At 44.2% G+C, this 71,233-nt stretch overlaps 6 protein-coding genes across 9 annotated transcripts; all 6 read left to right on the top strand.

The window, feature by feature from the left end:
• The first annotated feature begins 16,322 nt into the window (after positions 1-16,322).
• Positions 16,323-17,441, top strand: LOC143828717 (olfactory receptor 9G19-like). Its single transcript, XM_077318965.1, has one exon. It carries the CDS (start codon positions 16,491-16,493, stop codon positions 17,439-17,441), a length of 951 nt encoding a protein of 316 aa, XP_077175080.1. The 5' UTR covers positions 16,323-16,490.
• An 8,008-nt stretch (positions 17,442-25,449) lies between these two features.
• Positions 25,450-29,753, top strand: LOC143828719 (olfactory receptor 9G19-like). 2 transcript variants are annotated; one of them, XM_077318967.1, is made up of 2 exons: positions 25,450-26,346; positions 29,727-29,753. In XM_077318967.1, exons 1-2 carry the CDS (start codon positions 25,450-25,452, stop codon positions 29,751-29,753), a joined length of 924 nt encoding a protein of 307 aa, XP_077175082.1. The 2 variants fall into 2 exon arrangements, with proteins under 2 accessions (XP_077175082.1, XP_077175081.1); XM_077318966.1 differs by lacking the exon at positions 29,727-29,753 and having other exon boundaries at positions 25,450-26,475.
• Positions 29,754-33,203: 3,450 nt separating this feature from the next.
• Positions 33,204-37,786, top strand: LOC143828901 (olfactory receptor 5F1-like). Its single transcript, XM_077319064.1, has 2 exons — positions 33,204-34,107; positions 37,740-37,786. Exons 1-2 carry the CDS (start codon positions 33,204-33,206, stop codon positions 37,784-37,786), a joined length of 951 nt encoding a protein of 316 aa, XP_077175179.1.
• Positions 37,787-45,321: 7,535 nt separating this feature from the next.
• LOC143828902 (olfactory receptor 5AP2-like) lies at positions 45,322-46,254 on the top strand. The gene has a single exon (XM_077319065.1). It carries the CDS (start codon positions 45,322-45,324, stop codon positions 46,252-46,254), a length of 933 nt encoding a protein of 310 aa, XP_077175180.1.
• Positions 46,255-57,950: 11,696 nt separating this feature from the next.
• On the top strand, positions 57,951-61,624 carry LOC143828720 (olfactory receptor 5AR1-like). 3 transcript variants are annotated; one of them, XM_077318969.1, is made up of 2 exons: positions 57,951-57,967; positions 60,703-61,624. In XM_077318969.1, the coding sequence occupies exons 1-2, from the start codon at positions 57,951-57,953 to the stop codon at positions 61,622-61,624; spliced, it is 939 nt and encodes a 312-aa protein (XP_077175084.1). The 3 variants fall into 3 exon arrangements, with proteins under 3 accessions (XP_077175084.1, XP_077175083.1, XP_077175086.1); XM_077318968.1 differs by lacking the exon at positions 57,951-57,967 and adding an exon at positions 58,352-58,379 and having other exon boundaries at positions 60,696-61,624; XM_077318971.1 differs by lacking the exon at positions 57,951-57,967 and adding an exon at positions 58,475-58,506 and having other exon boundaries at positions 60,685-61,624.
• A 5,282-nt stretch (positions 61,625-66,906) lies between these two features.
• LOC143828721 (olfactory receptor 5I1-like) lies at positions 66,907-67,851 on the top strand. The gene has a single exon (XM_077318972.1). The coding sequence runs from the start codon at positions 66,907-66,909 to the stop codon at positions 67,849-67,851; it is 945 nt and encodes a 314-aa protein (XP_077175087.1).
• Positions 67,852-71,233: the final 3,382 nt, after the last annotated feature.

The raw sequence follows: 71,233 nt of genomic DNA on the forward strand, positions 1-71,233 counted from the left end.
GCTGCTTCAGGGGTTTGCTGTGAAGTGCACTGGTTTGCCTTGCATTCTGGACAGGTCAGCCTTGACTCTGGCCACTGCAGAACAGTGCATGGTGTGCAAGATTCATCAGCTTACAGTCCTCCACCAGGGGATGGAGTACCAGGCATCCAGGTGTTACAGCAGCCATTGAAAGCCTATGTCCTCTATGAGGGAGAATGGTTGGCTATCCACAGCGATCATCTCAATGATGAGGCAAGAGAGTGTTTCCAGAGCTCTTCATTTAGCCCTTCTGGATGTCACCATCACCATGGAATAATCTGTTGGAGGGTGGCCTTCCTTAATGTCCCATGACACTTTTGAGTACACAAAGCCTTTCATGATGGGGCTTCCTGATTCCCCTCTCCTTCTCCCTGCTCAGAGTGTATGGGTTTCTTCACACTGGTCACAACTTTTTCCTCTGGCAGCAACATAGTGGAGTGCACTCTTTGCATCTGCCTGTGGAGGATGGAGGAGTTGTACTACTCCCCCCATTGTGTGTGGGACACACCTGGCAATTGTCTACACAGGAGCCACTTGGGAGGTTTCAGAAATGTTTCCAAACTTGGGCTGGAAATGACACCTCAGGAATTGAGGAGTTGGGAGAAGGGAAAGCTGCTCTCTGGCACTAAGCTGGGAGGGGCCATTGAGGGGTGTGCTGGAGGCAGGACCAACAACAGGGAGTTGTGAGGATGGGTAGAATGTTCTTTCCCCCCCCCACCACCCACCTTCAATCACTGTCAGATACTTCTCCAAAAAGTATCTGGTCTCTGGGACCACTTTGACCTTATGGAGAACTCGAGGAACAGATCTGGGAAATGAGGCTCCAAGACCTTTGGTGATTCCCTGCTAGGGGCAGGTACCTGTGGGCTGGCAGGATGGATTTGGTGCCCAGGGGTAGAGACCTGTGGTATAGTGAGCAGAAGACTTCCTAACAATAACAAGACCACATAACAAGAAACCTTTGCACCCCTTTTCATCCTCATGGCACAGAGGAGTTGGTTCACAATCAAGAAGGGCAGAAGAGTTTAAAATGTGAATCCTTAGCCAGAAAAAAAGCTATCATACAGTCAGAGATGGACTTTTAAGAATATCAGTTTCAAGACTAAAGAATATCACTAATACAGAAGGTCGAGCTCTCAGAGATGTGGTCAAGTCCAAACACTTGCTTACAAAACAAAACAGATTGCTTACTATGATGGATATTCAAGTACCTACTCCAGCTAGCAACAGAAGAACAAGTGAAAAAAGTGTATGATCAAATGAATGCAGGATTTTAGAGAGTAGAGACCTGCGGATCAATGGGAACACTTACGGGGAAAAGAAATTAAGTTTACAGCTAGTCATTTAAGAGAAAATTGATACGAAATGTTTCTAGATAGGATATAACCCCAAAGCAGGCAAAAACTACAAAGGAATATGCTGGGAATACTAAGACATCAAACTTTTTTTCATATGTGGTGGACTTGTAAAACAAAGAAAGAAATTTGGAAGGAAATACATGAGAATGCAGAATATATTAAAATTTAAGGCATTTCTGCACTTCGGTAAAAATAGTATTATGCCAGTGAATGGTGTAGCACTAAATATGATCACACTTCCCAGCCCCCCTTCTCACCTTTTTGCTGTCTTGCTTTTGTCTGCCACCTTTTCAGGCTTCTCAGCCTCCACAACTGCTGCTGGAAATGGCAGAAGAGAGTAACGTGCTTTACACGCAACTATATTCCACCTATCAATCAATCTAGGCAGCCAATCCCCTTTCTCCCTGTTTTAAAGGTCCCATGATGACCGCTAATTTTTTAAAATTCACAGATGCATAGTACTTTTTGAATGCCATCCCTTCAGGAATCACGAGACTTGATACTTTTAAAAATTAATCTCTGATGGGGGGGACTTTAGAGAGGCATACTTTGTGTTACATCTTTGGGGAAAAAATTGCATGGTTGTCACTTGCATGGTTGTCCGCTTATTTGTTGCTCCAGGATGCTAGCCATTTTTAAAAAGACATTCCCATCCCCGGGAACAAGGAAGAGGGAGGCAGGTGCCTTTAGCGCATTTAAGACTTCATACCTCCCTCTGCTAGTTGCCTGCTGGTTGCTCTCCCTTCGCTAGCCTAAATAGGTTTGGGAATCCACTTTATGCAATTCCTCAACTAGCGCTTTAAAATGGAGGATGTAGCCAACTTGTTACTGCCCAGACCCTGGATGTTGGCGATGTCATATGGAGGGGCTGGGATATAACGACTGCATAAGGTAAGCATTTCACTACATTTAACAGATGCGGAAATCCCCTTAAATTCCCAATGGAAGCTAAAAACATGATAAGAGTTATATTGCCGAAGAAGTTACAAAAAATTCTGGAATATTCAAATACATGGTGACAGTGGCTAGATTTGTCTATTTAGCAAAATGGAGACTAGTTGTCTGTCTTTACCTAGAAGAATGGGAAAATAAATTTGCCAACTATTAAGTAATGGCAGGATTGACTTTATCTTAGAAATAGATCTATCACAGAATTTGAAGATGAAATGTATATTATGCAAGCAGGAGACAAATTTAGAATGAGAAATGTAGAAGCAGAATAAGAATTTACATGTAATACCTTGAATTTAAATTTTAAAAAGTGGGTCCTGAACAGACTACTTCTACTTCCTTATATATATAATAGATTCTTTTTCTGTACTTTAATATATTACCTATTGTTAAAGGTTACAGTGAGTAGGTAGAAGTGGCAGGAATATGTAACTTTAAATATGTAGTAGAGATAAAACTAATAATATATATGTAAAACAGATTAGTTATGGAATGTTGAATCTAAATGTTCCCCTGCAAAAGTATCATTGAATTCTTTCATTCTATTGTTGAATGTATATTATGTTACTGATCTTTTTATGCCAATAAAGGCTACTTGAGTACCATTATATCTTATAGACAATCCCTCATGTACACTGGACACAGATCGCATGTGGCCTAAAAGGTTGTACGTTGAACCTGATCTGGTACTTAACTGGCAACCAATGCAGCTGCCTCAGCACTGGCTGGATACGGGACATCCAAGGTGTTCTCATGAGACCCTAGCAGTTGCATTTTGTACCCGCTGTAGTTTCTGGGTCACTGCCAAAGGAAGGCATGAATAGACCAAGTTACAGAAGTCCAGTCTTCAGGTGACGATCACATGGATGATGGTGTTCAGGTGTTCCAGGGACAGATAGGGTGGTAGTACACTTGCCTGGCACAGGTGGAAAAACATTGTCTGGGCTACTCTAGTGACCTGAGGCTCGACTGTGAAGTAGGCACCAAGAATCAGTGAGTGTTAAATGCTTTCCAGAGAGAGGGTATGTGGGAAGATACAATGATTTTCTGCTGAATCATGCAGAGAAAAAAATTGAGGGATGGAGGAAGTGAGTCTCTAATATTGAGCTGGATATTCTTAGAAAGCTATATACAAAAAAACACATATCTCTACACCGCACCAAAGAGCGGTATAAATAAAAGCCTAAGGCTAGGGGGGTGCGCTGAGTCCAGGATAGGAAACAGGGGCCAATCAGGTCCCTTGGCCCCAGACTGACAGCAGAGGGGCCAATCTGAAGGTGCAAAGTGCCTTCCGATTGGCTCCTCTGGCATTTGAAACAGTCAACACTAGGGTTGTGCGATTCGGCCGCCAAAGCGGCCGTTCCGTCCGGGTGCAGCCAGCGCCGCGCCGTGGGGGGGAGGGGGGTGCCGGCAGCGGCGTGACAGCAGGCGCAATCACGCAGGCGCGGAACTCCGCGCCTGTGTGGTTGCGCCCGCTGTCACGCCGCTGCCGGCACCGCCCTCCCCCCCCGCGGCGCGGCACTGGCTGCGCCCGGACGGAACGGCCGCTTCGGCGGCCGAATCGCACAACCCTAGTCAACACACACTCCCCCAACACTGCCCGCCTTCGCCCGACTGCTGCCATTACCCGAATCGCAGGGGACATGCCAGGTAGGCGGCTGGCCGGGGGAGACTTCCGTGCGGACCTCAGAGTAGGCCTGCCGCATCCCTGATGTGGCAGGCCTGCTCCGAGGCCCACACAGAAGCTGGGGGAACACAGGGAAGGGTGGCAGCTGGGGGAGGTTTCCGTGTGGGCCTGCTCTGAGGCCTGTATGGAAGCCAGGGAATCACTGGGGAGGGGGGGCAGCCAGGGGAGGCTTCCATGTGGGCCTCGGGGCAGGCCCACGGCATCCCTACGGCATCCCTGACACGGCAGGCCTGCTCCAAGACCCACATGGAAGCCGGGGAATCGCTGGGGAGGGGGGAGGCCGGGGGGTGCCCCAGCCACTTCAAAGTCTGTCATTATGGACAGGCTTTGAAGCCTAGTGGGCTACCACTTACCCCCCCTTCGGCCTCCCTCCCTTCTCATCTGCCCCGTTCTCCTCGCTAGTCTACCCCCCCTCTAGGGAATCGCCTTCTGGCTTACTTCCTGATCAACAGCACAGAAGGAGACAAAGAAAGAGTCCTTACCGGTGTGGGAATCGTGGACGAGGGCACAGTGGGTTGACTTGGCGTGGTGGCCCTTGGTCCCCGGCTATTTTTGGCACTTTTGTCACCAGAAACGTGCTTCGGTCTGGCAAAGGGTGGGAGAAAGACCGCGGTGTGTCGGCTGGAGCATGGGCGGCCATTTGCCTGGCGAATACACATATTCGACACTCCCAGCTCAGGCTATTGAGCTGGGAAGGGGAGTCCTCGTGTGTATCCCTTGCTGGACTTGCCCACGGGTAGGACCCTTAGGGGCTCTTGTTTTATTGTGCTGGTGGGCTGCTGGTTCAGGGGGGCTTTTGGAGCTGTTGTACCACTTTAAGATATGAACTGGCATGAAGAAGATCTGCCTTGCTGCGCCCTCTAGTGGTTCTACCAGACTCAGTCACGAAGATCACCTGGGAAATGCAGCTCTGGATTCCCAGCGCTATCTACTGGCCATCAGGATAATCACTTCGAATCATCTAGAATTACTCTGGTGGGCCAGCAGGGCAGCTATCCCTGTATTTACCATTGGAGGCAGGAACCTGACTAAAGTGGGATTGGACCCAACATCTCCACGAACCAGTTCACCAGGGGCTCTGAGGGGAAGGGGGGAGGATAAGGATAAGGTCATTCTCAATACAATCTACGGGGAATAGGTTATTGATACCTAATGTTCCCTAGCAGGGGTCTATTGTAACCAGTGGAGGGGCAGGGTCATGAGAACAGCCTTGAGGCGGGATCAGACCAGGCTCCAGTCCACTGGTGAAATAGGACCACCGGCTTGCAGAGACAAGGTTAGGGAGGGAGGTTAGGGTGGGTTATTGTGGGCGGGATTGGGCCGGGTGGGCTAGGGTGGGATATATTAGTGCAGCTAAAGTGGGATATATTAATGTAGATTATTGGGATTATTAGTGCTAGGGAGGTAGATAGTTAGAGTTGTGTTTCCCCTGTGAGTATGACTGGAGTGGAACCGCCATGAGGAGGGGGCAAACTGGGGCCGGGATTTTGCCCATAATGGGCCGAGGGCGATATGGCTGGGGGAGGAGGTTGGACAAGAGAATGTCAGTGAGCACTTGTGATAGTCCTTGGGCCAAGCCATGGTCACACGGCAGACACGCGAGGCGTGCTCGCTGCTCTTCTAACCTCCATCCCATCCCCAGATATACTAGGGGTGGACCCAGTCTTGGTCCTGTGCAATGCAAGGTCAATCAACAACAAGGCCTCGACTCTGCAACAATTCTTTGTGGAGTCTGGGGCCAACCTTGCATGATCGATACCTGGGTGAGGGGTGGCGAAACAGTCGCCTTAAAGGAGCTTGCCCCCCCAGGTTTTGCAGTCCTGCACCAATCCCGGGTCCACAGGAGGGGAGGGGGGGTGGCAATCTTGGTCCAGGAGGCTTTCTCCTACAGGGCACCGGACATCGGGGGAGTGGAGTGTGTTGGCATTGGGTTGGACTCGGTCAAGAGCTTGGCCATCTGGTTGGTATACCATCCACCCAACGCACAACCAGATGCCCTGCCGAGCCTGCTGGAGGCAGTGGCCGCCTGGGCTTTGCAGTACCCCAGGCTTATAATCTTGGGGGACTTCAATGTCCATGCGGACGCGCTGTCTCCAGGACTTGGCTCAGACCTAGTGTCAGCCATGGCAACGCTGGGGCTCTCGCAAATTGTTGCTGGGCCCACCCATCAGGCCGGCCACACCCTCGACCTGATCTTTGGGGCTGAGATAGAGGTGGTTCTAGATACAGCCTTGGCCATTCCATGGTCAGACCACTATGCCCTGTTGGCTCCGATCAAGACCCCACCCCTCGGAGATGACTGAAGATGGCGCCATGCTAGCCCGTTCCGTAACGGGCTCCCAAGCCAGGCAGAGGGCCAGGAGCAGAAGCACCTGGCCGACCTGAGCAAGATACACAAATCTCGCTCGCTGGTCGCCCCAGGAACCAGGAACGGCATCCTGAGGGTCCTACAGATCCGCGGAGACTAAGTTCACCACTACCTGTGCTGGGGGTCATAATGGTGTCCTTGTCGTAAATAATCTTCTAAGCTTGGAACGACCAGCTGATAAAAGCCTGCACTGTTCCCAGACCATCTCTTTTTTTCCAGCTTGAAAAGAGCAGAAGTCTGAGGAATGCAAAGACTGTGAGTTTTCTGTTTGATTTTCTCTTCTTCAAAGCCAGGCACAGCCCCCCTCCCTCCCCCCTAAACAATTTACAAGAGAATTCTTTCTTCAGACGGGAGGCAAGCCAGTTAAATACACTCGTTAAAACTGACAACGAAAGAACTTTAGAAGTTGTTAATGAGAGCTCAGGGGAAGTTCCTGATAAAATACGGAGATTTTTTAAACTGATAACGTCTGATCATTCGAACTCTTGCGAGACGCTGTTACTGCATACTGTACACAGAAATGGAAAAATCTAACAAATGCACAAATGTTTTATTTGTTAAACAAAGGCAACTTAGAAATACTGAAAGTAGTCAAAAAGATTGAAAATGAAATTCAAGATACCAGGAAAGAGCTCTCAGACAGAATCGATGGTTTGAAGAAAACAGCTGATGAAAACACAAATCAGCTGGCAACACACCAAATGAGAATCCAATGTCTGGAAGTCAAACAACAGGAGTGGGAGAGAACTCTGGAAGTAGAACTCAAAGCTAGGAGCATTAAAATTAAAGACGTCTCAGAAGAATTTGGGAAAACAAATCTAAGGAAGGAAATCCCCAAAAGCCCAGAAGACTACTTAGAGGAGGAAGATATTCGGATTGATAAAGTATACAGAGTCTATTCAAAGGCGACTGCACGCAAGAATCAACCAAGAGACATTTTTGGCCATGACAGCAAGGCTGCTAGAAATACTCTACACAGAAACCATCAGGCAATACCGCTGAGTTTGGTGGATCAAGAAACACAAATACTTCAAGACCTGCTAGCAGATACATCATGGAAAAGAGCACAATTCCATTTTCTGCAACCACCTGAAGAATGTGATGAACAGTGGAGTATTTACTAGGCTTTTTGTGGGAAAGACAGCAGTAATTCTTAGGTTAGGGCCAACATACAAAGGGAACTGACTTTATATTACTTAAGATAATAATAGATTATACTCTCATAATAGAATATACTCTCATATGTATCAACAATTTCTTTGCTAAGAAAGATGGTAATAACTTCTAGGTTAGGACTAATGTGATGGGAACTGAATATGTACGTTATAAGAGGATGGCAAACTATACTTTCACATGTATCAATAATTATTTGGCTAGCTGGTTGTTTCTTTTTCTCTTTAACTTAAGCGATGGGAACTGAGTATGTACTTTTTAAGGCAAGAATGGATTGTGTTTTTACATGTGTCAATGATTATTCTGCCAGATGGTTGTTTCTTTTTCTTTTCCCTCTATCTTTCTATAAATGCTTATATATAATAAAAAATTTAAAAATAAAATAAAAGACCCCACCCCTTCCCCAGTTGGACTTATGGATCCAATTGGTTTCCAGAATGCTCTGCAGGACCAGAAACCTCCCGGCATCTTGTTGGCGGCCATGGTGGAGGACTGGCAGTCCCACCTGTCGACTGCCATAGACGAGATTGCTCCCAGACGTCCTCTCTGCCCTCGACTCAAACGGGCACCCTGGTATACCGGGGAGCTCCAGGAGAAGAAGAGGGAATTGAGATGACTAGAGGAAGTGTGGCGGAAGGCTCATGATGAGGCTACAAGAACATCTCATCGCACGCTTATGAGGGTGTATGAGATGGCACTGAAAGCAGCTAAATGTGATTTCTTTGCCGCGGAAATTGCATCCGCTAGCTGTCACCCAGCTTGACTATTTAGGGTTATTAGATCTCTTACAGCCCTGGAAGAAGGGCGTCAAAATAGTAGGAAATTGACCATCAGCTGTGAGGCATTTGCGGGCCATTTTGCGGATAAAGTCTTGTCGCTCCGCCACTCCCTTCCCACCACGGTTAATACAGTTAAAGAACTGGAGGCCCGTTGGCCGCCTTTGGAGATAACGTTTGATGGCTTCAGGTGGCTCTCTCTATCTGAAGTGGACAGGTTGCTAGGGAGGATGAGGGCAACCACTTGCCCCCTTGAACCCTGTCCGTCTTGGCTCCTGAAGAGAAGTGGCGGATGGATAGGGACATGGTCAACTGCTCATAGCTCAGGGACATGGTCAACTGCTCTCTCCAATCGGGGGAGTTCCCTGAAGCGTTGAGGGAGGCGGTAGTATGCTCTCTCTTCAAGAAACCTTCTCTGGACCTGCATGACCCCACAAGCTACCGGCCAGTAACGCACTTAGCGTTCCTGGGTAAGGTGGTAGAAAGGGCTGCGGTGGACCAGCTCCTAGCATTCCTTCAGCGCTCAATCCATAACATTATGGCTTTCATCCTGGTCATGGGGTCGAGATGGTGTTGGTCTCCTTGTTGGATGACCTCCATCTCCAGCTTGACCAAGGCGGCTCTGCTATGCTAGTTCTTCTAGATGTGTCGGCCGCGTTTGATGTGGTCGATCATGAGCTGCTAGCGAGCCGCCTTGCTGGAACAGGGATAAGGGTTACAGCTTTACGCTGGATACGCTCCTTCCTCCGAAACCGGATTCTGAGGGAGAGGAGTTATCAGGCCGTTACCGGCTCCCTTGTGGGGTCGCACAGGGCTCGGTGCTCTCTCCCACATTATTCAACATCTTCATGCGCCCTCTGGTTCAACTGGTACAAAGTTATGGGCTGGGTTGTCATCAGTATGCTGATGACACCCAGCTCTTTCCCCTCATGGATGGCCACCCGGACTCCCCCCCAGATCCATTTGCCAGATGTTTGGAAGCCATAGCTGGATGGCTCAAGCAGAGTCGCCTGAAACTCAACCCCTCCAAGACAGAGGTCCTGTGGTTGGGCCGTAAGGGAGCAGATCAGGAAGCACACTTACCCTCTCTGGCAGGGACGCAACTTAATATCAGGAACTTGGAGGTGACCATTGATGCCTCACTAACACTCGAGGCACAGGTTAAGCAGGTAGCTGGCCAGGCATTTTTCCACCTTCGCCGAGCCTGGCTACTAGCGCCCTATCTGTCCTCTGAACACCTAGCCACAGTGATCCATGCGACGGTCACCTCCAGATTAGATTTCTGTAACTTGGTCTACACTGGCCTGCCTCTGGGCTTGATCTGGAAACTGAAACTAGTCCAAAATGCAGCTGCTAGGGTCCTCACAGCTACACCGTGGAGGAGCCATATCCAGCCAGTCCTGAGGCAGCTGCATTGATTACGGGTTATATTCCAGATCAGGTTCAAGGTTTTGGTTTTGACCTTCAAGGCCATCCATGGTCTGGGCCCAGCATATATGAGGGACCGCCTTTCGCCCTATATCCCCCACAGAGCTTTATGCTCTGTGGGGGCCAATTTATTGGTTATCCCCGGTCCCAAGGAAGCCTGCCTGGCCTCTACCAGGGCCAGGGCCCTTTTGGTCCTGGCCCCAACCTGGTGGAATTAGCTCCCAGAAGAGCTGCGGGCCCTGTGGGAATTACCAGCATTCCGCAGGGCCTGTAAAACGGAGCTCTTCCACCAGGCCTACAGCGAGGCCGGGTGGTCAGGAGGATCAGGCCCCCCCTCATGAAATCTGGCGGTAGTGAGTGCCAGCTCCCTCCACTTCCCTGTAGCTGAGGCAGCGGAGACTCGATTATTAGTACTATGCCATCTATTGTTGTTATCGCTGACTAATCGATTGTTATTCATTGTAATTTATGTTATTGTTATGGATTTTAGGGGATGGGTTTTTTATGTGAGCCGCCTCAAGCCTTCGGGGGAGGCGGGATATAACTAAAATAATAATAATAATAAATAATAATAATAATAATAACAACATACATAAAAGAGATGACACATTTTAATTCATAGACATATACAATCAGTTTCTGAATTCAAACCATCTGGTTCCAGAGTTTTTAATGTATACATCCAGAAAATGTAACTTCTGAGTTTCTGAAGGAGCTGACCTTCTGTGGCTTTTACTTTTTTCAATCATCCAGAAGCATAGATCTTTCTCCATATTTATTTTATTTATTTTTATTTATTTATTTATATACCATCCTCCCCGGAGGCTCAGGGTGGTTTACATTGAATGTATGAACCATACATTAATAACCATACAATAATTAATAACAATGGTTGTAACAGTATAACAATATAATATAGTAGTACAACAATGCAACAGTGCAATGGCACAACAGTTCCAGAGCGCTCTGGTGGAGTTCTGGGGGGGAGAGCAGGGGCCCTTCATTCACTGTTGGTTATGCCTAGTCTCAACCAAATGCCTGGTGGAAGAGCTCCTTTTTTGCAGGACCTGCAGAACTGTTTAAGCTCCGTAAGGGCCCTGATCTCCTCTGGGAGCTCATTCCACCAGGTGGGGGCCAGGACAGAGAATGCTCTGGCCCTGGTTGAGGCCAGGCGGACTTCTTTAGGGCCAGGGACCATTAGCTGGTTGGTGGCGGTGGAGCGCAGAGCTCTTTTGGGGACATAGGCAGGGAGGCGGTCCCTCAGGTACACTGGGTGATAGAAAGGGCCATGGCAGACCAGCTCCTGGCATTTGTGGAGGAAACTATGGCCCTTGATTCATAGCAGTCTGATTTCTGACATGGCCATAGAGTGAAGATGTTGCTGGTCACCCAGATGGACATCCTCCAGCACAAACTGGATAGAGGCAGGTCGGCACTTCTTAGGTTGTTGGAACTGTCAGTAGCATTTAATGTCATAGAACACAAGTTGTTGTTGCACCAATTTGCCAGGGCTGGAATTCAGTGGGCAGCCCATAAATGGCTGATCTCCTTCCTCCAGAACTGGACACAGAAGGTTGCAGTGGGGGAGATACAATCACTTAGCTACCAACTCCCTTGTGGGAGGCACAAAAGAACACACAACAGATTTTGTTCAGAACCAGGGGAGGTATGTACACAGATAATATTTAAAATATATATTTTAAAAGGTTAGTAAAACTGGGAACTACTAAAAATGCATCTCCTTTTTGGAATAGGTTATTGAAGACAGTCCATTGAAATTCCTTGACTGTTTCCACATGGAGAGGTAAAACATGAGTGGGGGTTGTAAATCCAGTTTTGGCGATTTCTCTTATCACGAGTTAAAAATGGCCCAAACTTGATCTTAGCTCCTTGACAGCCTTGGGATGCAGGCGATGTCATGTGGAGAGGGCTCTAAAAGTTGCCAACATTCCAAGGCTGTCCAGGGGCAGATTCCCTGTGTGGAAATTGTATAAGAACATTTGACATCCAGTGGATATGCAAGGGGCCTCCACTTGAATATAGTAAGAAGCCACTGTTATTGAACCATTTGGGTATCTTTAGAACATGTCTGGTAATCTTTGTACTAACCCTGGTACATTTTTATAATCCACAGAAAGTTGGTTTGCCGCCCTGGTGATTGTAAAATGATATAAGACATAATTTATGTATATCTGTGTGTTTTTCTAAAACAATTGTGTGTGTTTAATATTGACCTCTAAGGAAGACCTGTATAGGTCAAAATGCATTAGGTCTTTGAATGTTAGGACATAACTAACTTATATGTGTGTGACTTGTGTCACTCCTTGCTGTCTTTATTGTTTTTTATGTTTTTATATATTTGAGCTTCATAAATAAAATTTAAATGAAATATGTTTTTAATGTATAAAGCAGCAGTTTTCTCTTCCTTTGAACGCACAGAGCTCATCATACCCATGGCCATAAGCAATAACTTAAGTATGGAGGACAATAGCCAGTGTTCACAGGCTCTTCCACACAATACAAAGTTCAATCACACTTACAATCATAAGTATAAGTAAAACCATCACGATATAAAGCCTTTGTAAAATAAGTATCATTTCCTGGCCATGCCTGTCATCCATCCTAAATCAGTCTTCTGCAACCAGGCCCAACTTCTGTCCCTATTGTATTATCTTGATACATCCTCTGATCAACAGAAAGTTTGAACTATCTGCTAACCCCTGAACCAATAGTGTCTTGGATCCTAAAGTTGCATCAATCAGACTACAACCCAAATTCTACCAATATGAAGCCAGATCCTGCAGTTTTGATTCAAATGCCATCAGAGATCCTAACTCTGCATTAAATGTGGTTAATAGTATGGTTCCACTATTGGAGCTTAAGTAAGTCAGGAGCACAAAACTTTAGCTATCTACATCTTACTACCCACCTCGTTTACCTTAGCTCATCTAACTCTCATTCTTGGCCAGTCTGCACTATTATATTAACCTATTCCCATTAAGTCCCTCACTCTCTTCAGGTTACTTTACTTTTGACTAGTCACAATTAAGCTTAATGGGATTTTCAGCTTTAAATGAATAAATGAACCCTAGGACTGGGCAATTGGGTTGTAGGTTATAAATTACCAAGGTACCATTGCAATTGCTCACTTATTTATACTGTTTCTTTATTCTGTATCTTGGACAAGGCAATAAAGTTAGTTGCTGATTAAGAGCTCATCTCTCTTCCATTTTACTCTTCTGAAGGATTTATTGTGCCAGATGGGACTTGCATATGTAACATATTAAAAGATCCCTTTTTGCCCCTTAGCTCCTGTTCTAAGTTTGCATGTTCAGGGGATGCTCTCCACATGACAGGTAACAATGTTATTGGTAGGTATAGGGAGAGGGGACAGAGTCCACCAGATCACCCAAGCCAGGTATCAGGCAGGGAAGTGACATGGCCCTGACCCAAAGTCCTGGAGATAAAACTATCTGGAAGACCAACAGCCGCAGGCAGATGGTAAGAAAGGGGTGGATGAGAGGAAGGTAAATGTGGGAGAGGCTGCAAGTGGCCACTTCATAGATTGACTGGCCCAGACCCTGAATAAAAGTACCTGGAGAAATACCTTGGGACTTACATTTTGAATTATGCTATGAGTGGTTATAAAGCCTATTTAAAACAAAACAGTATTCACTTGAATTGTCAAAGGCTTTCATGGACAGAGTCAACTGTTTTTTGCGGGTTTTCTGTGCTGTGTGACAAGGTCTGGTAGTTTTAGTTCCTGACATTTTGTCAATATCTTGCTGTGTCCTACCTCTGAAGATGCCAGCCACAGTATGCTGCCCTAGCTGGCCACACCCAGTGGCAGCTGTGCATGAGGTGCCTGGGCTGCAGAGGCTAGCCAGAGTCCACACCAGAGCAAATTCAAAGTCCAGTCCAAGTCATTAGGAATCAAAGCAAGCAAAGTTAAGGGCAAGGCAAAGAGTAGTCGAGGGAAAGCCAAGGTCAGAGTCCAGATAATCATATATTCAACAAAGCCAGTCCAATTACCAGGTGCATAGTCAAAAGCCGTTTGCCAGGAGTCAGGAAAGCCAATGGGAGTCAGAAGTTCACAGACCAAGGAATCCAAGACGGACAGGAGGGTTTCTGCATAGATTGCACCCACGCCAAATTGCTGCTGCTGTCTCTCCTAAAAGCAGCCCAGCTAATTGGCTGCACTTGGGGGAGGACTCACTCATCCTCCCCAGGAGCTATCCCAGCTGGGCCCCATCTACTTTGACAGCGTGCCTGCAATCTCTGGCTCCTTCAGCGTTCAGCAAACCCCACCCTTCTGCTTCGTCTGTGTTGTTCAGGTGAGCTGTCAGGACTGGAATGCATCTGAAGCTGCACCAAAGATGCCTCTTGGAAAGAGCCTGTCTGACTTGTGCTTCCTTCCCCTGCTGCACACTCAGTGGCCCCTCTCTCTTCTGCCAGTGCTGGCTCGGCTGCAGGCCTTGGTTGCTGTGGCAACTCCTCGGAGATGGGAGGTGGCAGCGGGGGCATGACATACAGTTAGTTGCAAAACTACCAGACCATGGCCAAACAGCCTGGAAAACCCACAACAACCATATTCACGAATTGACTTCTTTGTCCCCTATGGGTATGAGCTCTGCTTAATCAAATGTTGGATGTCAGGAGAACCATTTCCCATACAGGCGGCTATGTGATGTCTGCAAACAAAATGGCTGAAAACAACAATGTTATTGCCTGGGAGGGGCTGTCTTGTGAATAAACATAACTTTTAGAAATATTTGATAATAGAAATTTCAAAACAAAAATTTCAAACCCCCAAATATCAGAAACATGTCCTAAATGATGTAGATGTTCAATGTACAAACTATCCTTAAAGCATATTCAGTTGAAAGTAATACAGATATTGGTAGTCGAGATGTGTTCTAAACATAATGCAAAGTAAAGAGCTGACTGGGATTCGTTCCCAAGAGATTCTTCCAAGTAGTAAATAAATTGTTGCACAACAACAAGTCACATGAGGCAAGGTCACATGAGAGAAACAAATGATAGTTGCCATTGTACCAGACTCTGAGGAGTAAGCACAGTGGAAATGCTATAGGGATTAAGCCCTCCAGAACCCATATAACATTTTAGATAAATAGACATCATCATATCTTTCCCATCAGAATTCTTTGAAGCGGTAGAAGAATGAATGGACTCTGAATTTGGCTTCTTGTTAGAATTAAAGCTATCTTAGAACCCCAAATTCCTAGAATCACTCAAAGATACCTTAGATTAACCAAAGAAAAAGGAGAAGCAGTCACCCATTCTAGACTGTTAAAATGCCCTCCCTAACTCTTACAGCTTTAAACATCTTAGACTTTGTACTTCTTGCTCCAAGAATAATAGCACACTATATAAAAGGTAACATCTTAGACTTTGTACTTCTTGCTCCAAGAATAATAGCACACTATATATCATTTTAAAATTGCATTGAATATTAGTGTTTTAAATTTTTTTGCAATGAAATTTGTTGTTTTTGTCCCAAGCAACAGAACACATGTAACAGAGCACATCTTATGGCAGCATCCAGTGTTCTTGCAATTTCAGCCAACTGTCATTTATTCCATCTCTGAAAGATATGCAATATCTGGAATGAACCACTATTGTTCTCTTTGGCTGGGCCTGGCAAGGTAAGGCAATCAAAGCTGAGACGCTGAAAGTGAGTACAGGTTTGGGTTTGCATAGTAAGGTTTAAGCTGATGTAACATACATTCAGCTTTGAAATATATATTTCAAAGACCATTAGTTGTACATGTAGACTATATAATTAAGACTATATACTTAAATGAGGATTCCGGGTAATGACACAAACAAACTATAATCACAAAAGCATGAAGTTTCTTTTTTTCCTTGTCCTATTGTGCTGTTTCCCCCATGCCTTTCAACAGCACCAAATAGCCATTTGAGATCAAAAAGCACAGCTAAAACTTTCATAGCACAACCACACAGTGCAGCAACGGAGATCCACATGATGAAGGGGGGTTTCTTTCTCACCACGGATGCATTTCAAGCATCCAAACTATTAGTAGGATATACATATAGAGATGTACCTTTGCCAATTGAGGCTACCAGTTGTGTGTGATTAGTGCCTGACCAAGACTATCTCCTGATTGTCATGACTGAAGTTTGACTCTTATATTTTTTGGAATATGCAAGATCTGTAGGGGGCATGATGCAACAGCTTATGAAGACTACCCTACAGGGGGCATTGGAGGAGATATGTAGCTAGCGCCGTTAGATTAGGAACTTCCTAATATTTTTCATATGATTGCCTCCAATATCTTTCTGACTGGCCCAGTTGGAGACTTCCTGCTCCTCTGAGCACATTTCTCCCTGCTTGCCTCCACAACAAACTGAATGAAGACAATAGCATACAAATTGTGTAAAAGAAAAACAGGACCATCAGAAACAGCAACAAAAATGAGGTGAAAGATATGGCAAAAAATTAATGAAACTAAAATTTCAGACAAAAATTTAAAAGCTAATTTTAAAAGGCCTTACTGCTAATATGGCTTTGTTCTTATCAAGAGGCTGAAAGCCTGGGCAAATTCTGTGTGTGCTATCAGAATTACAGAATTTCTTGTAAAATATGTAGATTAGGAAACTTTTAGTAAAACGGACTCTGTATTCTGGTGAAATATAGTGCTAGCATCACAAACAATATCTGTTGTACTTGTTTTGAGGTTCTCCAGCAGATGACTGCTAAGAGATTCATGGAAGGAAGAAATCATACTTCAGTGACCGAGTTCATCCTTCTAGGATTCACAAATAACCCCAAACTGAAGCTGATCCTGTTTGTAATATTTCTGATAATATATACGGTTAGTTTAGCAGGAAACCTTACACTCATTGCTCTAATCTTCAGCAGTTCTCACCTCCATACACCCATGTATTTCTTCATTGGGAACCTATCTTTCCTGGATGTCTGGTATTCCTCTGTCTATACTCCAAAGATCCTGGTGAATTGTATCTCAGAGGACAAAAGCATTTCCATCGGGGGTTGTGCTGCCCAGTTCTTCTTCTCTGCTGGTCTTGCATATAGTGAGTGCTACCTTCTGGCAGCCATGGCTTATGATCGTTACACAGCCATTGCCACTCCGCTGCTATATGCCACTGCCATGTCCAGAAAGCTATGCATAGGACTTGTGGCCCTATCATATTTAGGTGGATTCATCAATGCCACAGTCCTCACCAGTGAAACCTTCACATTGAACTTCTGTGACGGCAACATTATTGATGACTTCTTCTGTGATGTGCCACCTCTGGTAAAGCTCTCCTGTGATGTGAATGAGAGTTACCAGTATGTTTTATACTTTCTCCTCACTTCTAACATAATTGCCCCCTCAGCTTTCATTCTTGCCACTTATGCCTTCATCCTAGCAGCCATCTTGCGGATTCGCTCCACTGAAGGCAGGCGTAAAGCCTTTTCTACCTGTGCTTCCCACCTGACAGCTGTCACTTTGTACTATGGTTCCATCCTCTTTATTTATTCACGCCCCAGCTCCAATTATGCTTTGGACAGGGACAAATGGGCCTCTGTGTTCTACACAGTGCTCTTCCCCATGCTCAATCCCATGATTTACAGTTTAAGAAACACGGATGTGAAAAATGCTGTGAAGAAGCTGATCACAAGGACAGGTTTCTGAAGCTGACAGGTTTCTGAGTGGACATCAGAGATGATTCTGGTAGGCATGATCATGATAAAGTCTTATTTTATGATGAATATTTGTGTACATTTTTCCATCTACTGATGTATGAAATATTCAATGTGTTAGACTGCATAATGAATTGGAATTGCTACCTTTACAGGATATATGATTAAGCAGCTCTCGACTCTCTGTGTTTCAGTCCTAGGTAGCTGCATGTGTTTCCAAATAAATGTGAACCATAACACCAGAAACTGTAGTGCAGTTAAATTCAATTGCACTTTCAATCCTCCCAGTCTATTGAGAGCAAAGTATGCCATGCAACATCTCACTAAACCAAGGGCCATTCTGCACAAGGACCAATGTTGCCGATTGCTTTCACAAAGCAGAAACGCTATTTTAAATAGTGGAATCTTGGCGTTCTGCATACCTTCATTTGTAGTGGAATCCAGTAGCGTTTCATTTGTTCCCCACAGGTTTCCGGACTCGCAGGACTCGCTAGAAAGGAAGCGATTTTTTTTCTGTGATTGTTCCCGCCCCTGGCCATCAATCAAATGGAACAGCCAATGGGCGGTTGTTATCATGCTCCCGAAAAGCCCCTTTCCCTTTAAGCACAGTTAAAAAAACAAAAACACTATGCAACAAATATGCCTTGATTCTTTGCACCGTAGAGACCCATCTAGCTGGCGTGTGAGCTGGCTATTCATCGTTACCACGTTCCCCCGAGTGGAACCTCTCCCCCCTGCACGAGCATGATTTTTGGCCAAAATTAAAGGGAACTGGCGAACAGGGGGCTGTGTTGTGCTTGGGGACTTAGGGGAGCTTTAAAGCACTTCTGTGGAGGGACTGCAGCCGGAGAAGCCTCGCTGGGTGAATGAAGCCTCGCTGGTTCGTTGCTTTTCCTGCTCGCTCAAAGGGGGGAAAAATGGCGATCACTTTACTGGAAGTTCGGAGGAGAGAGCCAGGGGGAGAGACTTTGTTGCAACCACTACTTTGAGAACGCACATGGCTTTTTCGCAAGTGTTGCAGGTTGTTGGCAAGAATGTAGCTATTTTCTGAGGGTGAATCCACTTTTCTCGATTCCCCAGAAATCGCTACAATGAAGCGATTTTTGCAGGAGTGTTGGAGATTGCTCACGACATCATACAGAACGTAGTTTTAGTGGCAAAATCCAAATGCAAGAATCTTGCTATATTAAAGTCGTGGGGAATGGCCCCAAGTTATATGCTAAATAAACACATACATTCTTAGATCGAGCTCTTTGCTGGACTTGACACTTCAGACTGTAAGTGGGGAAGAATGTTTGAATGCAATATTCCCTTGCAATATTCCCATGCAGAGAAGGACAGCATGCTAACGAGACAACCTACTTGTTTTCTATGGGTGAACATGGTGGCTAAAAACTTCATAAAAAACCCATGGGGCAGCTTCATTCAACACACCAGCACTACCTGAAGTCTCTTTTCTGCAAGTGGGTGTTCTGCTACTGATCTGTCATGGGCTTTCCACAGCCTTGTGAAACAAGTCATCTATCTAGAGGAAATAAAGAATGCTCAATTCCTCTTATCACTAAACATTATAAAGTTGAAGTTGCATGAAGCCAATGCACTCCCTACCTGCTTGACCCTCCTTGGGGGATGGGCTGCCAATAGGGAGATACCTCTCTGCCAATGAGGGCTGATCAGTTCAAATTGCAAGAAGACAATTCAATCCCTACCTGATTGTCCCTCTCTGAGTGTGCAGCCAGTAGGGAAAAAACACTCTGCCAATTAGGGCTAATCAGTTCAAATTGCACCCTGTCAGTGAGGGCCAATCAGTTCAAATTGCATGCAGAAAATGCCTACCTGATTGGCCCTACCTGGGGCTGTGCCACCAATATGGAGAGAGCACTCTTGCAATGAGGGCAAATCATGGGGCTTATCTGCCCTTGTCTTCCTCTTTCTGCTGTTTGCTAGGTGGAAGATGTGCTGGCCTCTCTGAAAGTTCCTGCTGTTGGTAAATTGCTTCATTCTCAGTCTCATCCCACTCTCCATCTCCACCAAACAAGGAAGGGAAGCCAGATGCTTCCTTTGCCTCTTGTGTTGGTCTCAGGTTTCAGCTCTCTGCTGGAAGGAAGCATAGACAAGTTGCAAAAGAGGCAGATATATTCAGTATTTCAAAAACAGAATGCCAAGGGACAGACAGAATGCAATGAATATCTTAACTCAGTCCAGTAAGTCAAGGGTCCCTTCAAGCATTCCAAGGGCATCCACTGAGGGAGCAGGTACTAGGATTACTGCATCAGCAGAAGGAACAGGTCACAGGTTGTGTCCACAACACAGGCCTCAAGTTAATATAGGCTAGTTAATATAGGCTTTCAGCTGAATACCAAACTTTTAAAGAGTGTTTTGGGGGCTACTTATGATCTTCTGGCACAAGCTCTCAGCCCATGTTGCTGCTCTTAGCTCCAGTAAAAGCAACAAACTGGCACTTGAGAAGAGATGTTGCATGAGATCGCCATGTTACCTCTGGTTGAACCCAGAAGTGGTGTCACCACATTCTAGGAATTCTCACAAAGACACATGACCTTTCTGTGACCCCACAATTTTGTTCCCAAAATGTCTTTTAGAACCAGGAGTCTAGAATTTTCCATGAGGTAGAAAGAGTGGGGTCTGATAGATTAATTATTTGGGGTTCCCCTTTTTGGTAATTAGTAACTTTTATCACAAGTATGTTTTCCCCCCTTTTTTACAGATTTGATATCTAACAATCAGTTCTATGCAGAGTTTGCCTCTGGAACTCAAGGCAGATAGCTAAAGCAATTCAAAACTACAAATTTAAAATCACCACCAGTCAGTTAGAAAAAGCCAACAAACTGAATAGATCCTATTTACAGACCCCGCCCCCAAATGTTTTTTCGTATATCTAAAGTGCTGTTAGGTCACAGCTGATTTATAGTAACCCCAGCAAAACACTTTCAAGGCAAGTGAGAATCAGAAGTTATATGCTATTGTCTTCCTCTACAGCAGTGGTCCCCAACCTTTTTATCACCGGGGACCACTCAACGCTTGACAATTTTCCTGAGGCCCGGTGGGGGGGGGGGAGTTTACTCCTCTACTCTCAACCACTGCCCTAACGCTCTCTGACTCTGGTTGCTATGGTAATGTTTAAACATCCCTTCAGCCATCTGCAATCAAGTGAGCGCTCCTAAGCGCTGGGACTCTGGGGGGTGGGGCGGGGAAGCCGAGGCGGCACTTCTGCTCAGGGAGGTGGGGTGGCTGGAGCGGGGGAGGGGGAGGGAGGCACAGCCATCGGCATGCCAGCGAGCGCAGGCGCGGAGCTCTGAGCCTGCACATGTGTGCCTGCCAGATCGTTGATTAAGTAAAGGGCCGGGGGGGGGGGGGGAAGGTGTCCTTTGCGGCCCACCTCCAATTAGTCTACGGACCACATGTGGTCCGCGGCCCACAGGTTGGGGATCACTGCTCTACAGAGTTTTCCTTGGTGATCTCCCATCCAAGTACCGACCATACTTAGCTTCCAAAATCTGATAAAGCTGAGCTATGCTACCCCACCCCCCACACCAAGGGCTTAACAGACTATGAAATATATAATGGAAATGTTCAGATGGTGGTTTTGTAAAAAAATATAAAGAGAATGTTATATTTTTAATGTCTATGTAAACGTTGGCCAGTTTCCATTGCATTTTGCATTACATATATTACCCTATTTTCTTGCATTTTTTCTGATTTTGTAATCTATACTTATTGTGTTGTTTGTTATATGTAGTTTATGGTTTTATTACATTGTCCACCAATTTGGTAATCCTGGTGTATTGTGTGTATTTTATTGTTTAATGTATTGTTCTTTAAGTTTGTGGTCCAGTTTCACCACACTGTTAAAATCAAAAATTAAAATCAATGCAATACACTGTTCTTGTTCAATTGATCTTAATCTTTGTCAGATCTTTGGGTTTCTGTTGAAGGGATGCTGCCTGTTGCCAGCTTGCATATCCCAGTGGAGGTCTTGAGGTCTCAGAACCAGCATAGCTACAGTGTCCCTGCAACTAACATCCTGATGCTGGGACACTCAACTCTTCCTCCCTTCCCCCCGCCTTCTCTCTGCCTCTCTGTATACCTCCACCCCATCCCCATCAGAGCCTTCTATTTATCCCTCTCTCCTCCTCCTCCTCCAAATCCACTCTTGAGGACTCAAAAATCTGCCAATCACAGCCTTCTGTCTTTCCAGCTGGTGAGGGCATGGTGCTCACTCAACACTCTGGGCCCAGCTATCTGAACTCTCTCCAGTGTTCTGGGTGTCTCCTCTCCTCAAATGTTGCTGCATCTCTGGGAATTGCATATGACCTAACTGAAAGTACTGGAAAATTTTTCAAAAACCCCAAATATTTTTATCAACTTAAAGTAAGATCTAGCATTTCCTTTCCATAAGAACTGCCATTGCAATCAGACATAAGTTAACAGTTTAGGTATTAGATCTAGTTCAGCAATTCTGATATTCCTTCTAGTTTGTTTTACTTCCCCTGTTCCCTATTTCTCTTTCAGCTCTGCTAAATAATACATAAAAGTCATGAACAGAAAAAAAAATCCTCCACTATAGAACTGTGGACAATGTGCTCACAAGTTGTATTCTCTCAGCAAGAGAAAATATAAATAAAAATAGCTTTAAACTTATGTATCCATATAGCAGCTTTTACGAGCATCCTCCCTTCAAAAGGAAGCTTTGATCCCAGCAGAATACTGATGTTTTGCACTAATAAAGACACCAATGGGATGAAATCCTTAAGGGATCACAGAATGAATATTCTGCATAAATACCCACCAGCATTTTCTCATCATCATCTGCTGGTGAGATATGGGTAAATTACTATTTCTTGCATATAGTTAGAAAAGTTAGAGAATCAATAAGATTTGTTTTTCATTCTGGAGTCAGAGAAGCCATCAGTACAATGTGGTATCATGACTCCTCGGTACAATCAGTACTTATTCTAATCACTATCCCAAAAGAGATTCTGTAGATATCCTTCTAGGACACCCAGCAAAACACCTCCTCCCCATGCTCCTTCCAGAGATGTTGGCATGCTTCTTACTATACAAAGCCAGCAGGATCAGTCACCATCAATTAGCAGAACAAAGTACTGCCAAAGGTTAATTCTCCGTTGATTTCCCCATCACCACCAGTCCTGTCTCAAAATGTTTGTGCTGTCAGGAATCAACAAAGCTTGACCAGGTAAGACATCCGAGATGAAGATTCCTAACAGAGTTTAATAGCGTGTGGCACTGCAATTAAGACCATCTTATTATGGTGTGATGAAGATTATGACAATGGCACTAATAATGTTGAAATATGTGCTTCAAGATCATTGAAGACAGGTGAGTAGTAAAACCAGTTATTCATACCCTTCTTGCTTGTACGTGATAGATCGAACACTTAAAATAATAAGCATGACCTGGGATAGTATTATTCCTATAAGCTAAGAGTGCAAGTTACATCTTGATAAAGCAATGTGGGGATAGGCGTAAGAACTGGGACCTACTTTATACATTGCAGTTTTGATACTAAGATCAATTTCTTTGTTGGGGGGAAATGTTCATATAGTGCCACAGTACCTTGACTTGAGTATACCCAGTAGGAAAGAAATACTTTCACTGCTGTCCAAATGCATTTACCAAAGTCAAAAGAAGACACCAATTATTCCAAGTAAGAATTTGTAACTGGGTGCCTATTTCTAAACTGAAATTTCACACCTCTCACCTCCATTAGCACAATACAAGTTATTCCTTCCTACTAAATAAAGAAATACAACACAATGCAACTTAAAGAGTTTTCCAATTTCCATCAATAATCAAGGCACAGTGAGGCTGGAGGTTCATATGCTATTTATGTGCATGTTTAACAACACATACATAGATTCAAGAGTAGCCATGTTGGTCTGAAGCAGCACAATAAAATATGAGTCCAATAACACCTTTAAGACCAACAAACATGCATAGTATATGTATATAGTATATATTGCCTCAGCACACCTGTGCATTTTTCTGTGCCTTTGTTGGTTTTAGACATCTCTTTTCTTCCTGCAGTATATCTGAATTGTTTTCAGTGTTTTACTTAAACACTGTACACTTTGTACAAAAGATAAGGGGTCCTTTCATATTACCTTAAACATGAGTTTTTCATATATTCCCCATTCCCTCCTTCCTAATAAAACTGGTTTCTCCCACACTTTTTGGGGAGGAAAGTGAAAGGTATTTGTAACAAAGCCTCTGCTCTGTAATTTGAACTAAGCATTGGTGATTTCTGGTACAACCCACCAGCCTACCAAAACCATTCCTGGAAGGGCAGGCTAGTGTGGGTGTTTTTGTTTGTTTGTTAATTGCATCTCAGTGGCAGTGATCAAAGGTACCTTTGTTGGGGCAGCTTCCTTTGCTCTGCTTTGTGAGTGCATGCTTCCCCCCCCCCCCCACACACACACACATACACCCAGTCTAATCTGTTGTGGTTTGGCTTCCTCTCGGTATATAGAGTTATTGCAGTATCGGGCTATTGCAGTATTTTTAATATGTCAGCTTCCAGTTTACCTGGGATGCACTGTTGTGCCCTTGGAGGAGTACCCACTGTCCACACACACATGCTTTCTGTGTAGTGATACTATTAAAAGATGGCTGAAGTACATTTAAAGATACAGCATACGTTCTGCAATGGCATATTTTAAAATAAATTCCCCCAAACAAGAGAAAACTTTTCCATGGCTGTTGATCAACCATATCTCTCAATCCAAACACTTTCATCGGAGCTGATAAAGGAGACCTCTTCCCCATGAAGCTTGGGTTTTAGACCTTTCCTGGTTTACTCTGTGCCCTGAGAAGGGTAGCCATTTTAGACAAAGTTCTTCTTCCTTAATTCTACAGACAAGCACAGAAATACCACCTCTGTAGGAGGAGTCTGCCCATACCCAAACTTACAAGGGAAGCATTTATTTGTTCTGTAATACTGAAGCCAATGGTACAAATGCATTAGCTTTTGTGCTTCAGCTACTGTGATTTGCACAAGAGTATATGGGGCTAAGGTCATATAAAGAAAGCAGAGCGAACCAGGCTGCTCAAATATTTCAACACATGCATACCAAAAAAAAAAATACCCTGCAAAAACTGAAACCAACCCAGAACAGATGGAACTCCAGGAGGAGGGGGGGGGGTCTGAACTGATCCCACTGAAAGCACAGTCCTCAGCAGTAGCACAACACATACAAAAATAAGAAAGGCCATATTCTGTAAAATTGGTAGCAACAACATGATTGCATGAAATGGTAGGGCTTCCAATTGTAGAGAAACCTTGAGGATTTATTAGAATGTACAGGTTGAGAGACAGCACAAGAAGGAGAGAAAGATAAATAGTCAAGACGTGAACAGTAAATATCCTATATTATGGCTCCCCATAGTGTTCAAATAGCTTAAACACACTCTGCATCAGAAGTCACACAAATTAAACTGTTGACATGTTTATCTTCTCATGCAATATTGAGCTCACTAAAAATTATCAGAATACAATTCCCAGTATGCAGCATGTAAAGACAATCTTTTCTCATCAGTATTTGGTTCAGAAAACTTGTCCTGTTATATATACCTAAAAGGTAAAGGTATCCCCTGTGCAAGCACTGGGTCATGTCTGACCCTTGGGGTGACGCCCTCTAGCGTTTTCCTGGCAGACTCAATATGGGGTGGTTTTCCAGTGCCTTCCCCAGTCATGACCGTTTACCCCCCAGCAAGCTGGGTACTCATTTTACCGACCTCGGAAGGATGGAAGGCTGAGTCAACCTTGAGCCGGCTGCTGGGATCGAATTCCCAGCCTCATGGGCAGAGCTTTCAGACTGCATGTCTGCTGCCTTACCACTCTGCGCCACACAGCCCCTCAAATTAGGGCACACTGAAAAATGGTGACACTTTAGTAACACTAACAACAATGCATATCTCCTTTTTTTTTTCTCTAGCAGTTGATTCCTACAAACCTATGACTGATGGAAGAAACAAATCAAACCACGGTGACTAAGTTTATCCTTCTAGGATTCACGACGGACCACAAATTGCAGTTGATCCTCTTTGTGGTCTTTCTGGTAATATATATGGTTAGCCTGGCAGGGAACATCACTCTCATTGTTTTAATCTGCAGAAGCTCCCGTCTTCATACACCCATGTATTTCTTCATTGGGAATCTGTCTTTCCTAGACCTCTGGTACTCCTCTGTTTACACCCCTAAGATCCTGGTGAATTGTATCTCAGAGGACAAAAGCATTTCCTTTGGGGGTTGTGCTGCCCAGTTCTTCTTCTCTGCTGGTCTTGCATATAGTGAGTGCTACCTCCTGGCAGCCATGGCTTATGATCGTTATGTGGCCATAGCTACTCCATTACTATATGCCACTGCCATGTCCAGAAAGCTGTGCACAGGGCTAGTAGCCCTTTCATATCTAAATGGTTTTATCAATGCCACGATCATCACCAGTGAAACCTTCACTCTGAGCTTCTGTGATGGCAACATTATTGATGACTTCTTCTGTGATCTACCTCCACTAGTGAAGCTTTCCTGCACTGTGCCTGAAAGCTACCAGACTGTGCTGTACTTCATTCTGGCCTCGAATGTCATCACACCTTCAGCACTTATCCTTGCCTCCTATACCTTTATTCTGGCAGCCATCTTGCGGATCCGCTCCACTGAAGGGAGGCTGAAAGCCTTCTCTACATGTGCCTCCCACCTGACAGCTGTCACTTTGTACTATGGATCAATCCTCTTCATCTACTCACGCCCCAGCTCCAGTTATGCTTTAGAGAGGGATAAAGTAGTATCTGTGTTCTACACTGTGGTGATCCCAATGCTGAATCCCTTAATCTACAGCCTAAGGAACAAAGAAGTGAAGAATGCTCTGAAGAAACTAACGATGAAATGGATGGCAGTCTGAAGGAATATGACAGGATTCATCTAGGTTTTTGTTAATAGTTGGACATTATTGTTAGCAAGGCATTTTCCCAACATTGTTGTATATGTTTATCCCAAGCATTTCTATTGTATGCTATTGCATCATTTGTGCACCATTGCATTAATGTCTAGAATTTCCATTTCCCATATAAACTGAAGGCATTAATTCTAGATTATTTTATCTTTTCTGTTTATATTACATATGCCTGTAGTAGAAGATTAGAGGTTGATCTAGTAGCAATAAACCCTGAAGGCCTGGCTTCACATCCCACACCCTCCCTGTATAGGTGGGGGCATATTTGCCTACAGAGACCCAGTGGCATTCCTGAATGCTCTACAGGAACGGATGACTCCTGGCTACTCATTAGATTATTTAGTTGACTACTGGGATACCCATGAGTCATATGTAAGACAAAAAGGTTTGCCTAGGAGCCCTTGGGCAAACAGGTTTTAGCCGGGCCACTGAATCAGCAATACAATGGTGGGGTGAGGTTAGGAGAAGAGCAATATTTGAGTCACGTGATACCTGTGTCGGGCAGAGGCTGCCATTCTGAACCTGTGGCTAAGAGCAAGCTCTTTAAGATGGAGTCTGACCTGGCTTGGCAGACTTTAACAGTGTTTTGGCTTGGGCTCAAGCCTAGACTACTGAGGGGTGGCACTGGTTATTGAAGACAATATGCCAGTGTGTGAGGCAGGGGTCCTGCCATATTTAACAATCCCCCCCCCCTGGAATGAATTATGTCCAATTTATTCCAGACCAATGTATACCTTGGAAAAGAATGGAACTTGGATTAGAAACACAGAGAGAGAAGAGGGGCCTTTTTCTGCCACTATGAAAACTGGATTCTACAAAACTGTTGACAATCAAAAAAGAAAAACAAGTTTAGGAGAGACATGGGGGACAAAGGAGAGCTGGAGATCACAGTTTTTCTTTACTACAACCACTCAAACTAAATATGGTCAATAGCTAATATAAAATGAGCAATAAATCCATTGTAATGAATAACTAACCGTTATTCATTATGTTTTCCACCATATAACACATGAAACTGAGCTGAGATGCTAAGCAAGGCTGTCTAGCAGACAATAGTACATAGCACAGACTAGCATATAAGCAAAAAGCACATGTAATGATTTCTTGAGTTTTCTAAATCAAGACATATTAAAAAGTAATGGACAATGCAGCACTAAGCAGAGTGCAATAACTAAGCAATGGTCACTAATGAGCAATGTGACACTAAGCAGGTAAGCAAAGGCTAAACAATTTAGCAACATTTATATACATCAATTCCAGGAATGGAGCAAGCAATTTGCTACACTAGCCATTCTAAGTAAAACTTAAATAAGTACACTTTACACAATGAAATGCATTTTTTGCACAGTGATGCAGAGGATGGGATAAGTGGCAGTCACCTTCCCACTCTAGCAAGTACAACAAACCATTCCTGTCCCCCGCCATTTTGCCCAAAATCTCATTGGTGGGTTGGCAGACTGGTCTTCTCCTGAAGTCCTCCCCCCTTGCTTCCAGGACAAAAAAAATTTTGAATAGTTCAACTGGAATGCTGTCACTACCACTAGCTTTATTGTTGCTCAGACTTCCTAAGGCCCATTTGACTTCACATTCCAGGATGTCTGGCTCCAGGTCAGTAACTACCCCATTGTGGTCATCAGGGATGTTAAGCTCGCTCTTGTATAGTTCTTCTAGCCACCTTTTACCTAAGTAATAAATAGAAAAAGCAAAACAAAGCTGCAAGCCAACTAGCTTGTCCAAAACACAAGAAAAGAGAGTTCCCTTTCCTGGGTGAGAGCTGGGAACCAAATAATAGAGGTGACATGTAGGCAGACAGATGCCAGTCTCCTGGCAGGAGGCTGCTTAGACTCAAGCAGGATGAGGAACTCTTAAGCAAGAGAGAAACTGTAGCTCATTGATTTGCCTCTTGACCCAACAGGTCAGAGCAAACAATGCAAGGATCAGAAGAATCTGAAAGATCAGAATAAGCACTATAGGGTGCAGCATAAGATTAAAGACTCCAGTAGCATATTATTATTAGATTTATATAAATCTAATAATAATAATAATAATAATAATAATAATACTGTACCAACTCAAAAGACTCTCCCACCATGTATGAAGTCCTGCAGAGGCTATTTCCAGTTCCTATCTAGTTCAGAGAGGAACTGTGTAGGTAAAGTCACATCCAGTTGTGTGAGTGATGTTACAGAAGCAGCGGTTGATCAGAGGAATCATAGGCTGAATGCATTCAAAGTTTAAGTTTGATTATAGGGCATTGGGTGTGGATGCACACACACAGCCTATTCCTAAGTAAAGCACAACAGAGCTGTTTTCTTGGGCTATGTCATATGAAGATGAACCCTTGAGAGGGGCAAGCCATGGATGATGCCATTCAAGAGCCTGACTGTAGCACACAAAACCTCATGGTTCTCTTCTTTGACACCCTTCTACATTGATGGTCAGCCAGCCGGAAGAAGTGGCTGCAGTCCCATGATTCCTATCTCTAGGATAGAGAATGTCTTCAGATAAGGTTTGAAGTCCAAGGAAGATGACAGAGGATGAATTGTAAGGATGTCTGCAGAAGACACAGTCACAATGAAGAGTCTAAGGAGCTGGGGTTCGGCTTTTGCATTTACAAGTTTCCACCATACACTCAGGGCAGCTTCCTGGGATATGAGAACTGCTTTCAAAAACTGAGTCATCTCGAGAGGAATGTGATCCTCGGTGGAATGTTGGATCAGATCTTCAGTTTGGGCCAAATTAATGGCATGAGCTTGGGAACAAGCTAAAGCCAAAGAAATGTTTTTTTCTGCAGAGAGCAAACTCCAGCAACAAAGGTAAGGAAAGATATGTTTCCAAGTGAACATAACAGAGCTGAGGCATGATCCATCTGAGAGTGGAAAGAGACTGCTGGACAGGTTTTCCTAGCTGAGAGATGCAGTCAGCCAAAAAAAAAAAAAAAAAACAATTTATTGGCCAAAACCTCGATGTTTGCAGCATCAATAAAAGACGCTCCAGCACCAATTGGAGCAACCCAATCAGAGAGCTCTCTCTGTACATGGCCAAAATGATGTTTGCTTTCCAAAAATTTATAATAGCCGGACATGAGAAAAAGGGAACTCTCTGGCAACATATAGGACATGTCTAGTCCTCTCTGACACCCTTCTACATTGATGTTCTGCTAGCCGGAAGAAGTGGCTGCAGTCCCATGATTCCTATCTCTAGGATAGAGAATGTCTTCAGATAAGGTTTGAAGTCCAAGGAGGGCAAAAGAAGAAGGGGACGACAGAGAATGAGGTGGCTGGATGGAGTCACTGAAGCAGTCGGTGCGAACTTAAATGGACTCCAGGGAATGGTAGAGGACAGGAAGGCCTGGAGGATCATTGTCCATGGGGTCGCGAGGGGTCGGACATGACTTTGCACCTAACAACAAGTCCTCACAAGTCGACTCGCACTTTGTTAAGAGAAAGCTGGGGGTTCAAGATCACAGTCTCAGTGATGTCCCTTTTCACTACACGGGATCTCACCACACGATAGGTGGCATTTCGGATCCCTGATCAAAGGATCAAATGCAAATGTGTGGTGTGTTCAAAACCTAAGAAGAGATGGTAAGTCCCATTCTGATGGGGAACTTCCAAGATGAGCCTTCCCAGAAACTTAAAGGGTATGACTGAAGAGGACGAATGTAGCTTGAGAATAACCCAATCAGGAGAAGCAGAGCTGAGCAAGTCCTTTCCAGTCAGAACCCACTTTCTCTGCTACCAGTCTGTAATGGAATCATTATGCTGGGTTACAGAGGGATCAATGAGGCTGACCGTCATGTGATCACCTTCCTGGTGATCCTCTGAAGTGCCTTTGACTAGGACAATTTTCAGAGGGTCCCCAATATTCCATACAGCTGCAGAGACAGTTGCAAATTGGCTTTGAGCAGTAGTGCCAAGTCCTGGCAAGAGACCCTGCCAAACATTGGTGTCTGCATTGAGCAATGGCAAACACACAAAAGAAGCATTAGGATAGGAATTATTCCTGCTAGCACAGAAAAAGTCCAGATTCCCGGAGTCCTTATTGATACAGTAAACAGAGTAGTAAATGGCAAATTCATTTGCATTAGAAACCAGATAAAACAGATATTCAATGGGAGTCAAAGGCAAGGGCTGAACAGCAGTGAATTGCTGATACTTCGGTGGGTCCTCCTGGGATCTGCCACAGGAGACCATTTGCTAAGTCAATGGTCAGTTTCTGTTGCTGGAGAAAGGGGGCTCCAATAATGCCCTAGTCTTAATCCTTGTTCTCTCATGCTTCTATCTGTGTTGCTATCTTCCTCACACTAACAGGGATCTTCTTCCAAATGCTAGCCCTGTGGGTTCCTCCTCCAAAACCTGCAAGAACTCAGGATTCTGGGGTCAAGAATCCAAAGGCTGCTAACCTTGGATGCAAGATGTTCAGAGACTACCAGGAAGTCTACCAGAAGGTTGGCAGGAAAGCTTTCCTGGGAGGTCCCAATGTGGGGGTGGGGGGAGTGAGTGCAGGTAGAACCTAGAACTGCCCCTGGTTAGTAAGAAACACTGCCATCTACTATCTTTGTTTAACATTACTAAGAGGAAAAAGCAGGAAGCAATGCAGCTACAGACTCTAAAATAAACTTATTAACTCAAAAGCTTTTTGCAGTTATTTCTACACAATTCAAAGCTTTAAAAATTACTCTGGTATTGCATTTGTCATGAACTGCATATACTAATGTTACACAACAAAACCAAGATGGAGAATGATCGAAGGGAAAAATTATGGATTTGCTCAAGGGAAGACAAAGTGCTGCAACACCCAAACTAACATCATATGTGCATTATATTAATTATGTGCATTATATTAAACATTTTAAGTACTCTGAGGTTTGTAATTTGTCTCCAGCACATCATTAACCAAAGTCAATGCACCCGGGAGTGGCTGCGTATCTGATATACTCCACAGAGTAGTTCTCAAATGCAAGTGTTTCCCCACAAGATTTCCTCTTTCTTTAATAGTTCTAGAGAAAGCAAAAGAAATGTGAGTTCACAGTTTCTCTCAGTGAAGCTTCTCTGTTGGTCACCTGAATCCCTTTGGATTTCCTCATACCAGGAGAAAGCAGGTAGTGGTGCAAAATCTGTTTTAGAGACAACGTTGCCTGGAACTAGACTGGGAAACCTAGATAGAGATACAAAATATAGAACATTCAGATGAATTCACTTTCCTTGTATGTTTACTTGGCAGTGATATTTAAGATGGCAAATGATGATGTTATCCGTTCAGTCGTGTCCGACCATCAGCGATATGGCAAATATGATGATGCAAAAAATTGGGAAACAAAATGTATTTGCTTTGAACTAAATTTCATTATTCTTGGTAGGATTTGCTTGAAAATGTAAAGGAGTGCAGTTTAAAAAATAATTTTTGATGAATTATTTTGATGACTCAAAATCAATTACTATTATAAGGAAAGGGCAAAGGTATGCAACATAATTGATGAATGCCTATAACAATTAAATTAATGTATGTGGCTTCTTAAGCAACATGAATTTGAGGGGAAAGAGTCTCTTTTTAGGTCAGAGGCCAGTTCTTTCAGTCCCTGCAGCCCATAAAAGCTGACTTTCTGTGTCTGCCCAGACTCGGAGCTAAGCATATGCACATTGATTAACGCAGCACAGTTCAAGTACTGATGGCTGGCCACTCCTATCTATTGGAGAAAAACAGTCTTCAGTAGAAACTGAGAGGCATGCATATGACTAAGTCAGCAACATGAGTGGAAGTCAGCACAGGGTGCTGAAAATCCACATTTATCAGGAGTCTGAGCAAATCTGCTGCTTGGCATTCAGAAACATACTGTCCATTTCTATGACAGGGAGAGCAGAACCACTGATTGTAAATTTAAAGATCACATTTCAGAAATGTGTCAGAATGTGTAAGAAATGAAGAAAACTGTTGGTTCTCAAACAACCATTTATTATTAATAGGTGAAGTATGGATCAGCTGACTCTATTCTGAGGTCTAGGAAAAAACCTATGTGGAGGAAATCAAGGAGGTTTCCCTTTCTTAAAGCTTCTGCTTGACCCAGGATGATCTTTGTTCTTCAGTAGGTAAATTTATTTTGGATCAAAGCTTCAGACTACTAATGCAACAAGGTCCTTCCTTTGTCCTTCAGGCACCTAATCTGTCCTTCAGGCACCTTCAGGCTTTGGTGTGCCTCCCTAAAAGAATTCCACATGCAGACAGACCCTCAGGTCATTTGGCATCTCTAGAATTTTCCATTGTATACTACCCTGATTTTCCTGTAACAATCTAATTCTGACCATAATCAGACAACATATTCCAGAACAGTACATTTTAATTAAACTAAATCATTTGCCTAAAGCAGGCTTTCTCAACCAAAGTTCCACAAAACCCTTGCTTTTCTTGACAGGTCTGGAAGAGTTTCCCAAATTCCCAAAAAATGTGTTAAACATTTATCAGATGATATGACCATGATCATGCAATTTCTGGGGTTTCTTGAAACCTCAAGAATGTCTCAAAGGTTTTGCAATGGTTTGCTCAAAGGCTGATCTAAGGCACTAATTAATTGCCAAAATTCTTCCTTGTGGCATAGTTAGAAAATAATATGCTTAGAAGGACTATTACCAAATCACTGTGGAGACAGCATTCACTACTACAAGAAATAATACCAACTTCTGAGGAATCAACACACTGCTTCTATTAAAGTTGTTAAAAGGAAATACAATAATAACTACTCTTTAATTTTGATTTCCTCAGTGTTAGCAATGCAGCGGAGAAACTACACACTCGTGACTGAATTCATGCTCTCAGGGCTGACAGATATTCCAGAACTGCAGATCCTCCTGTTTGTGTTGTTCCTTGCTGTTTATGCCATCACCCTGGTGGGTAATTTGGGTGTGATTGCCTTAATCAGGTTGTATCCTCAGCTCCACACTCCTATGTACTTTTTCCTCAGTCATTTGTCTTTCCTTGACATTTGTTATTCATCTTCTGTCACCCCCAGGTTGCTAACTGATCTCTTAAAAGAGAAGAAGCTAATTTCTTTTGCTGGCTGTTTCACTCAGCTTTATTTTTATGCTGGATTTGCCACCACCGAATGCTATCTCTTGGCTGTGATGGCTTATGACCGCTATGTGGCTGTTTGTAGGCCACTACTCTATTTAGTTATCATGTCTCTAAGAAAGCGCATGTACTTAATAGCTGTTTCATATGCTGCAGGGTTTACAAATGCCTTAATCCATACAGTTGCTGCTTCTAGGCTATCTTTCTGTGGCCTAAACACCATTAATCATTTTTACTGTGAGGGCCCTCCGCTATATGCTCTTTCTTGTTCTGATGTCAGTCTCAATGAACTGTTGGTGTTTGTGTTTGCTGGATTCAATTTGATATCAACTATGGTTACCATTTTCATCTCTTATACCTGCATCCTGGCCACCATTTTAAATATGAGTTCTTCTGAGAGTCGTCAGAAAACTTTCTCCACTTGCACATCCCACCTCCTTGTCATTATCATTTTCTTTGGAAGTTTTTTCATCATGTATGGACGTCCTAGCTCGAGGCAAACTCACAACCTAGATAAAATAATCTCTCTGATCTATGTAGTGGTTACTCCCATGTTAAACCCCATGATCTACAGTTTGAGGAATACTGAGGTAAGAAATGCCTTCAGCAAATTCCTGGGGAGTTCAGTTTTCTAGCACATGTGACCATGCATGTTTTCCCATGTCAAGTTTCCTTCTGTTTTCTTTAGCAATTCTATATTTTCCCTAGGTAAAAAGAAAACACTCAGAATTTCAGGTAAAAACATTTTTATTGGATACCAGTCAAAGCATCCAGTCATTTAATATGTGAAGATGGACAAGGTGTGTATGGCTGGGGAAACTCAATGGTTCCTAGTTTCAAAATACCTGTCAATCTTGCTTTGTCCCCTGACTGATCATGGGCCGTTGCCTATAACTGATTATTTCTTAATGAATGGTTGATGATTTTGATGAAACTGTTTGGCGTTTCCTGCTCTCAACAAGTATAGGGTGTGCATTAGAGCAGTGGTCTGCAACCTTTCTAAGGCTGCGGACCGGTGGGGGGAGGGGCGATCTGGCAGCCATGCACGCCCAGTGGTTGGGGACCACTACATTAGATTGTCAGATTCCCCTATATGAAAACAAAGATGTATGGTTTTGTTTTACACCATTTGATGATGGAGACTTATTGCACTGTAATGAATGTAATATCATAATTATTTCAACATTCTCACCTGAATCTTCATAGTGTAGTTATTCTACCATCAGTCAACTGATCCATCCAATCAAGAGTAACCTAGCAACAGAAAGATTTATCTGATTCCCACAGAAATTATCTATGTTGAGGAAGAAGAAGTGTTGGGTTTTATACACAGTTTTTCTCTACCAGATGGAGGCTCAAAGCTGTTTATAATTGCCTTCCATTCCTCTCCCCACAACAGGCACCCTGTGAGTTACTTGGGGCTAAGAGAGCCCTGATAATAGTGCTCTGTGTCTGATTCTACTCCAGCAGCACCACTCTGGCCTATTTTGCACGGCCGCTGAAACGGTGGCATGGAGAACGCGGAGGAGGAAGAAGCGAAGCAAACCGCTTACGCACGGGACAGAACGCAACGGCGGCAAAACCCAGAGTATCCGATTATGCACGCGGCTACTCTGGAGCCGCTTCTGGTTGCGCCCTGGTCCTGGGAAGCTCCACTTTCTTCTGCATCTCGCTAACGCGGCTTTTTCAGTGGCATACGTTGCCTCTGCGCCCAGTTGCCACCTGCAGCATGCATAATTGGTGATTTTAGCCACCGCCATTCCACCCCGAATGCGGACCTTCCACTCCGTGCATAATGGGTCTGAGCTGTCACCAGTGTGTTGCTGCTGAGCTGCATGCTCTGCAGCTGAGTAGCAGATCAACTTTCACAGGGGACAGAGAGACAAGCACCGGCTCAATCTATTCAACTGGGAGCATCTGGCCCCGCTTAAAGTCATGGAGAAACTAAGAATCTTTTTGATCAATATCAACAGTTTAAATGCACCAGCGAAGAGAACAAAAAAAATTAATCAATTAAAAAACTTCAACCTGATATTATATGTTAACAAGAAACTCATATTAAACAAAATCATGTCAAAGTCATGGACACCAAAAGACTAGGTAAAGCTTTTTCAGCTTTGGCAAGGTTTAAAAAAGAGGAGTAGTAATGTATATACTCAATTCTAATATCAAAACTAAAACTTTTATTCAAGATCCAGAAGGCTGATACATCACATTAAAGACCCAGCTATCTGATGGGGGGAACCTGATATTGACAAATATCTAAAGGTAAAGGTATCCCCTGTGCAAGCACCGGGTCATGTCTGACCCTTGGGGTGACGCCCTCTAGCGTTTTCATGGCAGACTCAGTATGGGGTGGTTTGCCAGTGCCTTCCCCAGTCATCACCGTTTACCCCCCAGCAAGCTGGGTACTCATTTTACCGACTTCGGAAGGATGGAAGGCTGAGTCAACCCTGAGCCGGCTGCTGGGATCGAACTCCCAGCCTCATGGGCAAAGCTTTCAGACGGCTGCCTTACCACTCTGCGCCACAAGAGGCTCTGACAAATATCTACACACCTAATAATGCTAAAGACAAATTTTATGATGACTTCTTTCAAAAACATATTGAAATGTTGGATGCAGATTTTGTTTTATTTGGGGATTTTTATGCAGCTCCAAATCCGAATCTTGATAAATCACATAAAAAAAAACAAGGCAGGCTCCCAAAGACTGCATTTTGTGATTTTTCTCAATTATCTTTGGTTGATATTTGATGATGTTATCCATTCAGTCATGTCCAACCCTCGGTGATTCTATAGGAAAGTCTTTGCCATGCGTCCCTGTCTCTGCTTCTTTTAATTGGTTCATAGTCATCCCAGTATCTGCTTTGATCATGTTGAGCCAGGGGATCCTTTGGTGACCACATTTCCTTTTGCCGCTGACCATGCCGAGCATTAATGATTTTTCTAGCAAGTTTGATCACATGATGTGTCCAAAGTAAGTGAGCTTAAGCCGTAATATCTTCCCTTCTAATGACATAGCTGGTTTACTCCTATCTAAAACTATCTTGTTGGGAATGTTGGTTGTCCATGGTATTCGCAGCATTTATCTCCAACACCATAATTTGAAGGTATCTATTCTCTTCCTGTCTTCCTTCTTCAAGGTCCATCTTTCACATCCATAGGTTGTTATGGGAAAGACAACATTGACTAGCCAGCACTTTGTATATTTGTATATTGATATTTGGAGAGAGTTAAATCCACAAAAACCGAAATATACTCTTTTTTCACAGAGACATGGCTCATATTTAACGATTGATCAATGTTGGCTCTCTAAATCATTATTTCCGATGGTAGCAAATATATAAATTTTATCTAACATATTTACAAACCATAATCCATTAGAACTCAAAATAAACGAGCAAAGAATGGGACTAAGAAGATGGAGGGTGACATTTTGGAGGAGAAAAATAGATTGCATATGTCTGAAGCACAATTGCAAGAATTCTTCCAAATTAACCAAACACCTGAGGTGAAAATTTCCAGTTTTGCAAGCAAATCGTATATGACAGGGACATTAATTAGACAAAATTCCATGATAAAAAGGGAGAGATTACAAGAACTAAAAAGGATTCAAGAACAATTACAACAATTAGAAGAACAACATCAGACAATGGAATCTAAGCAAACTTGGAACTTAAGTCTTTAAGTTTGGAGACAGATTACATTGAAACTGAAGAGATGAGGGGAAAAAACTTGACTATTTAAAACAAAAGAATTTTGAATACGCAGATGACTGGTATATAGGCTGGCAGCTGGTTGGCATATAGGCTGCAAAAAAAATCACCAGAACAATTCCATTTCCCAACTGAAATATAAAGGAGTCAAACATCTCTTGAAAAAGGATATTCAAAAGTGCTTAGTTTTTTTCAAACCTTTATCACTCGAACGAAGGGCCGATTCCACAGTTATCTGTATCCCCCAGAGCTCCCTCTCATTGGTCTTTAGGGAGGCAATTTGGTTTTGTACCTTGCCATCCACACAATTTGCCTCAAAAGCAAATTCTGTGGATAGGCTTCAGTTCCTGCCCTTCTCATTAGCCTCAGGTCGGCAGTCTTCCTGGAACCGTGGGAATGCCATCCCTGCCCTTTTTTTCCCCTCTGGACATGCGCACTAATGATTGATTGATCTGTCACAAATAATGGGAGGCAGGAATGCCAATTGATTTGCATGGGCTCCATTAAAATACATTACAGTAGGAAAAGAGTTGCAAAGAAAACGTGGAATGGGTTTTCTCTTGCAATAAGACAGACTATTCAGGGCCTGGAATGACAGATCCTGGAGTGGAATGGCAGCCCCTGGGGGATCTAGGAATGGAATGACAGGCCCCAGAGTGGTACTCCCAGGGGCTATCATTCCACTCTCTGCACCCTCCAGAGATTGGGTCGTTAAAGAGCTGGACAATGTCTCTCCCTATTGGGAGAGGAACAGGATGGCTCCCTGGCCTCTGTGCTGCCCCTCTAGGATGCAGAGAGGTCTCAGACTTAGAATAAAAGTTTGCTGGTCTTGAAGATGCTAGTGGACTCCAAATTTGTTCTGCTGGGACACACACACATACAAAGGCAGGGAGGGAAGGGGGGTGCTAGGATGTGCAGACACAGACAGTGAAGGAGTCAGCTTACAGGAGCTAGAAGAATTGACCATTTTAAAGTGAGAGGCCAGAAGAACGGGGGGAATCAATTGATGGGGAGGCATCTTGAAAGGAGTGGGGTTGATGGTGGCATGGGGAAGGGAGTGAAGGGAAGACTTAAGAAGAGAAACCACCATGCGAGCTGTGTGCTTGGGCAGACCGGCCCTGTCACCGCTAGAAGCCCTATTTACCCTAGGACTCAGGAGCACACAAAAAGTAGAGGGCATTAAACAAGAAGTTCTCCCTCTGCAGCAAGCCATTGCACATGCTTCTAAAGGGGCTGTTCTTTGAAAGTGCGGTAAAAACCGAAAGGGCTCTACTCCAGTGCACAGAAAGCCAACAGCTGTGAGCCATTTAAATATCCACCAAGCTTCGAAGGCAAAGTGTTAGCTTGGAACAGACACCCTGTTAGATTGGTGAGGCTGAGAGAGCCCTGATATCACTGCTCGGTCAGAACAGCTTTCTCAGTGCCATGGCAACCCCAGGGACACCCAGCTGGCTACATGTGGGGGAGTGCAGAATCGAACCCAGCTCGCCAGATTAGAAGTCCGCACTAAAGAGATAGTTAAAAGACCAGAAAAGAATATGAGAGATCAGTGGATTAGATACAGAGATATTTTGACTAAATCAAAAGAAGGCACTAAAATGTTGAGGTGGGAAGAAATGTCTGAGGCAGTGGATGGATGGTTTCAGTACCACCAGCTATATGAATGTTTTAAGAGAGACAAAGTAACGGGCTTTAGTTTTAAGAAATCCAGATTTGAGATAGAGATAATAGACAAGGATGAGAAACTTATATCAAAGGCTTATAAAATGCTATTAGAGTGGGACACTGAAACAGAAAGTGTTAAATTAGTCATGATTAAGTGGGCCAAGGACCTAGGCTATCCAATAGATATGGAGACTTGGGAAAATTTATGGAAGAAACAAATTAAGTTCTCAGATAGTTACGATTTGAGGGAAAATTTTTATAAAATGTACTTCAGGTGGTATTTAACTCCATCAAAATTGGCAAAATGGTCTCAGGATACTGACAAGAGATGTTGGAAATGTAAGATAAATGAGGGCCACTTTTTCCATATGTGGTGGAGCTGCCCAGGGATGGCTAAATTTTGGAACAAAATATATGTAGAACTTAAGAGAATGCTGGGTGTTAACTTCAAAAAGAAACCAGAACTATTTCTATTAGGTATAACGAGAGGTGAAATACCTAAAGAATTGAATATATTGTTATTGTATGCCTTAACAGCAGCCAGAATGGTGGTAGCAAAAGTTTGGAAAACAAAGGAGACCCCATCGCTGGAGGATTGGAAAATGAAATTATTGGATTTTTCAAAAATGGCTAGACTCACAGCATTGTTCAAGGACACAGACTTAGAAAAGTACAAAAGTCAATGGAGACCATTTTGGAATTATATGGGGAAAACATATATAAATTTGGAGTGGGAATCCTCAGTTGAGATTTAAATAGGAGGTTCAGAATTTGTTTATTTGCATTTGTCTCAGTGTACAAAAATTATACAATATGTTGTATAAAGTGTTACTGGAAGTTTAACCATGTTATATTGGAAGACTACAAAATTTATGTTATTATGGAAATGTATTATTAATAAAGCTACTAATAAAATTAAAAAAAAAAAAAAGAAGTCCGCACTCCTAACCACTACACCAAAGAAGGGGATTTTGGGGATACTGGAAGAAGGATTGATGGCTAATTATATACATAAGGCTACGTATAATTTTCTTTTACAACTGGAGGGTAGAGTTCCCCAATTTTATATATTACCAAAAATTAATATGAGTACTATTCCAGTTCCAGGTAGACCAATAGTCTCTGGGTGTGGGTTAATTCTTGAACAGCTGGCACTTTATTTGGATCTTTTTCTCAAACCCTTCATTCCTAAAGTAGGATCCTTTTTATGGGACAAAATGGATTTTTTAAATCATACTAGTAAAACAGAAATTGAACATGAGGATATCTTGTTTGTATGTATGGAAGTGGTCTCTTTGTATACCAGTATTCCACAGGATGAAAAACTTAAAGTGATATGTGCGACACTTGAAAATAGGAGAAATCCTCACCCACCCTCTTCCTTTTTGTGTCAAATGGCTAATCATACCTTCAATTTCTTATTTTGTGCAGGAGGTGAGACATCTGATTTGGGATGGAGGAGACAAATATTTCGCCATTTTCAAAACTGGTGAAGTTTTGATAAAAAGCACTGTAGACCAATTATGCATGGGGTGGGAAGGCTAGGCTGGTGGTGACAGGGAAGTGAGGCTAGTCCCCACATATGCACGACATCGCCACCATCCCCGCCTCCTCCTGGCCCTGACCCAAATCAGGGCCTTGGATGGCCCATGGCAAGAGAATGCAGATTCTTCTGCATTCCCTGTTATCCTGCAGCTGCCAGCAGAGACCTGGCCGGGGCAAGCCTGTGCATAAGGGAACAGGTGGCCCTTTAAGGCCCTGTTCTTCCCCCACACCTACAGTGTCACTGCAAGGACACGAAATGCCTCGTTCAGCTTCACAGTGCTGTGGAGCTGAAGGGGGCATGTTTACACCCCCACAATGGTGGGATAGCAGCATGCTGCTATCCCACCATCCTGTAGTGGGGCTCCCATGCTCCCCCAGCCCCTGCCACAACTGCCGCTGTGAGGCTAAACTTTCCCACCCCGTAGTTGTGCATGCGTACACACAACACCAGGAAGCTGACTGTGTGCGCCGAGGGATGTCTTCCCCCGTGAGTACACAGAATGCACAGGGAATCATGCATAATCGGTCATGGTATCTCTGCAGGGGTAGAGGGTCAATTAGCAGGGCCCTTTCCCACAGTATGATGGATCCCAGTTTTCCTGCTGACATGGCTGTCTGTTATACAATACATTTGCTTGGTCAACTTCTTCACAGTAAAGGATATGAAGCACAATTAGAGTTATAGTGAAGGAAAACTTGGGCTAAGCCCAACAAGTACATTTGCAAGCCTGTTTGATAGTGGTAAAGCCAATGAAGCAATGCTGCTTCTCTTTTTTCATGTCATTGGGCATGAAAATAACTGACTCTTTATCCAGGAGGGTGTAAGCTCAATGGTGTGGTATGTGTACTGAAAGAAAAGAACGGTTGGTGTATATATGTAAATATGAAAAGCATTACAGCACCATTAACAATTTTCTTGTTCTGTTTCTGTAAACCAATGTTTTTATTGCTTGCTAATATTATTGGGATGTAACAAAGAGTAATATTAATCATTTTAAGTTCTCTGAGGATTGTAATTTGGCCCCAATTGTCTTCAGTACATCATTAATAGAAGTCAGTGCACTTGGGAGTGGCTCTGTCTCAGAGGCACTGCACATAATAGACTTCAAACTCAATCGTTTCCCCACAAGATTTGGCTTTTCTTTTATAGTTCCAGCAATAGCAGAAGACATGCGTTGTCATAGTTAGCTTTTAATGAAGCATGTTCTTGGATCATCTGAATACACTTGGATTTTCTCATACCACTAGAAGGACGTTCCTATTTGTTTCTAATGGAAACAACCACTCTTCTATCAGCTTGAAAGATACAGATTCCAGAATAGAAGAAGAGGAAGAGTTATTTTTATACCCCACTTTTCATTGCCAAAGGGAGTGTCAAAGCAGCTTACAATCTCTTTCCCTTTCCTCTCACCACAACTGACACCCTCTGAGGTAGGTGAGACTGAAAGAGCTCTGACAGGAGTGCCCAGTCAGAACAGCACTATCAGGGCTGTGATGAGCCCAAGGTCACCCAGCTGGCTGCATGTGGAGGAGCGGGGAATCAATGAGAAACTGCCACTCTAATACTTCCATAACATTGCCTGTGCTATTGAACTAGAGGCAGTATATTCAGGAGTCATCTTTAGTCCAGGGGGATTGTTGGCAGACTTTAAATATGCAAAGGTAGTACAGCACGAAGCTGCTTTTAAATAAAAGAGAAACAGCTTTTTATAGACAGTGAGGAGAATGAGAAATAATCCTAACATTCATGCTTTCTGTTGTGGAGGCAAGCAAGGAGCAGTAAGTCTCCAATTGAGCCCATCAGGTACTGGAGATTATTTGAAAAATATCATGAAGTTCTTAATCTAACCATACGTGCCTCCTCTGATGACCCCTGCAGGATGTTCTTCTCCTGCTGTTAAATCATGCACACTACAGATCTTGCATATTCCAACAGCGATGAAGAAAATATTGTGGTTATGGATTATTTAAATATACTTCACACTATTGCTTACCAAAACATGCCTTTGCACCTCCATGCAGAAGTTGCATGACAAGCTATAAGGAGTACTATTTGGAAAAGACGTCACAGAAGATTGGGAGGAAAAGCATAATCGAATCTGAAATTAATCAAGGCAATAATTTTGAAATAATTTACATTTAAAAGAACTTTTCTACAATGCGTGCCTGCTGAGAAACCATATATAATTGTCATATAGTCTCTTTCCTGAGCAGATTCATACAAAGCATTGGCCTGGGCAGTTCGGCTCTACCTTTGTCACCTGTGCACACTTGCATATACCCAATAATTTCCTGTGACTTCTCATTGCAGGAGAAGGTAAGAAGCAGTAGAAAAGCTGTTTCAGAGAGGAGCTTGGCTGATATTACCATGTTACTTACTGAGGAGCTCCAAAGTTGCCTCGAACATAGCTAGGAAACTACTAGTCTAAACAGAGGTTAGGAAACCTAGAATACTCAGATGAATTTGTGTTAATTTTATGCTTATTAGGGAGTAATAGGTTAGATGGCAAATATGATGCAGAAATCAGAAAATAATATGTTTACTTTGCACTAAATTTCATTGTCCTTGGTAGGATTTGCTTTGAAATAATGGAACACAGCATGATGCATCAGTTTATTTTGATGAATCAAGAACAGTTGAATAGATATTTCTATTATGAGAAAAGGGAGATGGTATACAACACAACTGATGAATACCTGTAATAAATAAATGAATGTCTGTACATAGTTTCATAGTTAAAATGAATTTGAGGATAAAGAGACTCCTTTTAGACCAAAGGCCAGTTCTTCCAGTCCTTTGAGTCAATAAATGATATATTCTTTCAGCCAGCAAAGAGCTGCCTTTCAGTCATTCTGCCCAAAGGCTGAGCCAATGAACATTGATGAACACAGCACAGTTCAGGTTTTGACAGGTCGCCACTCATATCAATTGTAAAAATTGTGCTAAAACCCCATAGCTCCTATGAGTCTTAGATCTACTGCCGCGTGCCATTCTGAAACATATTGTTCATTGCTATTGAGAAGAACAGAACATCAGTCTGATTGCAAATCTACAGACAATATCTTTTTACAAAGAGTGCATCAGAAATGTGTCAGAAATAAAGGAAATTGTTTTTTCTCAAACAGCCATTTATTCTCTCAGTTGAAGTATGGGTCTGCTGAGTCTACTCTGAGGTCCACAAAAAGCCCTACCTGGAGGAAATCATGGTGGTTTCCCTTCACTAAACTTATCCAACAGTACACATGAAAAGCTTGTACTGACCCAGAATGACCTTTGCTCTTCATGTGGTAAGTTCCTTTTTTATTAAAGCTTTGTGCTACTATTATCCCAAATACTCTGATAGAAAAATGAGGATTTGGCTATGCAAAAAGGAGGAAAACTAGCAAGGATCTTTTGCATAATTTATGAAGTAATTAAGGTAATTGAGGAATGCAAGGCTGACAGCAAATACCTTTAAAAATAAGAATGTAGCTTTATCTAAGAAATAATACACTAATAATACACTAAGCTATCATACTGCATGTGTGGCAGGGGAAAATAAGATAGGAAATGGTTAAGTTTGAGGAAGAGGACAGCAAGGTTAATACCTATCTTGCACAGATGAAGGGGTTGGGTGCAGTGAGGGATGGAGTTGGGGCAATAGGAATGAACCAGCATCCATGAGCATACTGGGAGCCCAACGGAAAGGTTTATATAGCCTTTCCTTAGCCAGATACATGGTAAAAAGTCATATAGGCTTTTGGACAAAAGGGGTGTAGGTGCCCTTTTGATGTGATGACCAAAAGGGTGATTGATCCAGGATGCCCAGGATCAAAGTGATCAAAGATCTGGGAAACTTTGGACTTAGTTTGATATTCTAATATCTAGGTGAATACATAAAGCAATAATGTTCTTGGCAGGCTGGCATTATGTTGGATGGATAGGAAAGGGATTCAGTGGTAAGAAAAAGATCTGAGATCTGCCAGTTCCCATGTTAGCATGACAGTGAATAGTGGGGAGGGGGGAATCAGGAAGGAGGATGATATTTGGAGACTGCGGGCAATGTTTGTGTGTTTCCCATAGATGTAGAGATGCTGAGTTCATGAGAGGGTTCAGCTAGTTATGCCAAAATTCACTGATGCTCTCTTATAAAGGTTGGCCTGACTTTGCGTTCTGTATAGGCCAGAGCAAATGTCCAAATGTCCATAGTCTTGATTAAAGAAACAAGCAAGTGTCATCCCATGATGAAATCTGTTGTCAAAGGTATCCATCCAGGGGTCAGGTACCATAGGTAACAATTCATGGTCTGGTTGCCACGGTCTGTTTCATACTTAACAATCCAGGGGTATGGTTTCACCGGTTACACTACCAGTACAACAAGCTGTGAGCCTCATTGGTTCTTCAGGCTCCCAATCCATTTGCTTTGGTGTACCTCTCCAGTAGAATACCTTGTCCAAACAGACTCTCAGGCCCTTTTCTAACTATAGATCTTTCCACTGTATACTATCCTAATTCTCTTGTAAAAATCTAACTCTGACTATTATCAGGAAGCATGTTCCAGAACAGTACATTTTGATTAAACTAAATCATTTTCCTAAAGCATTAGTTAGTTGCAAAAACTTCTAATGAATACATCTGCGGTATGGTTAGGAAATAATATTCTGAGTACTGTTACTATCAATCACTGTGGAGACAGCATTCACCACTGCAAGAAATAATACCAACTTCTGAGGAATCATCCCAATTCACTGTCCATTGATCCCTCCGCAATTCTCAAAAATGGACTTGGGCCCTTATGTCTCTTATAAATATACAAAGAGTCTGTTATAGCTTCAATACACTGCTTCTATTAAAGTTGTTAAAAGGAAATACAATAATAACTACTCTTTAATTTTGATTTCCTCAGTGTTAGCAATGCAGCGGAGAAACTACACACTCGTGACTGAATTCATGCTCTCAGGGCTGACAGATATTCCAGAACTGCAGATCCTCCTGTTTGTGTTGTTCCTTGCTGTTTATGCCATCACCCTGGTGGGTAATTTGGGTGTGATTGCCTTAATCAGGTTGTATCCTCAGCTCCACACTCCTATGTACTTTTTCCTCAGTCATTTGTCTTTCCTTGACATTTGTTATTCATCTTCTGTCACCCCCAGGTTGCTAACTGATCTCTTAAAAGAGAAGAAGCTAATTTCTTTTGCTGGCTGTTTCACTCAGCTTTATTTTTATGCTGGATTTGCCACCACCGAATGCTATCTCTTGGCTGTGATGGCTTATGACCGCTATGTGGCTGTTTGTAGGCCACTACTCTATTTAGTTATCATGTCTCTAAGAAAGCGCATGTACTTAATAGCTGTTTCATATGCTGCAGGGTTTACAAATGCCTTAATCCATACAGTTGCTGCTTCTAGGCTATCTTTCTGTGGCCTAAACACCATTAATCATTTTTACTGTGAGGGCCCTCCGCTATATGCTCTTTCTTGTTCTGATGTCAGTCTCAATGAACTGTTGGTGTTTGTGTGTGTTGGGTTTAATTGGACATCAACTATGGCTACCATTCTCATCTCTTATACCTGCATCCTGGCCACCATTTTAAAGATCAGTTCTTCTGAGAGTCGTCAGAAAACTTTCTCCACTTGCACATCCCATCTCCTTGTCATTATCATTTTCTTTGGAGGTTTTTTAATCATGTATGGACGTCCTAGCTCGAGGCAAACTCACAACCTAGATAAAATAGTCTCTCTGATCTATATAGTGGTTACTCCCATGGTGAACCCCATGATCTACAGTTTGAGGAATACTGAGGTAAGAAGTGCCTTCAGCAAATTCCTGGGGAGATCATTTTTCTAGCACATGTGACCACGCATGTTCTACAGTGTCGGTTTTCCTTCTGTTTTCTTTACTTAGAACCATAGACTTGGAAGGGCCCACACTGGCCATATAGTCCAACCCCCTGCTTAATGTAGGATCAGTCTAAAGCAGGGGTAGTCAAACTGTGGCCCTCCAGATGTTCATGGACTACAATTCCCATGAGCTGGCAGGGGTTCATGGGAATTGTAGTCCATGAACATCTGGAAGGCAGTTTGACTACCCCTGGTCTAAAGCAATTATATACTTTACCTAGGTAATAAGAAAACACAAAGAACTTCAGGTAAGAGCCAGGTAGAAAGAACTTCAGGTATTTGATGCCAGTCAAAGCATTCAGGCAAATATATGAAGATGGATAAGGTGTATATAACTTAGGAAACCCAGTGGTTCCACTAGTTTCAAACACCTGACATTCTTGTTTTGTCCCTTGACTGATCTCTCCAAGTCGACTGAAGAGATAACATGACTTTTCTTTACTCGGTCATCTGTCTTTCTAGGATCTATTCTGTACAGCAGTGGCCTTGCTGGGCTGTCGTAGGGAGTTTGTGATGAGGCTGTTTACCTTTTCTTTTCCTGTGTCCCCATAGGGAACCATTTTCAGCAGCAGACGCTGTCCATCCCGGATTTCTACCTCCACATTAGACAACCAGGTCAGAAAGCTTCTGACGTATGGCCGGGGGCATTTTTTGTTTGTTTATTTAGGAATGCAGTTGCAGTACCACATTAGTAGACAGATAAAAATGCCCCAGATGGCTCCATCGTGCTGCACAGTGGTGCCGAGCTGCCTGGACCATTTTGTGTCCCTTTTGGGACACTGTAGTTGGCCCAGGGCAGTGGGAGGAGCCGGGTCTGGAAGGCCCGACTCTTCCTTGCCAGACAGGCCTGGACCAAAATAGGCACCTGATGGTGCCCACAGCAGAATGGAGAACACAGAAAAAATCTGCATTCCCTTCCTGCAGGGCAAGTGAGGGTCTGATTTGGGACAGGTCCAGCATCAATGTCATCTGGATGCAGAGATTAACCCCGCTGCCAGACAAGCTCCAGCCGGGCCTTTTCCCTCATGTGGAAAAGGTTTGGACCTATCTTATTCCACCCATTGGGGGAAGAACATGTGTTTGTCAAGGCAGTAATCATTGGGGAAGACAGGGTAAAATGTCCATGGTGCATGGTGAGTGGGCAGTTGATAACAGTTGATTACTTTGATGATACTGTTTGGAGTTACCTGCTTTCATGTATAGGGTATGCATGACACAGCGTGATTCTTTTATATGAGACCAGAAATGTATGGTTTTGTTTTTATATTACCCAGTTTGATGATGGAAACTTAGTGCACAGTAATATCAGAATTAACCCAAAATTCTCACCTGAATCTTCATAGTGTGGTTATTCTACCATCAGTCAACTGACACATAATCCATTCAATCAAGAGAAACCTGGCCAGCAACAGAAATACTTATCTGATTCCCAAATAAATTATTTATGTTGAGGTATTCTACCAGGATGACATTACCTCCAGAATGCCATGAATATATATTAGTAAACTATTCAAGATAAGGGCGGTATATAAATAAAATAAAATAAATAAAATAAAATAATCTTAACAGCTATTTTAACTGTTATTATTGTCTTTAATAATTCAGGGGGAAGATGTAGAGACAGTATCTTACATAGAGCATTAGTAAACATAACTGAGAAAATACTAATAAGTGGACATGTGTTAAGGTGACATGGGGACTGAAAGAAGCAAAGGCCGGTAGACCACTGCACAAACTGTTGAGACATTCTTCTGATTAAAGGTGTTTTCTGTGCCGGTCCTCATTCCTAGTTTCTAAGTTTAGAATTCAAGAACATTACAGGAAGGAATTGGAGTTTTAGAGAACATCAACCACATCCAGCATTCAAGTTTAGTTCGCTGTATTCATTTTTAGGGCTGGCAGCAGAAGTTTCCAATCTTACCTCAGTCCAAAGGCACAGTAGACATGTATTGGGCTGACTAATTTACATCACAGTCCACATCATGGTACATGAGCTACTTAGCATGGTAAGCATGCTAATCTTGTATTGTTGAAGTCTTTCATGGCCAGAGTTGGCTTCAGTCGTGGGGCTGTGTTCTGGTAGTTTTTGCTCCACATAAAGATAAGCTTCTTGCTGTGACTTCCGAAGATGCCAGCCACAGATGCAGGTGAAACATTAGGAACAAAAACTACAAGAAGTTATTTCCCCATAACCCGAGAAATCTACAAAGCCCAAATGCTAATTTTTTCCATAAAATAAGCTATTTTAACTTTTCATACAGTTACAAAACAGTAGATGTTTAGATTTTATTTATTTACAGTCTGTCTTTCTTACTTAGACTCAAAGGTGTAAGTCAAATATAATTAACAAAATGGGACATCTAGTCAAAAAAGCAATATGATTTGACATATATATATATATATATATATATATATATATATATATATATATATATATATATATATATATATGGAATTCAAAACATTTTATGCAAGTATATTAATCCCCTGAGAAGGGACTTGGAGATCACAAATCTTTTGAGAATAAGCTTCCAATCTTTGCATCACTAATTCAGCAATTATGACATCATTTTTCTGAGGTGGGGGATCCAGCATATGATAAATAATGCCTGGACAATTAGAAATTGCAGTTATCTGGAATAAATAGCAGAATACTTATTGTTCAAAATCTGGAGTGAAATGAGGATACAAAAAGATAAGGCACTCAGCAATACTGAACCCCGTAAAACATCTCCATCAGAGTCTGGGTAAGACATATCATATCACCAGCTGTCAAAAGAATTGAAGCAGATCAATTTGGACCCTTGACTGATTAAGGCATGTATGAATCTCATAGAATGAAGATACATGGCATTGTAGTGATAATTAACCCATTATTACACAAGTCAGCTTTAACTTGAGTCAGACCTTGGCCCATCAATATCAGTGTTGTGTAGGTTGACTGGTAATAGCTCTCAAGCATCTCAGGTAGGAGTTCTTCTCATCAACAGTACCTAAACCTTACAACTGATGATCCTGTGAATCAACTCTGGATTTCTTGATGGCCCTGGAAGGGTTTCCTGACGGGGTGGGAGTTATGTTTTTAAATTTGTTAAACATTTATCAGGTGATATGATCATATGTCGGGGACCCGCTTGCTAACTGAAAAAACAGGGTGCCCCTTTGAAGAAAACGTCACGCCAGGCCTGGTGAACGATACAACAGGAACAAGCTTTATTTCAGCAACGTGGAGTCCGCTGGTATGGAGTAAGAGCTTCCACCGAACTCCAGGTGGAAGCTCCCTTTTATACAAAACCCACCTCCTTAGGCTGTATTGCCCCACCCAGTACTTGCGGAGGGAACATGCTGATACAATCATGACTCATGCACATATGCGAGGTTTTCCGGGGTTCCTGATGGCCCATTTTCCTGGAACAAAGGGCCATCTCCGGGCCCTTGTCAAAAGGTGGAGGGGGACATTGAGGTTCTTTAGCGGCCATTGCCACCTCAACAATCGGGTGGGGCGCCCAGCTGCCGGCTTGCCTATGATCACCATGCCCTACCTCCGTGATCGCGGGCGCCTCTGATGGCGGGGTTCGGTCCGGTTCCCAAGCCACCAAGGACTGAACCACGACATTCTGCCCCCCCAAAGGTCCATTCTCCAACCCCCCGGGACGGCCAGGATACCGCTTGTGGAAACGTTCAGTGAGTCGGGGCGCAAGGACGTCCGCTGCCCAGACCCATTCCCGGTCCCCCAAAGCGAAGTCCTTCCATTCCACGAGGTACTGCAACTTCCCCCTGTGGAGTCTAGAGTCCAGGATATCCGCCACCTCGTGGTGCTCCCCCCCCGGCAGGACCTCGGGCGCTGGCGGGGAAAACACGGGGTGCCAAACGTCACCGTCCGGAGTTTTTTTTAGAAGGCTCACGTGAAAGACGGGATGGATGTGCCGGAGGTTCTTGGGGAGCTTGAGCTTGACCGAAACTTCGTTGATCGGGGCCAAGACCTCGAAAGGCCCCAAAAACCGAGGGCCTAGCTTCTTGCTGGGCAAATTCAACCGTAGGTTCCGGGTGGAAAGGTAAACTCGATCCCCCGGTCGGATCTCCTCAGCTGGTCGTCTCTTCCGGTCGGCGTCCTCTTTCTGCGCTGCCTTGACTTTGTGGAGCTGCTCCTGCAGCGACTTCCAGCAGCTCCCGGCACGCTTCCCCCACTCGCGAAGGTCGGCCGATTCCCGGGCGGGGACCTCTCCAAGCTCCGGGAAGTGTCTCAGGTCTGTCCCGTAGACGACGGCAAAAGGCGACATCTCCGTGCTGCTGTGGTCTGCGTTGTTGTACGCGAACTCGGCCAGGGGGAGCAGGGGCACCCAGGTGTCTTGATGATAGGAACCGAAACACCGCAAGTACTGCTCCAGTACTTGATTAACCCGCTCGGTCTGCCCGTCCGTCTGGGGGTGGTAAGCGGAGCTCAGCCCTTGCTCGATGTCTAACAGGCGCAGGAAAGCTTGCCAAAACCGGGACACGAATTGTGAGCCCCGATCGGAAATCACCTTGTCCGGCAGCCCGTGCAGTCGGAACACGTGATCCAGGAACATCCGAGCCAACTGTGAAGCACTGGGGACACTGGCGCAAGGAATGAAATGGGCCTGTTTGGAAAATAGATCTACCACCACCCAGATCACCGTTTTCCCCTTGCTGGGAGGCAAGTCTGTTATAAAGTCCATGGAGATCACTGACCACGGCCGGGTCGGGACCTCGAGCGGGTGCAGCAGACCTTTCGGCTTGCCAACCCCCGGCTTGCAGGTCAGGCAGACAGGACAACCACTGACGTAAGCTTTTGTGTCCCGCCGCAGACTGGGCCACCAAAACCGCCGCCGGGCCAACTTCCAGGATTTTACGAAACCGAAGTGCCCGGCGGTCTTAGCATCGTGGCAGAGGCTGAGGGCTTCCCGTCGTAGCCCTTCCGGGACGTAGACAGCCTCCCCCCTCCGCCAGAGACCGGAGTCCAAAATCAAAGAGTCCCGGAGCTCAGCCAGCTCCTCGTCTGTCCCGTAGGCTGCCACTAGGCGGTCTCGGAGCGGGGCGGTCGCCGGGTCGGGCTCCCATTCCTCCCTGGCCCGACGCCTAGTGACGACCCCCCGTCCCAGCTGCTCCTCACCAAACACGGACCTGGTGCAGGGAGCGTACCCCTCCCCATAATGCGGCAGACGGGAGAGGGCGTCCGCGAGGAAATTCTCTTTGCCGGGGATGTGACCAAGCTTGAAATTGTACCGCGAAAAGAACTCCGCCCACCTCATCTGCTTGGCGTTCAGGGATCGCGGTTGCCGGAGCGCCTCCAGATTCTTGTGATCTGTCCAGACCTCGAACGGCTCCTCTGTTTCCTCCAGCCAATGCCGCCATTCGGTGAGGGCGAACTTAATCGCAAACGCCTCCTTCTCCCAGGTAGACCAGTTCCGCTCCGTTTCGGCGAATTTTCGTGAGAGGTAGGCCGCCGGCCTCAGCTGTCCCGCCTTGTCTCGCTGCAGGAGAACCGCCCCGGCTGCTGCGTCGCTGGCGTCGACTTGTACCACCATCGGCTGGGTTGGGTCGACGTGCAGTAGCGTGGGCTCAGACGCGAAAGCTTGCTTGAGGGCCAGGAACGCTGCCTCCGATTTCTCATTCCAGCCGAGCGCTGCGCTGGGCCGCGTGGCGCGAGGACCTCTCCCCTTGGTACCTAGCAAGTCCGTGAGGGGAGCCACTACGGAGGAGTATCTGGGGATGAAGCCTCTAAAAAAGTTAGCAAACCCCAGGAAGCTTTGTAGCTGTTTCCGGGTGCGGGGCCTTTCCCAGGCCAGCACCGCCTGCACCTTCTCGGGGTCCATAGCTATGCCCTGGGCTGAGATGCGGTAGCCCAAATAGTCCAGGGAGGGACGGTGGAATTCGCACTTAGCCAGCTTCACGTATAGGTGGTTTGCCAGCAGGCGCTTTAACACCTCCCTCACCAGGGTCACGTGCTCTTGGGGATCTTGGCTGTAGATCAGGACGTCATCCAAATAAACAACCACCCCCTGAAACAGAAGGTCCTGCAACACCTCATTAATTAGACTCATGAAAACCCCAGGTGCCCCGCTTAAACCGAACGGCATCACTTTAAATTCGAATTGTCCCAATTGACAGTTAAACGCTGTTTTCCACTCATCCCCCTCCCGGATGCGTACCCGGTAGTACGCCTCCCTTAGGTCCAGCTTAGTGAACAGAGTCCCTTTGCCCAGCCGGGCCAGCAAATCCGGGATCAGCGGGAGGGGGTAAGCGTTCCCCGCTGCGATGGCGTTGAGGCCCCGGTAGTCCTGGCACAGCCGACGGGACCCATCCTTTTTCCGGACGAACAAGACTGGAGCTCCCATGGGACTGGAAGCGGGCCGAATGAAACCTCGGGCCAGATTTTTACCCAAAAACTCCCGGAGGTCCTTGAGCTCACCCTCACTCATCTTGTAGATGCGCCCTTTGGGTAGTACCGCCCCCTCTGGGATGTTGATAGCGCAGTCCGTGCGGCGGTGTGGGGGTAGCTCGTCCGCTTCCCGCTCGCTGAAAACGGCTGCGAGGTCTCGGTACTCTGGCGGGACCTCGGGCTCTGGTATCTCCTGCTGCGCCGCCGCCGCTCCCCTGGGACGCGCCGCCGTCCTCTTGTGGCTGGAATTCTCGTGGGGGACCCGATGCCGTGCACCCACCGTCAAGTCGAACTTCAGGGTCCCCGCCCGCCAGTCCACCACGGGGTTGTGTTCCTTCAGCCAATCCAGGCCCAACACCGCCCGATATCCCGCTACGGGGACCTGGATCAGCCACCGCAGCTCTTGGTGGTCCCCTATGTGGATGGCGATAGGACCCACCTCCTCCCCGAAAGGTCCCCCCTGAATCGGGCTGCCGTCCATCTGGACGAAAACCAGGGGAACCTTCCGAATGCGCTTCGGTAGCCCCAAAGCCCGGGCTATCTGGGGGTGGACCATGCTGTGGTCGCATCCAGAGTCCAAAAGAGCCTCCCCCACCCAACTTAGTCCGTTCTTCGGGTTCCGGAGCTCTAAAATTACCACGTTCGGAGGTCGCGCCTCATGCTGTAGGGGTTTTCCCTCGCACCGCGGGACCTGCTGCCCGGCGCCGTCTACAGCAGGTCCTGGCCGTTTCCCGTCGCCTGGGCGCTTCCCGGTTCGTTGCGGAGGTCCTCCGCCCGGCGTGCCTGCTGGGGGCGTGTCGCACCTCCCCCCTGGGAGAGCCCGCGGTCCTCCCCCCCTTGCCGTTGGCACGCTGCTGCGAAATGTCCTGACCCCCCGCATTTCAGGCACAGACCTTCCCGGCGTCTCCTTTCCCGCTCGGGGTTCGGGGGTCGTTTGGGGCGAGAGTTGTCGGGGCCCGGTCTCGGCGCCTCGGCTGACCCGCCTTTGGCCTCCCGGGGGGGTGCGGCGGCCCAACCCAGGCTGGCTTCCAGCTTGGCGACCACAAAACACCACCCCTCCAGTGTAGACAGATCTTCTTCCGTCCCCTTGATCACGGCCCATTCCCTGAGCTTCGGGTTAAGGCCCTCCCGGAAGTACTCGATTTGGGTCTCCTCGTTCCAGGAGAACACCTTGCCTGCTTCCCTCCGGAAAATGTCTATATAGTCCATGACCCCCCTAGTACCCTGTCGAAGTCCCTTGATCCGACTCTTTGCCTTGTCCTCAGCCTGGGGGTCCTGGAATCGTCGGCGGAGCGCGACCACGAAGTCCTGCAGGTCCCGCGTTGCCGGGTCGCCGCGCTCGGCCAACCCTAGGTACCACTGACCCGCCTTGCCCTGGAGACACGAGGCCACCCCCCAGACCAAGTCCTCGGAGTCCTCATACCGGTCTCCATACCTCCGGGCATGCGTCAGCGCGTGGAGGAGGAACTGCGGGAGGTCGTCCGGCGTCCCGTCGAAACGCGCCTTAAGCTCTGGGGGGGAACGTTTTGGAGAGTAGTCCGACCCCCTCCGGATCCGGGATTCTCGGCGTCCGCCGTCTCGTCCTGCTCCGCTCCACCGGCTACCAACTTGCCCAACGACGCCGTGCCGCTCCCTGCCTTGCACGTCGCTCCTGCGTTGGTCCGGCTCTCGCCGCCCCGTCGGCTCACCCGCTCCCCCGAGATCCTCTGCTGTCTCGCCTCTCCGCTGGCCGTCTCGCCTACTCGGGACTGAAAACTGCTCCGGGTCGGGGTCCGGGGCCCGCTCACCAGTGCCGGGCTCGTCCTCGTCGCTGGAGACGTCCTCACTCGACGCGATCCCCTCCGCCGTTGTATTACCAGTCCCTCCGGGCCCGGCCCGAGCTTGCTCACGGGCTTCAGCTGCCTGCAAGCGCCTGGCCAAGTCCGCCATGGCCCGCCGCAGGTCCTCTAGGGATTCCTCAGGTCCTACCGGGCGAAGCGCCTGCCTCAGCTGGGTGTCCCAGGTTGGGGCCAACCCCCCAGACCTCGGCGCGCTCCCCGCCGTGCTTGGGAACCCCATGGCCCGGCGCCTTCCCTTGGCCGCCGCTGCCGAGGGTCTCGGGGTCCCGGACAGCTGCTCCTGGCCCCCCGATTTTCGGAGGAAATCTCCCGGGGACATTAAACTCATGTTCCCGGGGTTCGTGGGGGTCGAGACCGCCCCGTTGCTTGAAAACGCCATCTCTGGATCCGTCCCGATAAGCGCTCGGATGCGATGCCGACCCTGGAGTTCGGTGGGAAGCTCTTACGATGTCGGGGACCCGCTTGCTAACTGAAAAAACAGGGTGCCCCTTTGAAGAAAACGTCACGCCAGGCCTGGTGAACGATACAACAGGAACAAGCTTTATTTCAGCAACGTGGAGTCCGCTGGTATGGAGTAAGAGCTTCCACCGAACTCCAGGTGGAAGCTCCCTTTTATACAAAACCCACCTCCTTAGGCTGTATTGCCCCACCCAGTACTTGCGGAGGGAACATGCTGATACAATCATGACTCATGCACATATGCGAGGTTTTCCGGGGTTCCTGATGGCCCATTTTCCTGGAACAAAGGGCCATCTCCGGGCCCTTGTCAAAAGGTGGAGGGGGACATTGAGGTTCTTTAGCGGCCATTGCCACCTCAACAATCGGGTGGGGCGCCCAGCTGCCGGCTTGCCTATGATCACCATGCCCTACCTCCGTGATCGCGGGCGCCTCTGATGGCGGGGTTCGGTCCGGTTCCCAAGCCACCAAGGACCGAACCACGACATCATATATGGTCATGTTGACCCACCAACTCCTCTCAAAATGGCCAGTGATGGGGCTGGAGGGGGTGGGAAGGGAAGGTGCTCTGGCTGGGCATGAACACAGCTATGCTTCCTAACTAAATTTTTGTATGATTATGGCACTTCTGGGGTTTCTCAAATCCTGAAGAATTTTTCAGGGATTTCTCAATGGTAAAAGGTTGAGAGAGGCTGGTCTGGGTGATAGGGTATAAATGTGGATAGTAGCTTTATACTATTACACAGCTCTCTACTGTGTAATAGTGTAATAGTATATAAATTATAAAAACATATTCATACTGAGAAGATCCAAGAACTACAAATTCCAGATAAGCATTTGAGCCAAGCAGCTCAATGATGTTTATCTCTAGTAGAGAGATAAAAACACAGGGACTTGTTTCTGACTAAACATCATTGGGCTGCTTGGCTCAAATGCTTAACTGGAATTTGTAGCTCTTGGATCTTCTCAGTATGAATGTGTTTTTTGTAATTGAGGCAGCAGCTGATAATGTTACATTCACTTGTCAACTATCATTTATGTTCTAAAAAATCATCCAGCCAGAATTTTATTGTCCACATGTGCAAGGAGCTCTCACCCGTCTTTTGGCATCGTGTCATTGTTCCAAGTAATAATGAAGGTTAAAAATGGATCAATTCATATAAAGTGCATAGCCAGGAGGTGTTTTACCCCTTTTCCAGAAGCATGCTAGATGCCTGCAAAGTGAAAACAAATGGTCAGTCTCAGCTAACTCAATATGTATTTTTGTACTACAAGAAAATATTTAAACTAATATACTAATTTTAAAAGGCATCTTGTTAAACAGAGCTTCTACCTGAAATATTGAACAGCTATTGCTTCCTCTTCCTTCCAGCCATTTTGTAATTGTCTTTAATTCTTGTGACAGTCATTTGTGATAGTGTTTATTACATCTCTCCCAGACATTTTCTGCACCAGAAATTTGCCCCAACCCACTGCTCACCCAGTGGCAGGGCAAATTCCTGGTTCAAGATGATGTCGTTGCTGGGCTGGGTCAGTCCCAGGCCTGGCCCAGCACAGGCCTTCAGTTGCCCTGGGACAAGGAAACATGGATATATCCACATTCCCTTTTTTGCCCCAGGCACTGATGGGGCTTATGTTGGACCCGGGATCTGGGGAAGAATTAGGCCATCCTGGCCCAGATCCTCCACACCAACAGCAATGACTACAGCATCCTAAAAGGAACAAAAATTGTCCTCCACCACCCTGTCCCATGGCAAACTGTTGCCACCTCACACCATGGCAAAACCTTGCCACTCTGGCTACCTCGTCCAGAAGCACAAATCCAGGCAGATCAAGTGCAGTGGGGAAAATGCTTCCCCATCTGGACCCGGAAAGAGGTGGGGCTACCTGCTTCAGCCCAAACACCCAGTGGCAGCCCAGCATGGTGCTGCCAGTCTGGAATGGGTCCTGTAGTAATAGAACCAATGGTCAACCACTGAAGCTGATGGGTGGGAGATTCAGGACAAACACAAGGAAGTCCCTCACACAGCACATTAGTCAGGTTGCCAGCCCCCCTCACTGTCCTCTGGTGTGGGATGGGGGGTGTTGGGTTGCTAGATCCAGGTTGAGAAACTCCTGGAAATTTAGGGATGGAGCCTGGGGAGGCAGGAACCTCAGCGGGGCACAGTGGCATTGAGTCCACCCTCCAAAGCATCCATTTTCTTCAGAGAAACAGATCTTTGAAGTCTAAAGATGAGCTGTAATTCTGGGGGATGTCCAGATCCCACCTAGAGTCTTGCATTCATGGCACATAGTTAAATTGTGGCACTTGCTGCTATAGAATGTGCTGATTGCTGCCAATTTGGAAGGCTTTCTTGCTTTCTTTCTTTCTTTCTTTCTTTCTTTCTTTCTTTCTTTCTTTCTTTCTTTCTTTCTTTCTTTCTTTCTTTCTTTCTTTCTTTCAGTTTATATGCCACCGCATTTCCTAGGAACCCACGGCGGTTCACAATAAAACATTAAAATACAGTAAAACCCCATAAACCCCCAATTTACAATAGAACAAGCAAGTGGTCAAAACTCATCCCACCTCATTCAGACAGTTCAGATGCTGTTAAGTCTTTATTATTACGGTACTAGACCAGTAGTCAAATTACAAGATACATAAAAACATCTGGCATTAACAGAAGTTATTTCTGTGGTTTTGTCTGACAACATGTCTGTGATTGCCTCTGAGTTGGGCTCATTCTGTAGGGAAGGTATAAGTTCTCCCCTGAATTGATCGTATAGCCTACACTGGAGTAATACATGTTCAGATGTCTCAATGCTCCCATCCTGGCAGATGCATAAAGGATCACAGATGGGTATTTTTTTGAATAAGCCTTCCCTAAAAGCAGATGGGAGCATGACTTCTTCAGGTAAGCCGTGACTTCTTCGGGTAGTAAAAAGTTCCAGCTCTTCAAGACAGTTCAGATGGTTCAAAGGGAGTGGTGAACATGATCATGGAGGATGGGACTACTAGTAGTCATGATAGATATCTACTCTCACCAGTATCAGAGGCATTTATCAGTTGCTGCAGAGCATGGACAGGATTATACTGTTTCAGTCATCCTGCTTATAAGCTTACTTGAGGCAGAGTTGATGGGCCTTTGGTCTGATCCAGTATGGCTCTTTTCTTATTTTTATGTTTGTGTGTTCCTTCTACTTTATGTGGCTGTGTGTGAATATTTGCATTTTACTGATTTGTTTTCATTTGTATATGTATGTTTCAAAGCTTCTTTTAATGTTTTTGGTTGTGCAATACCTTGGGGACCCAACTTCATATTCATATACCCATTTGTTTCTGCCTTGAATAATGGGTTAGAAGAAAGTAGATGAAACTCTGTAGGGTTGTGCGATTCAGTCCAAATTTCTCCAAAGCGGCACTAATTTGGAGACAGATCACTCTAAAGCGATCCAAATCACACCGCTAGTCAAAAAACCAGAGCCAGAGCAGCCTCCTTCAAAGCAATCTGGACTGCTTAGCAGTGCTTTTGTGACCATTAAAGTCAATGGCGTCATTGACTTTTATAGAAACTTTCCAGGGGCCAGGGGGGAGGGGTTAAGTTACAGTCTCCAAACTTTCAGGGTAGCTCTGAGAGGCTTTTCTGTGACTGCTCTCCAAATTCAATAAGTTTGGACCAAGGGGTCCAATTCTAGGGACTCCCAAATACGGTGTCCCCATCCGCTCCATTATATCCTATGGCAGTGGTCCCCAACCTTTTTATCACTGGGGACCACTCAACGCCAGGGACCACTCACCGGGGACCACTCAACGCCTTTTACTGAGGCCCGTGGGGGGGTAGTTTACTCCTCTACTCTCAACCACTGCCCTAGCGCTCTCTGATCACTATGGTAATGTTTAAACATCCCTTCAAAATAAGATACAGACACGCCACAACAATGAAGTGTGTTGTAAAGGGCTGGGGGGGATGAAGTAAAAGGCCGGGGGGGGGGGAGAAGGCATCCTTCGGGGCCCACCTCCAATTAGTCGAAGGACCACATGTAGTCTGCAGCCTACAGGATGGGGATCGCTATCCATTTTTCGCTATCCATCGACTCTCCATTGGGATATAATGGAGATGGGGTCATACCCTTTGGGAAATTTGGAGGGGATTCAGGGAAGAGCTTCCCGGAGCTACCCTGACTTTAATGGACACCAAAGTTCTTCAGCCACTTTGGCCGAAGACGAGGCAGTCTGAAGCGGATTTGGCTGAATCTGAATCAGTCTGAGGTGACTTCATCCAAAGCCAAATCAGTCCAAATCAGACCTTTAATGCACGTCCCTACTCCAGAGCCAGAGCTTCCCCAAGGCCAGAAACTAGATGGCATGGAGAAGCAAATGTGTGTGCTTTTCCTAACCAGTTTCTCCCAATATGATACTTCTATTCAGCAATTCACAAGCATCTAGATAGTAACTTGTTGGCCACTGAGCCAACAATTGAGCCAATATTGCACAGACCATATTCTGCCTGCCTTTTAATTTTCCATAACAGGGACGATTTTTTAGCCTAATAAGACAGGATATATCCATTGCTCATTTTATCTCCCATTTGTTGATTCTTTACCCAACCATGTGCTTTTTGTGTAGTCAATGATTGCATGCATTCTCAAGTGAGTGTTTAATCACTTATATAGTTTCAGGAATTAGGGGAAAACATGCAACAACTCTATATAAAGGAAGTACCACTTCCTTTAAGAACACTTTACTAATTCATATTTTCCATTGTTTTGTAGGACATCGATATGGACTTTTTATCACTTCACAGAGTATGTAGGCCTCTTTTTCTCTCTTCCTTTTCCATTCTCTCCTCTAACACTAATGGATTTTTCTTTCATTTGCCTGAAAAGGGACTCCTAGTCATAGCAAAAGTAGATGACCCATTAAAAATGCTGCTGCTTGAGTCCTGTCATAATTCTCTATAGGAGGCTAGAAGCAGCTTCAAATACCAAGAATATAAAATATTTTTCCATCAGAAAATAACATACTATGTCCTAGTGCTGAGAAGGAAACACCAGAGTTAGTGTTTACCTTGCCATTTGATTTATCCTGTCTCTGTTCTGCATTTTGATTTTTCACTTTTCTAAACAGATGACTTTCTTCAGCTTGTCTGGAAGGAAAGTTTAAGGGGCTACCGATAGAAGCACGCAAGTGTGCTTTTGGCGAAGGTCAAATAGAGACAGCTGAACATGTCCTATTTGAATGTGGACTCTATCGTCACCTCCGTACAGATACACTGGCCTCGTTGCTTGCAGAATGCCCCAGAGGTCTGAGGAAACAGCGTCTTAAGCTACTACTGTCAGACACAAATAAAGACCTAACAAAAACTATAGCTAAATTTGCTTGGGTAGCTATAAAAATAAGGCAGAGCTGGACCAACCCTATTCCCTAATACTTTTACACCTAATACCATATACAATTGTTCTTATTTCTTAGTTTTTATCCATTTATGATTGATTTTATATGTGTAATCTTATGTTTTCTACTGGTTGGTCTATGACCGTAAATAAAATTTATTTGATTTGATAACAGATGTCTTCAAAGAAACAGCCAGGAGAGAGACACAGAAAAAGATCCTAGTTTCTTGAAAAGGACCCTGTCTTCAAGCTTCAGGGAATCGCAAAAATTTACAGAAATCTTACCAATCATCTCATCCTTCCATTAAAAAATGGCTGTAGGAAATAGTACTACTGTTACTGAATTCATCCTGCTGGGCATCTCAGATGACCCATATATGCAACCAATATTCTTTGTGGTATTTCTTATCATTTATCTAGTCAATATTGTGGGCAACCTAGGTATGATCATCGTGATCTCATTTGATCCCCAACTTCACAACCCTATGTACTTCTTCTTGTGGCACCTGTCCTTTTGTGACATCTGCTACTCAACGGCTATTGCTCCCAGAATGCTGTCTGATTTATTATTTGAAAGCAGAATCATCTCTTTCACAGGCTGCATAGCCCAGTTCTACTTCTTTGCAGCCTTTGTAGATGCTGAGTGCTATATTTTGGCCATGATGGCCTATGATCGCTATGTGGCTATCTGTAACCCACTGCTCTACTCCACTGCCATGTCTAAAGCTCTTTGCATTCGGCTATTAATAGGATCATACATTGCTGGTACAACTAATGCAGTTATACACACAACAGCCACTTTCAGCCTTAACTTCTGCAACTCCAACGTCATTAACCATTTCTTCTGTGATGTTCCCCCACTTCTTGAAATCTCCTGTTCTGACACCCACATTAATGAGATTCTGCTTTTTGCTTTTGCTGGCTTTGTTGAGATGAGCTCCCTCTCTGCCATACTTATTTCTTATCTCTTTATTTTGACTGCCATTCTGAGAATGCATTCTTCTGCAGGGAGGTTCAAAGCCTTTTCGACCTGTGGGTCTCACTTCACTGGAGTAACGTTGTTTTATGGGACTGTGATTTTCATGTACCTACGGCCCACTTCCGTCTATGCCCTGGACCAAGACAAGTGGGCATCTCTTTTCTACTCTGTAGTGATCCCTATGCTCAATCCTCTGGTCTACAGCCTGAGGAACAAAGATGTTAATGAAGCTTTCAAAAAACTCATAAATAAGCAGCTAATGAAGCATTAATGCTGAGCAGTTTTCGTGAGCAAAATATTTAAAATGGAATTACACATTGCAAAACTATTTTGCTAGTAACAATGTAGACTTGGCATGCATGCCAGAGACCTGGGTAAGGAAGGGTGAGTCAGTTGCCCTTAAAGAATTAACCCCTGCCAGGTTATCTCTTATCTATCAGTCTTGAACTGTGGGACAGGGAAGAGGGATGGCAATCCTAATCTGAGAGGATTTCATTTTCAGGACTCTTCCTACACTGTAAATCCTAGGATTTGAATGTGTAGGCCACAGGTGAGACTGAACCGAGAGCGTGGCCATTTGGTAGGTGTACCACATGCCCAGTGTACCTCCCTGCCAGCCCTACTAGAGGAGGTAGTGGCTTGGACACTACAGTTCCCCAGACTCTTAATTCTGGGGGACTTTAATGTCCATGCTGAGCTGCCACCCTCTAGGAGCCAGTTTGGTGTAGTGGCTAGGAATGTGGATTTCTAACCTGGCGAGCTGGGTTATATTCTGTGCTTCCCCACATGCAGCCAGTTGGGTGACCTTGGGCTCGCCATGGCACTAATAAAGCTGTTCTGACCAAGCAGTGATATCAGGGCTCTCTCAGCCTCACCCAACTCACAGAGTGTCTGTTGTGGGGAGAGGAAAGGGAAGGTGATTGTAAGCCACTTTGAGACTTCTTCGGGTAGAGAAAAGTGGCAGATAAGAACCAACTCTTCTTCTTCTTCTGGAAATGGGCTGGACCTGGTGTCATCCATGGCAATACTAGTGCTCAAGCAATTTGTTTTTAGTCCTACGCATCAGGCAGACCACACTCTGGACCTCATTTTCAGCATGGGTTTGAATATGGATCTGGTTTTGGTTGAGCCCACCCCCAAAGGATCCTTACATTCCAGTACCTCCAACTATCAGGTGATCCCTGGCTCCTGGGAAGCTCACTTGACCTCAATGAATGCCAGAGCTTCCCCCATCCTGGCCCTCAGCTGGTGGAAGGAGCTCCCAGTGGAGATCATGGCCCTAGTGGAACTTGAACAGTTCCACAAGGCTGCAAAAGGGTGCTCCTATGCAGGACATTTGGTTGAAGTCAACCTGAACTACCACTTCCCATGGGCCCTCCCCCGGAGCCTCCCTCCTATGGCACTCACTGTAATTCTGCCCAACCCACTGGGCTATCAGTATGAGTTAATTTAATGTTCTCCATATTATTCTATTGTTCAACTTTGTTGCTTGCTGTTATCACTGTATTAGTGTTAAACAGAATTATATGTATATTTCTGTTTCGTGTGAACTGCCCTGAGCCTTTGGTGAGGGCGGTATATAAATATATTAATAAATAAATAATTTCTCTTTCTTATTTTAACTGCCATTAAACTGTTCATTTGTTAGAGAATCAGTAGACCAAAGCATTCTTTCATCTTAAACTGTTATGAGGATAAAATGATGTTCCATGTAAGTTACCCTAAGCTCCTTAGAGTTGGTGTATGCTAAAGCGTAATAGAAATATCCTGGTTGTCAGTCCCACTCAAACTTCATATGAAACAAGTCAGATGACTTGCCCAACCCTATGAGTCCCAAAGTGATGGGGCTCTAGGTGCTTTTTCATTTTTCTACATTTATTGATCTTCTGAGCTGCAGTACCCCAAAAACATTCAGTGATCTTAGGCTACCTCAGAATGCAATTAAAAAAAACACTGGACCAGCAATTGACAAAAACATGGTTTTCACACTAGTCTCTGTTTTTGCATGAGATTGTCATTCTTTCCTCCAGGTAATCTGGTGAGGGGACAACATCATCTCAGCAGCAATACTTTTTCTTAATTTTTAGCGTAAACCTTCTTGTTCCATTTCACTCAGTTCCTTCTATAGATCTGATTCAACTCCTTATTTACTTATTATTTGTTCTGACTGCTACATCTTCACACATCTGTGCTGCTGACATCAGAGAATCCTCAGAGAGTTAGTCCCCAAATCCCAGATTCTCAATATAAGGAGTCCTTTTTGTGTAATGCAGCTCCATAGCTAATGCATTGAATTGGGTGATGTCAGAAATCTGTAAATGAATAAGGCTAGAACAAAGTATATAGTCAAAAAATGGAAGGGGAATTTCTTTCCATAAAAGCAAAAATCTATATACCGACCAGTATCTAGAATCAAGGCACTGGTAGTAAGAAATGGAACCAGTGTTTTGTAGTTGTTAACATTGGCGGCTTCTAATCTGGTGAGCTAAGTTTGATTCCCCACTCCTCCATATGCAGCAGCTGTGTGACCTTGGGCTCTTCATGGCCCTGATAGTGCTGTTCTGACTGAGCAGTCCCATCAGAGTTCTCTCAGCTCCACCTACCTCACAGGGTGTCTGTTGTGGGGAGAGGAAGGGAAGGCAATTGTAAGCCACTTTGAGACTCCTTCAGGGAGTGAAAAACAGGGTATAAAAACCAACTCTACTTCTTCTTCAAATGAAATGACAAGAAACAGACAACAGCGCAAGCTGTGAGGCCACTGGTAAGTATTAAGCCTTTGACTCTGAACTAGATTGGTAATGTATAAAACCAATTAATTCTAATTTGCATAACATTATAAAAGAGCAATTTGGCTTTAGACATAGGATCATGTAGAGTATACAGCTGGCCTCACTGGAACAGTACATAAACATCAATTCTTCATGAACTTTTGTTATCTTATTTGAAAAGCCTTGCTAAGACTTTAGAGGGACAGGTACAAAAATAGGCCTCCTGTGATTCATGACATATGTTATCAGGTAGGAGTGAAAGAGACGTTCCTGCTGCTTAGCTTTTTACAAAACCATTAAAATATTTAGAGATTATTGCCACATTGGTCTGCAGTATAACAGCTAGATCAGGTCCAGTAGCACCTTGGAAACCAAATACATTTCCAGGGTATAAGCTTTTAAGAGTTAGACCTCTCTTGATATCCGATAAATGGAACTTTGACTGCTGAAACTGTATACCCTGAAAATGTTGGTGGTCTTGATGGTTCTACTGGAATTTAGTTATTAAAAATACTGATGCTCAGATGTTCTTTGCCTTTGGCCCACTACTATCAGTTTGGGATGGAAAATAAGATGCTTTGGTTGCCCTTCATTTTTCAAAAATCGATGAAGGACCATAGTCAGCTTTCCTCTCTCAAAGGCATAAGTGAGTCAAAGTGAAAGAGTTCTACTCTTTAAACAAAAGGACCAATAAATTCCTCTCTGTTGTTGTATTTGAAAAGGTGTGAGTAAGAATATATTTATTTTATTATTTATTTTCTTAGATTTTTATACTGCCCTCCCATACAGCCCAGGGCGGTTTACATGGGAACATTGTGGAATACATAGAATGTCATTCAATAATAACAGTCAAAACAATATATCAATAACAATTCCAACAGTGAATATAAGTTTAACAGGTTACCATAATTAACTCATTGAACAATTTCAATAGCACAGCTTTAAAAGAACTTCTAGGGAGGTCAGAAATGTTCAGGTTATGGAGGGCATGACTTGAGGGGGACCACCGGATGTTTATAGGCCAGGCTAACCTCAGTCGAATGGAGAGGCTATTCAGGTGGGGATCATACAGATACACAGAGAGAAGGGGGGAAGTGATCTACAAACCTTGTTGGCATTCAGATCTTTTAGAGACAAATGTAGGGCATTTGTGATTTTAGGATTTTTATCCCCTTCTCCGCATTTGCTTCTGGCAGTCTGCATGCCCGCTTAGAGAATAAAAGCCCAGATTCTAGAAAGTATCACACAGGTGGAGAGGGATACTTAATCTCAGAGCTCATCACCCTTTCTGAGCTAGTTAGTACCTTTGGGATTCTTCTTTTCAGTCTTTTTTATTTAGAGAAGAGAAAAATAGAATACAACATAATATATGAAACTTGCATTTTAAAATTAGTTATTATACTCTTGGGATTCTGACAGAGGGTGCTGGACCCAATCACAATATGGCCACCAAATGAGGTGGAGCCAAGCACAAAATGGCTACCACAGGAGGCAGAGACAACTACAAGATGTCAGCAACTGAGGATCTGTAACTTCAATAGTAACATTTCAGGCAGAAACTCAGTTTAATAAGAATCCCTGTTTGGTAGAAGTCCCACCTGGCCCTGTCCACTTTCTTAAAACACTTGGGAGATTCCAGAAAAAGTGTTGGTGGGTGCCTGCCATGGCAATCATCAGCACCACACTTGGAACACCTGAATAGGTTAATTTAAATAACAATAACATATTAGGAAAAGGTCAATGTTTATAGTTTGCAAGACAAATAAACTAGGATAATCAAATCTATGTAAGTTTACCCAACCTTTGAGCCCTTGCTCCAACACAAAGAAAACTAATTTATGTTGGTAAATGACTATGTTAGGTAGTACAGTCACTTGCACTTAGTTTGTATACCACTACCACCTCCACCAGTATCACTCTGAAGTGAGAAATTCCAGAAACCAGATCCTTACAGGAAGTAAATTGATATATTCATATGAGAGCTGTACTGCAACATGGGCTGCCATTGTGTTTGCCAAATTAATGTGCTAATTTAAACCTATAATTTTTTAAATAACTCCAGCTGGGATATCTTAGGGAATGCTCCCTCTGTTGTGAACTGTCCTGAAATGGAAGATTGACCACTTTTCCTTCTCAAGTGGAAACTACTGGTTTCTACCAGAAGCTGGCTTGGTGTAGTGGTTAGGAGTGTGGATTGCTAGTCTGGCTTCCCCACGTGCAACCAGCTGGGTGACCTTGGGCTCGCCATGGCACTGATAAAACTGTTCTGACTGAGCAGAAATATCAGGGCTCTCTCAGCCTCACCTACCTCACAGGGTGTCTGTTGTGGGGAGAGGAAAGGGAAGGTGATTGTAAGCCACTTTGAGACTCCTTCGGGTAGAGAAAAGCGGAATATAAGAACCAACTCTTCTTTGTTGGTGCTCCCAAACCTTTGGAACTCTCTTCCATGTGCTGTCTGTTTGGCTTGTCTTCTCAAGTAAATAAGCTTCATTGGATTTAGATAGCTATAATTCCACTTAAGGGCACAGTATTAAGGGTAAGGATACATCTTTCCCCCTTTACAGTGGTAACAGTAGAGCAGAAGACCTGTTTTCAAATAACAAAACTGAATAGAAGCTCTATAAACTGTTCTGAGGCAACTTGAGGCATTATTTTCGTTTTATGAATGACAGAAGCCATATGTTGTCTGCTTGAGCCCTAAGATACCACTGACTGAATAATTTATACAAATCAACCTAACATTCAGTTTCCTTCCTTTGATCTACAGGATTTTTGCTCTGCTACAATGGCCCCATGGAATCAAACCACAGTGTCAGAATTCATTCTTTCAGGATTCACAGATGATCCACTACTTTCCATTTCTCTTTTTGTAGTGTTTCTAACCATCTATATAATCACTGTGTTGGGAAATATTGGGATGATTGCGCTGATTCATTTTGATAGCCATCTTCAAACACCCATGTACTTTTTCCTCAGCAACTTGTCCTTCTCAGATCTCTGTTATTCAACTGTTATTGTCCCCAAGACACTGGTAAATTTCTTGACCGAGAAGAAGTCCATTTCATTCACTGGCTGTGCCACCCAGTTTTATTTCTATGCAGTGTTTGCCAGTGTGGAGTGTCTCCTACTGGCTGTCATGGCCTATGACCGTTATATTGCCATCTGCAGCCCTTTGCTGTATACAGTCCTGATGCCCAGGAAGGTTTGCATTTTGTTAGTGCTGGCTTCATATCTGGTGGGATGTATAAATGGTATGATACACACCAACACAACCTTCCGTCTTCCTTTCTGTAGCTCCAATATCATTGATCACTTCTTTTGTGATGTGCCCTTGATACTGAAGCTTGCATGTTCTGATACAATGCTCAACCACATTCTGCTTTTCATGATCTCTTCATTAATAGGTCTGTGTTCCTTTCTAATCATCCTGATTTCTTATGTCTATATCCTCATATCCATCCGGAAGATCAGCTCATCTGAGGGAAGGAAGAAAACTTTCTCCACCTGTGCCTCCCACCTGATTGCCGTCTCTTTGTTCTATACCACAATCCTTTTTATCTATTTAAAGCCAAGCTCTAGCTACTCTGCAGGGCAAGACCAAGTTGCTGCTGTCTTTTATACAGTGGTGATCCCCATGGTGAACCCTCTGATCTACAGCCTGAGGAACAAGGAGGTGAAGGATGCCCTGAAAAGGATAGTAAAGCGGAAAGGCATTTCCACTGGCACATAAATTCTTCACTTGTTGCAAGAAGCATTTACTCATATTGAGAATTATACCATGTATAATTTATTTCATTATTACAATGGGTAAAAATAATATATATGAATCTGGCCATGGACATGAAACCTTGACATGTGTCTCTGAAAAGAAATAGGAAGCATTGGTATTTTCCTTTCCTTTAACCTAATTTTAGAAATGCATGTCCCACCCTTCCGTGAGTAGCTCAAGGTGAGTAAAAAGCAAACAACTGTATAAAAACACAAGATCTAGCTACAGCTACCAGGCTCAAAACATTCATAAGCTTAGAGACAACTTCCCCACAAGTATCATTTTTAAAGATCTTCCAAAAGATAGAACAGGGACTGGCGTATGACATTCTGCAAGGAAAGGGTGAAAAAGAATCCAAAGTTTTAGTGAAAAATGTGAGGAGAATGGAAGATATGGTCTTTAGTAGGAGTTCCCTTCATTCTTGGCCGAGTACTGTGGCACAAGATTACAGTGTAGCCCTAGAATACAGGAAATTGCTTTTATGGGCTTTGTCACCATCACCAAATTGCCTACTGAACTGTATCATGTCGTATCTCACAAAGACATGCAGAATTGCTCATAAAGTACTCCACTAAACCACATGCCCCTGTGTCTATAAAATACTTGTACAAGAACAGCTCATGGGGGCTCTTGGTTTGTGTAAAAGCTAACATGATTCAAGCCCGAAATACTTTGACTTTAGGTGACAACAAGGGAGAGGATACAATTTAAATAATGTTTTTAATTATTTATACTCATATCAATGACATCAAATCTGCCATTTATTCTTTAACAAAACGGAGTTCTTTTGCCAGGTCAACGGTTGAATCTGGGGCAGTGGGGGAAGATGGATGGGCCTCCCCTGGTGTCAAGCTGCAAGTTTGATTACCTCATCTCTCCTTCCTCCTCCCTCTAGAGGTGGGGGTAGGGGTTGGGGATAAGGGGGATGTTGTTGGGTTGTATTGGTACTTTCTGTCCATTTTAATGGGGAGGGGTTAACTGAACATCTACAACCCACCATGAGCCTGCTTAATAATGATAATAATGATAATAATGATAATAATTTTGATAGAATAACTCTATAATCATCTCTAGTGATATTTTGCCAGCTTTTTAAAAAACCCTATTTATCATGTTCAAACTGTGAGCCTTCAAAATTATTCATCTACCTTCAGAATTACAAGCTACTACAAGAATGAAGATTTTTAACATGCTGCCACTTAAACCTGCTAACTAGTTATGAGTGCTCCTAAATGATAACAGCCATAAAATTAAGGATGCATAATAATTAACCATGCATACAGGAACATTTATACATTAACACTGCATGCCTCCCATCTTATGTACAAGTTCTTCAAATGTCTGCCTTTACCTAATACATTTAAATACATTCAAATGTAGCCGTGTTGGTCTGAAGTAGCACAATAAAATCAGAGTCCAGTAGCACCTTTAAGACCAACAAAGATTTATTCAGCTTTTGAGTGCAAGCACTCTCCTAATCAGACTATCATCTTCTTACATGACAGGGAATATGTAGCAAAAATCAATTCTGTTACATCAGTAGACTGTGTCACAACCAAATGCAGCCAATGATAATCCTGTATTTGGTTGACGAAGAGTGCTTGCACTCATAAGCTCATGCCCTGAATAAATCTTTGTTGATCTTAAAGGTGCTACTGGACTCTGATTTTATTTAAAGACATTGACATTCAAGGCCTGTTTGTTTTCAGACAGATAAATGTGTATCATTTACTTAATGCCAAAAATATGTCATCATCCAAGAGAAGCTTAAAATTTGGTTAGCATTTGTTTCCTCATCCTTGTTCAGCCTCTTAGCCTTTGCTGATATGTTAGCTCCATCATGTGGACAGAATCCTTCCAGTAGCAAGTAGTAGTGTCCACCAGTTCCCAAACCACTACAAGGAGCCTCAAGTAGAGATTTCTCATTCTTTTCCAACCAAGGAGAGAGCTTCTACCTCCACCATTCATCCTTGGTCTATCACAGTTCCTTGTCATTGGGAGAGAGGCACAGAAGGAAATCTACTTCCACATTCCCCCAGGCACTGCTTGCCCTGGCTAGAACAAATGTTACTATCTAATACAAGAAAGGAAAAGAACCAAAAAAGGAACTGTTAAGCACTGAGAGTAACTGATAGCCTTGAGCAGCAATTCTCTATTTACCCAAGAACAAAAAGAATGCATCATTTGTTGTGGCTGCCGTCTTTAGGAACTGATAGGCTACTTGCAGGATCCTTTCCATATAGTGAGGTGAACCTATACACAGGTGCTGATTCCAAAGCAATAACCCTTAAGAGAGTTAAACACACATAAGCATGTCAGGAACAGTGGCCACATTTAACTCCCTTCTGAATTGTGACCAACACCTACTTTTTGTGCAGCATCACCATTCACTAAGCCATGTTTTTGTTTTGATTCATGTGCCATTTCAGTGAAACTGATTTCTATACTCAAAGGCATTATGATAATTATAAGCGTCACCTGTGACCTGAATTATTTTGATGGTAGATTCCCCAGTTCCAGGCTCTCAGTATAATATCCCTTCTGAACATAACAGTCCCTGAGATCTCATGTGAGCTGTTCAGTGGTTCTCAAGGATTTGTACATTTCCTGATGGTAATGTCATTACTACATTTTATCCCTCCTATAATGGAAATGGCACCAGGAGATAAGAAGTGGCCAAACAGAAGAGTTTCAGCTTCATACCCACTCTGATTTGTGTATCAGAAGTATGAAACAAGTATTTCATAATAATCAGAAGAGCAAAAAGTGCTAAGAGACCATAAGAAAACTGGGTATGTTAAAGAGCATTTCTAGTTTTTATGTTAACTTCCCTTTACTATAGATGACCCACACTTGTGGGGTTCCGAGATGTACCTATTCCTTGTTCCTTTTATCTGTTCCTTGAAAGAGTCAAAGGGAAACATTCTTTCCTCATTTCAGTCTTCCCTTGCATTCCATGCGATGCTCCTCAAGGTCAGTTGACCCAGGTGAATAAACCCAAGAGATTATAAGCCCAAGAAACTGATTGTCTTGATAAAGTTTTAGGTACCTCTTTATGTGGAAAGAATGTGCCAGTGTGAAAACAAAGACTATTAATGTGAAAGGCATCATTTGTGGAAGAAGAGAAGGTCACTGCTCTCTCATACAATCTAAAAATGATTTTATGATAATGACTTCCCTCAAGAAAACTTGGAAATTCTAGTTCTGTGTATGTAAAGAGCCCCACAAACAAGGCTTCCAAGAGGGAAGGAATGCAACAACAATATTCTGTGAGCCCTGAGTAATTTGAGAACCCATGATTCTTAACAAAGAATGGGACAGTGCTTTCATGTAAAGCTTATGT

The sequence above is a fragment of the Paroedura picta genome, chromosome 2 (genome assembly GCF_049243985.1).
Source record: "Paroedura picta isolate Pp20150507F chromosome 2, Ppicta_v3.0, whole genome shotgun sequence".
Classification (NCBI taxonomy): Eukaryota; Metazoa; Chordata; class Lepidosauria; order Squamata; family Gekkonidae; genus Paroedura; species Paroedura picta.

Bases quoted from the DNA above. Each gene is read 5' to 3' on its own strand.
- LOC143828902 (XM_077319065.1), top strand. From the start codon at position 45,322: ATGCAGCGGAGAAACTACACACTCGTGACTGAATTCATGCTCTCAGGG.
- LOC143828721 (XM_077318972.1), top strand. From the start codon at position 66,907: ATGGCCCCATGGAATCAAACCACAGTGTCAGAATTCATTCTTTCAGGA.
- LOC143828717 (XM_077318965.1), top strand. From the start codon at position 16,491: ATGACTGCTAAGAGATTCATGGAAGGAAGAAATCATACTTCAGTGACC.
- LOC143828719 (XM_077318966.1), top strand. From the start codon at position 25,450: ATGGAAGAAACAAATCAAACCACGGTGACTAAGTTTATCCTTCTAGGA.
- LOC143828720 (XM_077318968.1), top strand. From the start codon at position 58,352: ATGAAACTCTGTAGGGTTGTGCGATTCA. The intron at 58,380-60,695 runs GTCCAAATTTCT...AAATGGCTGTAG, and splicing joins CTGTAGGGTTGTGCGATTCA to GAAATAGTACTACTGTTACT.
- LOC143828901 (XM_077319064.1), top strand. From the start codon at position 33,204: ATGCAGCGGAGAAACTACACACTCGTGACTGAATTCATGCTCTCAGGG. The intron at 34,108-37,739 runs GCAAATTCCTGG...ACATTACAGTAG, and splicing joins TGAGGTAAGAAATGCCTTCA to GAAAAGAGTTGCAAAGAAAA.